At 33.7% G+C, this 72,089-nt stretch overlaps 7 protein-coding genes and 1 pseudogene across 9 annotated transcripts in view; 5 read left to right on the forward strand and 3 right to left on the reverse strand.

Annotated features, from left to right (window-relative positions):
* Positions 1-5,076: 5,076 nt before the first annotated feature.
* On the reverse strand, positions 5,077-7,713 carry LOC112789557 (putative pentatricopeptide repeat-containing protein At3g11460, mitochondrial). The gene has a single exon (XM_025831502.3). The coding sequence runs from the start codon at positions 7,619-7,621 to the stop codon at positions 5,450-5,452; it is 2,172 nt and encodes a 723-aa protein (XP_025687287.1). The 5' UTR covers positions 7,622-7,713; the 3' UTR covers positions 5,077-5,449.
* A 700-nt stretch (positions 7,714-8,413) lies between these two features.
* LOC140183155 (serine/threonine-protein phosphatase 7 long form homolog) lies at positions 8,414-11,091 on the forward strand. The gene is made up of 5 exons (XM_072231178.1): positions 8,414-8,491; positions 9,640-10,355; positions 10,427-10,517; positions 10,604-11,029; positions 11,074-11,091. The coding sequence occupies exons 1-5, from the start codon at positions 8,414-8,416 to the stop codon at positions 11,089-11,091; spliced, it is 1,329 nt and encodes a 442-aa protein (XP_072087279.1).
* Positions 11,092-14,621: 3,530 nt separating this feature from the next.
* On the forward strand, positions 14,622-18,200 carry LOC140183158 (uncharacterized). Its single transcript, XM_072231181.1, has 6 exons — positions 14,622-15,031; positions 15,967-16,360; positions 17,084-17,162; positions 17,243-17,304; positions 17,486-17,718; positions 18,149-18,200. Exons 1-5 carry the CDS (start codon positions 14,622-14,624, stop codon positions 17,672-17,674), a joined length of 1,134 nt encoding a protein of 377 aa, XP_072087282.1. The 3' UTR covers positions 17,675-17,718; positions 18,149-18,200.
* LOC112793595 (small nucleolar RNA snoR2/U65) lies at positions 16,900-17,010 on the forward strand (annotated as a pseudogene).
* Positions 18,201-20,591: 2,391 nt separating the features above from the next.
* On the reverse strand, positions 20,592-24,238 carry LOC112773089 (probable xyloglucan glycosyltransferase 12). Its single transcript, XM_025818134.2, has 5 exons — positions 24,143-24,238; positions 21,937-22,370; positions 21,614-21,809; positions 20,967-21,275; positions 20,592-20,855 (listed from the first exon to the last, which is right to left on the reverse strand). Exons 1-5 carry the CDS (start codon positions 24,236-24,238, stop codon positions 20,592-20,594), a joined length of 1,299 nt encoding a protein of 432 aa, XP_025673919.1.
* Positions 24,239-35,410: 11,172 nt separating this feature from the next.
* On the forward strand, positions 35,411-40,571 carry LOC112789558 (uncharacterized). 2 transcript variants are annotated; one of them, XM_025831503.2, is made up of 4 exons: positions 35,411-35,655; positions 36,078-36,350; positions 37,506-37,753; positions 39,921-40,571. In XM_025831503.2, the coding sequence occupies exons 2-4, from the start codon at positions 36,101-36,103 to the stop codon at positions 40,281-40,283; spliced, it is 861 nt and encodes a 286-aa protein (XP_025687288.1). In that variant the 5' UTR covers positions 35,411-35,655; positions 36,078-36,100; the 3' UTR covers positions 40,284-40,571. The 2 variants fall into 2 exon arrangements, with proteins under 2 accessions (XP_025687288.1, XP_025687289.1); XM_025831504.3 differs by having other exon boundaries at positions 35,462-35,638.
* A 12,947-nt stretch (positions 40,572-53,518) lies between these two features.
* Positions 53,519-61,512, forward strand: LOC112789559 (ubiquitin carboxyl-terminal hydrolase 8-like). The gene is made up of 13 exons (XM_025831505.3): positions 53,519-53,759; positions 54,063-54,317; positions 55,698-55,839; positions 56,279-56,338; positions 56,458-56,550; positions 57,002-57,274; positions 57,399-57,539; positions 57,659-57,829; positions 58,542-58,805; positions 58,926-59,074; positions 59,740-60,276; positions 60,500-60,770; positions 61,083-61,512. Exons 1-13 carry the CDS (start codon positions 53,686-53,688, stop codon positions 61,197-61,199), a joined length of 2,547 nt encoding a protein of 848 aa, XP_025687290.1. The 5' UTR covers positions 53,519-53,685; the 3' UTR covers positions 61,200-61,512.
* A 7,007-nt stretch (positions 61,513-68,519) lies between these two features.
* Positions 68,520-72,089, reverse strand: part of LOC112789560 (putative axial regulator YABBY 2) — a 10,456-nt gene continuing 6,886 nt past the window's right edge. For both annotated transcript variants that reach the window (XM_025831506.3, XM_025831507.3), the window contains exons 5-6: positions 71,261-71,336; positions 68,520-68,996 (exon numbers count right to left, since the gene is read on the reverse strand). In XM_025831506.3, coding sequence (XP_025687291.1) covers positions 68,877-68,996; positions 71,261-71,336 — 196 coding nt within the window. In that variant the 3' untranslated portion in view covers positions 68,520-68,876. The remainder of the gene's footprint in view (positions 68,997-71,260; positions 71,337-72,089) is intronic.

A 72,089-nucleotide genomic window follows, 5' to 3' on the forward strand; every position in this document is an offset into this window, starting at 1 on the left:
TGCATAATTCAAAACTCTTCCTCTGCCTCCTCTTCATCTTCTACTGTTGTTTCTTCTTCTTTTTTACCAGCATCATCATCTTCTTTATTTTTTCTTATTCATCTTATCCTTCTTGTTTAACTTCTCAAGTTTTTTCTTGTTTTATTCTCTTAATATGAATAAAAAAATGGTAAAAAACACAAATAAACCATGGGAGGAAAGTTGTTACATGAATAAGCCAAATGGAAGATTGATTCATGAATGAGCCAAAGTACACTTATATGTAATTCGAACCTATTTGGTTCGAACTACATTTCCACGTAAATCAAACCTATTTGGTTCGAACTTCAACATCATAATTCGAACCCAATTGGTTCGAATTACACACAAATTGTTTGCATCACATAATTTGAACCTAATTGGTTCGAATTACTCGTTAATAAGTGCGGCTACAAATTCGAACCTAATTGGTTCGAATTACATACAATTGGGCTATATAAGGAGTTCGAATCAAGCAAATTCGAACCACTTCTCATTTCTCATACCCCACCAAATCTCAAAGAAAACGACCTAGATTCGATTCGAGAAATAGTTGAACCGAAGACTCAGCTGATGGGGGACGATCCTGCAAGGCTATACCGGTTGGACGGGGTTGCTCATATAGCCGGGGTGATCAACGACGAGGTTAGTACATAGAAAACTTTGTGCACACGGTTTATTTGAGTTAGTGATTTTGCTTGTGGTTTTAGTGGCAGTTTATGTTAGTGGTTTATGGTGGTGGTATTGCAAATGGTTTATATTAGAGGTTTTGCATGCGATTTAGTTGGTGGTTTATGCTAAGTGGTTTTTTGTAAGTAGTTTTATATGCGGTTGTGTTAATTGTTTATGTAAGTGGTTTATGTTAGGTGGTATTGTTAGTGGTTTATGTTAGGTGGTATTGTTAGTGGCTTATTGTAGTGGTATTGCAAATAGTTTATTTTAGTGGTTTTGCATGCGGTTTAGCTGGTGGTTTATGCTAATTGGTTTTTTGTAAGTGGTTTTATATGCGGTTGTGTTAATGGTTTATGTAAGTGGTTTATGTAAGTGGTTTATGTTAGGTGGTATTGTTAGTGGTTTATTGTAGTGGTATTGTAAATGATTTATTTTAGTAGTTTTGCATGCGGTTTAGTTGGTGGTTTATGCTAAGTGGTTTTTTGTAAGTAGTTTATGTAAGTGGTTTATTGTGTTAGTTTTTTTTTTTTTGCTTACCAGTATTGTATGTAGTTCTAATAATGCAGTCCATTTAATGCGCAACCACAGCGATGCATCAGGAGCATGCGGCGGCAACAAGGCATGCCACTCGATGAGCGTTATGTTCCCTACTTGCAGATGGCCGGGTTATACCATCTGGCTAGGCTGAACGATAGATGGTTTCGGTTAGATGAGCCCCTTGTCAGCGCCTTTGTCGAGCGGTGGCGTCCTGAGACGCACACCTTCTATATGCCCTTCGGAGAGTGCACCATCACGCTTCAGGACGTGGCGTACCAGTTGGGGTTGGCAGTGGACGGGCGTTATGTCAGCGGTTGCCTTACAGATTTCCATATGTATATCGAGGGTGGACGTCCAGCTTGGGTGTGGTTCGAGGAGTTGCTTGGAGTGATTCCTCCTCCGAGCCAGGTTCAGAAGTTCGCAGTAAACTGCACCTGGTTCCAGGAGACTTTCGGAGAGTGCCCCGAGGGAGCCGATGAGGAGACTGTGCACTGATTTGCTCGTGCCTATATCATGATGTTGTGAGGCACTCAGCTATTTGCCGACAAGTCCGGCAACCGCATTCACATCAGATGGCTTCCCTACATTGCTAGGCTTGAGGAGATGGGTTCCTACAGTTGGGGTCTGTAGCATTGGCATGGTTGTACCGGTGCATGTGCCGAGTGGCAAACAGACATGTGGTGAAGTTAGCGGGCCCACTACAGCTACTTCAGTCCTGGATCTTCTGGCGCTTTCCCAGGTTTAGGCCTGCTGGGTATGATATGTGCAGCTGGCCTTTGGCATCGAGGTATGCTACTCAGGCTTTTATATTTCAAGTTAAAATAGCTAATGTTCATGTACGCTTGTAGTGTATTACAAATATGTCATACTTCTGATTAACCATAACACCCATGTGCACTGCAGGTGGTCAGGTTACAGCCCTTCCTACAGCGAAAAGGGTCCTAGAATATAGAGCACGCGACTGAAGATAGACATGTTGTAGCCCAGGGATGTGAGTGTTGTTCTGGTTACTTTTATTTGAATAACTAGACATCAGATGTTTCTGTATAATAAGAGTTGGCGTGACAATATAGCTATTTTTTTTGTGCAGTTTATCTGGATGCCGTATAGCTCCCCCGATGTACTTTAGGTTGTGCATCCGGAGGCGTTGGAGCCTCGACACATGGCGGTTTGGCGGTCTGTCATGTCGCTTATATACTTTGCCGTTGTAGAGTGGCATCAGGTAGATAGGGTTCTACCGCAGTTCGGTGGTGTGCAGCCCCTCCCGCGTCCCACCCTTAACATCGATTTTTTGATGTCGAAGGACGGGAGAGGCGGTGATCGTTGGTTCCCGTCCGCTTTACAGCATTGGCATATTCTTTGGGAGACCCGTGCGGACTACGTCCTCCGGTTCGATGTTGTTGCCAACCCTGGACCTTCGCACGCCTACCTAGACTGGTGAAGTCGGCATGGAAAGAGGTTCTTATCACCCGAGTTTGATCTGGGGGATCCGATGGGCATTTCTATTCCTGTCGAGGGTCACAGAGGGGTCCTGGGCGAGTTCCCGACATGGATCGAGTCGACGACGTCCCTGATAGGCGTCGGGTTGAGAGGAGAGCTCGTGTCGGGACACGACGGAGCCAGCGTGAGTGGAGGTGGCTACAGCATGCTATGGGGGAGGCTGATGAGGCAGGTAGGGGTGGTGGTCGAGGACGAGGTCGTGGAGGCAGACGGAGGGCACCCGTTGCGGGACACGACGATGGTGATCTTCGTGACGTGGACAGTGGGGGTAGGGGTGCAGTCGGAGTTGTTAGTCCCCATCATGGCGTCCTTGGTGGAGAGGGGTACGCCACCAGAGATCCCACTGCCCATGGTGAGGCTGGACTTCGGGAGGGACCGCTCGGAGATTACTTCGTTGGAGTTCCCTCTGACGACCACACACTTCAGGAGAGTACGCCATGGGTGAGTCTGGGCAGTACGTTTTCAGACTTTCTTGCCGATGTTGAGTATGGTGGGGATTTTGGTGGATCCCCCTTCTTAGATGAGATCAGTGCCATCATGCATGATGATAAGGCTGCCCGTGGGCAGAGTCAGACGACGGGAACACAGGCACCGTTAAATGTCGATCTGAATGAGCCTCCCTCCGTGCCTCCTCCTGAGTATTTCGCTTTGGGTGGTACCCCAGCTTCAGCACATACTGCTGGGTCACATTCAGTTGTCGGGCCGTCCTCATCCCGACCGGTACATGTCCAGCCTAGGACGCCTGCACAGCCAGCCCCGCAGGACGAGGACGAGGACGACGAGATCGAGGATGAGGAGCTGCTTATCCGGAGAGGTCAGAGGACACGGGTTCCACGTCGTTGCTTCACGGGGTCGCACCTGTTTAGATGATTTCTGTGCCGAGTTGTGTGTTACTTATCTTCGTCTATGTATTTTGTTATCAATGTTACTTAGTATCCACCTTTAAATGTATGTCTGTGTTACTATGAAAACATCTGTACTTTGCGTTTTTATGTTACTTAAATTTTGCATCATGTCTTAATTAATTTAATTCGTAGACTAATTTATATCCATGTGTGTTCAACAGACATTTTGTTTAAAACTCCTTAAACGAAACATATTTATCAATTACGATCCCATGCACATAACATATTCAGGTCTGTTCCTTAGTAATTCGAACCAACTTGGTTCGATTTACAACTTTAAGTAATTCGAATCAATTAGGTTCGAATTATGTGATGCAAACAATTCATGTGTAATTCGAACCAATTGGGTTCGAATTATGATGTTGAAGTTCGAACCAAATAGGTTCGATTTATGTGGAAATGTAGTTCGAACCAAATAGGTTCGAATTACATATAAGTATGCTTTGGCTCATTCGTGAATCAATCTTCTATTTGGCTTATTCATGTAACAACTTTTCTCCCATGGTTTATTTGTGTTTTTTACCCTAAAAAAATCAAACAAAGAAGAAGAAACATATAATGTTGCAAAATTATTTGAAAGATGATGAACTTACATTCATTCAACTAAAAGAAAGAAAAAAATAAGGAAAAAAGAAGAAAAAAAATGCAACATTAGAGAAAATATTTTTGTGTATATGCAACAAATTTTGGTGTAAAATGAAGATTTATGTGTATTGTTTAAGAATTTTCGATGCTTTTGTACTGATAAGTTCTGCATAATTCAAAATTCTTCCTCTTCATCCTCCTCATCTTCTGCTGCTGCTTCTTCTTTTTCATCTTCTTATTTCATTTTCTCATAATTCTTCTTGGGAGAAAAAATCAAATAAAGAAAAAAAAATACATAATGTTGCAAATTTAATTGAAAGAGGAGGAGGAAAAAAATGAAGCAACAATAACAATAATAAAAAGAACGACGATGAGGATGAAACGTGAAGAAGAAGGAGGAAAATGAAGAAAAAGGAGGAGAAATGTAAAGAAGAATGAGAAGAAGAAGAAGAAAGAGGAGGAGGAGGAGAATGAGAAAGAAGAAGAACGTGGAATACAAACATTGGAAAAGAACCGTTTCTCATTCCGTGCTATTCAAAGTTGAGGAAGTGCGTGTTTACACACTCTCTAAATTGAGGGTTGTTTTTGTTAGATTTGGACTAACTTGTATAGACTTGTATGCTAAACAGACTTGTATATATAATAGGTCTGAATTCTAAATAGGAAATTGGAATTTTGCTAACATGTAGTGTCAACCTCCCCAAAGAGGTCAAAAGCATCAGGAAAGGGAGCTGAGTTTAATTCAAAAGCTTCAGGAAAGTTGTCACAATAGTCATTCATTTGAGGATTTCTTCTTCTTCTTTTTTTTTTTTTTTTTTTTTTTTTTGAAAAGGTCATTCATTTGATAATTGCATTCAAGTGATCATAATGAAATATACATTGACCTTGAAGATCTTCTTCAGTTATCAAACCAATACTAATATTCCCATCAGAAAGTGATATATGTAGTGATGGTTGATTCCCAAGAATCAAGATGTGAACAATCCATTTAAGAATCAGATGAAAATAAAACTATTCGGATTATAGTCATGCTGCTTCTGCAATGGTGACACCAAAATGTGACAATCCAAAATCCCTTGAGTGACTGCACAAGTAGGGCTAAAAGTGAAAAGTCCGCAATTTGCTATATTTGGAAACAATGTGTCTCTGTTAGTCTGTTATCAACTTCCATCCAAAAATGCATGTCCGTTTTCATTATTTTGAATGTGCTACTTCTGAAAAACTTCATAAACTCACCAGTAGTCACCACATGAACACCTTCCATCTCTAAAATGGTGAAACCTAGTGATATCTCGCATAATAATCTCGCGACCTGTGAGCTTAGAAATCATCTTCATCACTGTGTGGCAATCACCGCACACACGAAGATTCTTGGTTATTCTGATTGTGACTCCCGGATTAGTGTTAATAAGAGCAAAAGCAAGAGCCAACCGCTCACTATGATCCCAGAGCATCCTCTCCTTTACTTCTTCCTCCACATCATAGAGAACAAAACTAGTTTCAGCCTTGTACCCAATTTTTTTAAGCTGCTCATTCAGTTCTTTCAATTTGGCAAAAATTTCATCTGATTTTTGGTGCAATTTATCTCCAACAAAAAATTGATGAACCATATTATTTAACTCAACAAAACTGTAACTAGGTGGCTTGCTCAATCTCCTTTTCTTCACCAATTCCCTCACCTTTTCAACATCCTCCCACCGTCTCTCGGCAGCATATATGTTAGCAAGACAAACGTAGCCGCTTACTTCATTTGGATTCAATTCAAAAAGTTTCTCAGCTGCAATCTCAGCTAACTTGAGGTTTCGGTGTAATCTACAAGCTGAAAGGAGAGAAGTCCATATATCCTCGTTGGGTTTCAATCTCATGTCGTTTATAACTATATATGCTTCATCTAAGTTCCCTGCTCTGCCAAGTAGATCAATCAAACAGGAATATTGAGTGTGCCCAGGCTCCATATTGTAGTCTCTCATCACTTTATAGAATATTTCTTTACCCTCATCGACTAAGCCAGAATGACTGCAGGCCGATAAAACTGAAGTAAACATGCCTTCATCTGGAATAATATGTTGACCTAACATGTCATAAAAGAGGGAGATAGCCTCTCTTCCCCTCCCATGAGTTCCAAATGCGGTAACCATAACTGTCCATGAAGCCAAATTTTTTTCTGGCATCTCGTCGAATGCTTGACGTGCACGAAGTAAACTTCCACAGTTAGCATACATGCTAACAAGGGCAGTTCCCACAGCAGTATTTACACCAAAACCCTTTTTGACAATATATGAGTGAACCAATGAACCCAATTGCAAGGCGGAGGTTTGATTACAAGCCCCAAGTATAGAAATAATAGTCACCTCATCAGGAATCACACCTCCTATAAACATCTGACTGAAAAGCTCCAAAACTTCAAAAGGGTCTCCATGTCGCTCATAACCGGAAATCAAAGAATTCCAAGACACGGTATCCTTCACTGTCAATCCTTCGAATACTTTCCTAGCAGCAGACACTGAATCACAATTGCAGTACATGTCAATAAGAGAATTCATCAAAAACTCATTACACAGTGTACCATCATTCCTCACAATGTAACCATGAACCGCTCTCCCCATACTCAAATCCGTAAGATCACCACAAGCACAAAGGAGTGAAAGCAAAGTAGTCCCATCTCCATCAACACCAGCCTTTCTCATGCAATCATAAACCCCCAAAGCAACCCTTGCCTCACCGTTCTTCACATACCCTGACATCAAAGTATTCCACGAACTCAAATCCCTCTGAGGCATTTCATCAAACACGAAACTCGCGATCCCAATTTCCCCAAGCTTAAAATACATTGACATCAGCGAATTCGCAACATAAATATCAGACCCCAATCCACTAACCATAACCAAAGCATGAACCTTTCTACCCATCTCACCAAGCAAAAGATCACCACACGCCTTGAGAACAAAAGGGTACGTGAAATTATCAGCCTCGACACCGAAACTGAACATCTCGCGGTACATAAAAAGGGACCTCCACGGAAAACCGTTACAAGCGTAACCCCTTATCATTGAGTTCCACAAAAAGGAGTTCTTAAGCGAAATTTCGTCGAACAGGTGGTGTGCTTCTCTCATTTGGGCACATGAAGCGTAGCAAGCTGCGAGCTTTGTTCCGAGGTAGGTGTTGTTGAGGAGGGTGCCGCAACTGATGACGTGGCAGTGGAGCTGTTTGGCCTGTGAGAGGGACTTGGAGTTGGCGAGGAACTGAAGCAAGGTTCCGCATTCGAGAGAAGAGAGAGGGAAAGTGTGGGTTGCGAGAGGAGGAGGAGGGTGTTGTGGGGAATGGGTGAAAGTAGTGAATGTGGTTGTGTTGCATGGTGGTGATGGTGGTGGCTTGAGTTTGCGCGTGAGTTTGATTGAATTCATGAATCATGAAGGTGCAGGAAGAAGAAGAGCAAGAAGACGTCACCAAGAAAAATAAAAAAGTTGTTAGCTTGGAAGAAGATTCATATATTCGCAATGAAGGTGGGAAAAATACGAAGATGTTCTTGTGAGTAAGAGAACGAGTTAATACTTAAAATGATCCCTGAAATTTGACCTCAAATTCAATTTAGTCATCGAATTACTAATTTACTCAAATTGTACCCTGAAATTTTAAGACGTGACTCAAGTTGGCCCTTTCGTCTATTTCCGTCACCAAAAAATTGACGTGGCACATGTAGTTGACACCTGGCAGCCTCAACAGTTGTCTGACGTGACAAAATTCTTGTATGCATCAATTTAACGCTTTTTAATTTTCATATTGGGGACGCAATTGTGTTAGCCGGGTATATGGGGTGAGAGGGTGAGTTACCTGGGTGTGGTGTCAGAAAGGGAAGCAGCAAAGGAATCGGACCCAGCGTGTCTGCCCCTGCACCAATCGGACCCAGCGAGTCCCCCCACACCAAACGGACCCAGCGTTTCGTCCCCCCCCCCCCACACCAATCGGACCCAGCGAGTCCCCCCACACCAGTCGGACGGTCCGATTGCCCCAACCGTCCACGTGTCGCAGAAGAGCTCCTCCCCAGAACGGTGCCCAAGAACCCAGCAAACCCCCCTTTCCCCCACTCCCTCAGTCCGAAACATCACTTTCAAAAGTGATTTCCATTTTTCATCTGTGAGTTCATCCTCCTCCTCCCTTCTTGTTCAAAAAATCTGCATGCAGTGGAAACGGTGAAAATGGCTAAAAGGCAAAAAGCTAGAGATGTTGATCGTCCTGAACTTCACATTGTCAATTATTTGGCTAATCCTGATTATGTAAGTTAAATTTTATATTTTTTTGCAAATTTCTGTATTGTAATTAAATTTTGTAGAAATTTTTTTTGTATTTTATGGTTAAAGGTTGCAGTTAGGTAGTTTGATATGTAAATGTTGATTGTTAAAGATTTTGTGAGAATTTTTTGAGAGTAGTATTAGAAATTTTAATTAATTAATAAAATGTGATGATTAATTTTAAAATTATAATGTTAGCAGTTTTTTTAATTTTTTTTGTTATGTTTAGATATTGTTAGTTAATTGGAAAATATGGTAAAAAAATGATTGTTAGACGGTTATATTGATTATTGAATAAATTTTGATGATTAAAGTTATAAATTAGGTATGATTGTAAATTGTTTGTTATTATTATGTTATGTATAGATGTTGTTAGTTAGTTAGTTAGAGGAAAGATATTATTTTTCGAATAGATTTAGAAATTATAATTTAGTAAGTTAGTTTTTTTATGATTCATGTTTAGGAATTTTTTCGACGCATTTTTGTTGGAAATTATATATTTAGGATGTATTATAATTATTTGTTGAAGAATATGTTAGAAATCTTTTTGTAGTACGAGTAGATATTGTAGTTTACTAATTAACTTTTGTGATCAAGGTTGGAAATTATAATTCTGATTTTGTAATAGATTTAGAATTTCGAATTTAGAATTACTTAATTTACTTTTGTTATTAATTTACCTTTGTTATTAATTTAAGAATTTATAATCCGGAACTGCATCATTAATAACGATATTTGTATATATTAACTGCAAGGCCAATTTACTTAAAACATAGTTCATTTGGGAAGAAAGGTAAATTATAAGAATTCAATTATAAATAAACTAAGAATACTAAAGTAATCTTGATTTTGTATGTTGTATGTTAGACAATGTTGTTCATATGTTGTTTTTAAATAGATGAGAAGTTATAATTAATTAGTAACTTATTATGATTAATTTTAGGAAATTATAACTCTAGGAATTATGATAACCTTTTGAAGTTAAGTTTACATGCTGTGGTTTGATAATTTGTTAGTTATTGTTTTGTTATTGGGCTAGAAATTATGATTAATCGATGAAGTAGTCATATTAATTTAAGTTGTAAATTAGTAATCATTCATGATTTGACTAGGAACATGTTATGTTTTTTCAGAGTTCACGGATGATGACATGTGACCACCCACTGCCTCCTGATCGGTACCATCCAAGTGTAGAGGATCATTTACGGGTTACTGGGTTTTATCATGCCTCTCAAATTGGGGTAGTTCAAGGACAGAAAGCATTGATTAATGCTTTAGTTGAGAGGTGGCGGCCGGAAACACACACCTTCCACCTTCCGATTGGTGAGTGCACAGTGACCCTGGAGGATGTTGCTGTTATTTTGGGTCTCCCGACGAACGGTCTTCCGGTGACGGGGATGACGTTGAGCAGCTTTGAAGCATTGGAGGGTGAGTGCTTCCATCAGTTTGGGGTTGCACCAAGAAAGGCCGACTGCAGAGGGAGCGGCATAAAAATGACATGGCTTAGGAATCTAAAAGAACGTATACAACTGACTGACGAAAACAGTATGCAGAGGTACGTCAAGTGCCACATTATGTTGTTGTTGGGTACTATCTTACTTGGAGACAAGTCAGGCGCATCTATGCACTGGAAGTTTTTGCCTTTGCTCCGGGATTTTCATAGTATCAGTAATTTTAGTTGGGGATCGGCATGTTTGGCGCACCTGTACCGGTCCTTATGCCGGGCCTCTCGTTATGATTGTAAAGAAATCGATGGTCCGTTAACACTGCTGCTATGTTGGTTTTGGATCCGCCTACCCTATCTTGCGCCCCCTACTAGGGAACCACGCAGTTTTCCACTTGCAAACAGGTAACATTGTCAACTTACTTGTTATGTTCATAATTCTATTTAAGATGTGCTAGTAACATAAATAATTTCAGGTGTCGCAACTGGGAGCGTGGTGACAATCGGTATAGATATCTTAGTCTCGCCCACTTTAGGAATGCCTTAGATGAAGTTCAGGAAGGGCAGGTGTGTTTTTAATAGAAAATATTTGTATCCAACTGAGGTTGACTGTTATTTGCCTTGTAATCACGTATGTCTTATGCTGTGTGCAGTTCGTGTGGGTTGCTTACGGGGTGGATCGCATTGATCCGGGCATAATCCCAGAAGACATATTCCTGCACGCAGTAGTCTGGAGCGCTACGGTTCCGCTGATTTCATTCGAAACTATTGAGTGGCATGCAACCGATAGAATCAGAAGACAATTTGGTTTGGTTCAGGGTGTTCCCTCTGAGGAAACAAATCTGGGAAGGGCACATGGAGAAACACTTGCTGGTCCTAAGAATCTTGACTGGGCCACAGCCCCGTCCCATTCATGTTGGATTATGCGCTGGACAAACAGGTATAATTTCATTCTGCGTGAGTATGTGGATCCTTCACATCATCCGTTGGATGTTTACATGGACTGGTATCGTGCACGATATGGCAACCATTTGAGATTGTCAAATGTTGTGGTTCAAGAGAACGATGAAGGTGAACAAGTAATGGATGATGAGGGTAACCCAGCTATAAATGATGAGGGTAGCCCAGTAATGGAAGATGAGGGTAGCCCAGTTATTCATGTGGGCAATGAAGAACCGGGGGCACATTCACATCGCACAACATGCAAAAACATGTCGGCAGGGAATCCGATCCACCTGAAACTCACCACAGTCACATCGTTGTTGACGGAGATCGACGGCATACTCAGTTCCAGCTGGCATCTCACGAACCTCGAAGACCTCATTCATCCTATCGAAGCAATTAACCTGGATGTTAGAACTTGCAAGTTGATTAGCATTCAATTTAGACGTCACAACCTCAGAAAAAACATGTCCAGCTGTTATCCGCGACTCCGCCTCGGCTCTTTTTCTAGTGAACAACTCGTTAAGCCTGTAGAATGTGGCTTTCACAAGTGCAGTTATAGGAAGATTGCGTGCCCCCTTCAACACTGAGTTGATGCACTCCACTAGGTTTGTCGTCATGTGACCCCAGCGGTAGCCACCGTCATACGCCAACGCGTACTGTTCGCGTGGGATTCGGTTAAGCCAGTTGGTATATGCCTCGCCCCGTTCACGTAAACGCTGGTAGCGCTGTTCGTACTCGCGCACCGTCCTCGAATAACCTGGACAACAATCAAAGCCACACAAGAGAAGAATTCATGAGAAAAATTTGCTGGAAGGTAACTCGGTTAATAAGGAAATTCAAATTATTAACATTTACCTATATTGACCACAAGTTTTTGCAGGTACGGTGCCTTGAACTTTCTCAAGAAGTTCGACTCTATATGCCTGATGCAAAACATGTGGAATGCTCTCGGGGGCGACCAAGCTCCGTTGCTCCGGGCAATAGCTGCATTGATGGATTCGTGCCTGTCAGAAATCAGTCCCACACCATCCCTAGTCACAACATGTTGTCGCAGGTTACTAAGGAAAAAGTGCCATGCATCAGAAGTCTCCCCCTCCACAATTGCAAACGCAATAGGGACGATATTATTGTTACCATCCTGTGAAACGGCGACCAACAAACAACCCTTATACTTTCCGTACAAGTGAGTCCCATCAACCTGGACAACTGGCTTGCAGTGTCTGAACGCTCTAATGCAGGGGTAATAACTCCAGAAGACTCTATGCAATACCCGGATATCAGTTACTTCCTCATCACCTTGATATGTAGACATAGTCTCGTAATGGACGATTGCTGATGGCTCCTTGTTACACATGGCCTGAAACCATATAGGCAAAGCTTCATATGATGCTTCCCAACCGCCAAATATTTTTTCCACTGCTTTTTGTTTCGCCAGCCATGCCTTCCGATAGCTGACGGTGTAATTGAACTTCGACTGCACTTCCGCAATAACTGATTTCACCTTTATCGACGGGTCAGCCTCAACCAACGGCTTTATTGCTTCCGCAATTGTGTTCGAATCCAGCTTCGAATGATCCTGAGAAATAGTGGCTCTAGTACAAGTGTGAGAACCGTTGTACCTCCTTATAACCCAACAATACTTTCTGCTGATCATGCTAACCCTGATAAGCCAATCACACCCTGATCCATACTGTGTACACTTCGCATAGAAGGTCAACGGCTCCGACTCATACACACGGTAGTCTACGCCTCTTCGGATTGTATAATCTTTCACCGCCATCATTACAGCTTCCCTAGAACTGAATTCCATTCCGATTGCAAATTCACCATCTGCGACCATAACAATTTCTACCACAACGACAGCCAAATCAAAATAATTTAAGGCAAATACATTTAATAACTTAAAGACTACGTCAATGCTCCATATATACCCATCAATATAAATATTATTCCTATCTATCATGTTGTCATACCACTTTTCAAATCCTACAAACATAAACACATAAAAAACTTTGTACAAATGCACAGAAATTAATTTTCACGTCAGTTATATTCTTATTTACATCTATCAACATAGATTATTTCCCAAACTCAGCTACTTTCTACATTTATATGTAAAAACTTACCGGCACTCATATATTCCGGAAACTCTGGCGCATGCATGGCTTCCAAGTCCAGAGCCCGCATGAAGGACGGCTCCTCAAAGGGATCTTCGTTTGCAAGTGCATGTGCAACGTCTCCCACATTTGGAGCCACCACCCCGTCACCTTGATCTTCTTCTCCTTCTGGAGCAACAGCTTCATAATTGCTTTCAAACTCTTCCTCACTATCACTATCATATTCTTCCTCTTCAATATTTCGGTCAGCTTCAGATTGTTCGAATTCGACGTACAACTCTATCACCGATATCTGACTGCGACTTTCAAAATACATTGAAAACATCTCCTGCATACTCGCTTCGTCGGTTACATACTTGGTTTGATACTGCACGAAACCGCCAAATACCGGTATAGGATATCTATATACCATACATGATATTTTTTTGGATATTTGAAAACCTATCTTCTCACAAATCACACCTTTTAGCTCCTCAAATGAGATCGTGAACGGAATAACAATATCTAACGGCTTCTCACAACTAAATCTCACTCCTTCAGGTGTTTGTAATAGAATCTGACCAAAATAATATACTCTAACTGTAACTCTATCAACCATTTTTCATACTCTCATACATAAATATCTAGTAAACTCTCATTTATTCTTGAAGTTCAAATGAAATCACAAGGATGCAATGACAAGTAGAAGAGAAGAGAAACAGGAGGAGGAAGAAGGGAAGAAGACGCCGAACAACAAACACGAATCACATATGGGTATGAGGAGTGGATCCGAGTTTCCAACACACACCCACATATATATATATATATACAAATCGGACCCCTCGAATGCTACAAAAAAAATTTTTTTTCCTCAATCATCAAATCGGACCCAGCGACTACCTACGAAAAAAAAAAAAAATTTTTTCCACCCACAAAACGGACCCAGCGACTCCCTACGAAAAAAAAAAAATTTTTTTCACCCTCAATACGGACCCAGCGACTCCGTTTACAAAAAAAAAATTAAATATTTCCACCAAACGGACCCAACGAGTCCATACCTAAAAAAATAAAAAATACAAAAACTCCCCAAACGTACCCTCCGATTCTACTTTCCTACAAAAAAAAAATTAATACTAACCTTGGAATCGGACCCTTCGATTCCAATCTAAATTCAATTTTCTCTCCCGCGCAGCCCAATCGCTGGGTCCGACTCCCCCCCTGCCATGGATCAGAAAAAGCTGCCCCACACCCTTGTCTAACACCCCCATTTCCCATTTCTCTGCACAACTCCTCCACACTGCCGATATTGAAAAAACTGAGCCTCAATTTAACCCCCAATAATTAAAAAAAAACCCTAGCAACTCCATTTCTCTCAAATCATAGTCGTTTTTAGTGAGTTGGGGAGCAGCAACCAAGCCTCAGGTAGTTCCAGCAGCTAAGCCTCAGACTCTCTACAATCTCACCTCAGTCTCTCAACTCTCTCGCCTCGCACTCACACAACCCGGTCACAACAGCCAACACACTCACACACTGACTACCACACACAAGCCAGTAATTCACACTCACATAACACCACGAATTCACACTAATTTCCAATTCGTCATTCGCGCTTCGGTTCTTCATCAGACCCATGGTAGTGGAGAACCCACAAGATTCGTTGAAGAAGCTCGAGTACGTGTCTCTTGTTTCGAAAGTTTGCACCGAAATGGAGTCGCACACCGGAAACGGTGACAATGTACCGCAGAAGGAGATTGAAGCTGAAGCCAAAGAGAAATATGGTGGTGATAGAGACAAAAAAATACACTGTGAAGATGGGCACAGAGGAAGAGACAGAGATAGAAGAGACATGTATGATAAATATGATAGAGATGAAAGGCATAGAGATAGGAAAAGAGATAGAGATAGAGATAATGATTATTACGATGATGAAAAGGGGATTCTAGGAGAAGGGGAAGGGATAGAGAGAACGATAGGGGTAGGGATAAGGATAAGGATAGATATGAGAGATCTAAGGCATAGTAGAGGGGGTGAAGTTGAATTGTACAAGGTTTATAAAGGAAGAGGTGAAGTCTAATAAGAAGACTTATGCAAGGATTTTTTTTTTCAAATTATTGGGGGCTAAATTGATGAATACAAGAATTTCGCCACGTCAGACAACCGTTGAGGCTGCCAGATGTCAATTACATGTGCCACGTCAGCTTTCTGGTGACGGAAATAGACGGAAGGGCCAATTTGAGCCACGTCTTAAAATTTCAGGGTACAATTTGAGTCAATTGGTAATTCAAGGGCTAAATTGAGTTGGAGGTCAAATTTCAGGGATCATTTTGAGTATTAACTCGTAAGAGAACAGTAATGTCAAATTAGTTTCAAGCAGAGAAAATAGAAAAAAGAATTTATTGCGTTGGCTTCATCCGAAAAGACGAGTACACATATATCTTTATTAATAACTTTCATAAATGGTAAGCTATTTTTTTGTTGTGATTACTACGCTACGATGATAAATTCATACGTAACGATACGTTTAAAATATGGACAAGTGGTAACAAATTACGTAGAATTTATTTTTCACGTCAGCATTTAATTTTTTTTAAATATATATTATATCACTACTTTTACTAAAATACTATTTTAATTAAATAAAAATAAAAAATATTTATTTATTTAATTTTATAAAAAAACTTAAATACCCTTTTTATATATATTAGACAAAAATTATTCTTTTAGATTAATTAAATTGTTTAATTTTAAAATTTAAATAACCTAAAAAACAAAAACAAAAATATATTTAACAAAATTATTTTTCTCTTCATAAACCCTAATCAATTATTCATACCAAAAAAATAAATAAATTTAAAAAGTATTAAACAAAATCACTCTGTTTTTTGTTTACTGGGTTCTCACACAACCCTCATCTCTAATTGTTCATACAAAAAAAAATCATCTGAAAAATTGAGAAAAAAAAAATAAAAGAACAGTCATGTCTTCATCTTTCTGGATTTTTCACCAGCACACTCTCAACGAGCTTCTCTCTCATTCCCAATTCTGAGACTCAAACTTTCTCCTCTCTCACTGCCACTAGAGTCTCTCTCGGTCTCACTAGAGTCTCTACTCGTTCACACAGTCACACTCACCGGCGTCTCGTTGCTCCTCTCCTATCGTCGCCGGCATTTCAACGTCTCGCGGCCTTCCCTGGGCTCCTCCTCGTCGGCAACAAAAGCACTCGTCGGATCGTCGTCGCTCGTCGTCTTCTGGTTTCAAGTACTCGCCGTCGCGAGTCGCCGTGGATCGTGGACCGTCGTAGGGTCGTCACTTGCTTCGTCGCTCGTCCTCTTCTGGGGTCGGGTCCTCTTCGTCACCCAGTCGCCCTTGGTAAGACCATGCATCATCACTTCCCCTATGCTCCCTTTTCCAGATTCCCTTCTCCCTGTATTTTGAGATGATGTTGAATTGGTAATCAATTAATTTGTTAGCGATTGAATCTTGAATTTGTTGCTGTCTTGCTGAATAATCACCGAGTTTAATTTTTTTTGTCTTTTCTAAAAATCATCAGAGTTGAATTTGTTACTGATTATCATCGAACCTTGAATTTGTTGCAGGCTTGCTCAAACACCTCCTATTATGTTTTCTATGCACTACTTGTGTATGTTACAGTATTCATATGACCGGGCTTACAATTTGTTGTTGTCTTGCTCAAACACCCCCTATTATATTTATCTCTACAGTTTTTATATTGTACATTGCTTTATGATTTCAGTTTGTTTTTGCATGATATACTTCAACCGATAGCTTGTCTTCCCTGAATGAATTAAAATAAAAAATTGTAAACTGAACATATACCCCATTCGGGTATTTGGATCAAATAAAAGCAAACAAGCTAAACCCCCAACTGACAAAAGGAAAATACAGCCAGTCTTATGATTGGACCAAGAGCAAGAATGTTCATTTGTTTCACATTTTGATAGGAACATGGGGGTCTTAATACACTGTGATCTGTGGAGCCGTTTTATGTGATTACATTCTATTTTATGTAATCCTTTTACCAAAAAAAGGAAAAAGAATCTGTATCCCTCAACCATTTCTTAATGGATGCAGCGCTTTGAGATAGTTAATGGTGTCACTGAAGTTGAAGGAATAGCAGAGAAGAAAACTGCAGGTGCTGAAGAGGACGAAGGTACTAATTACAAGATCACACCTTTTTCTTAAATAGAATTTCAATTCATTCACTAATAACACTTTGATTTGGTTTTGTAGAAAAAGGAGTACCTGCTTTTTGGCTCAATGCAATGAAAAACAATGAAGTGTTAGCTGACGAGGTTAGTTGGTGCTATCAATAGTAACTCCTTTTTTTTTAAATGTTTATTTTATGTCTTGCAACCAAGTCTTAGTGTTAGCTTAAGAGGTTAGTTGGTTCTATTCAATAGTAACTCCTTTTTTTCTTTTAAATGTTTATTTTATGTCTTGCAACCAAGCTAATTTTAAGTCTTTGTGAAATAGATTTCAGAGCATGATGAAGGTGCTCTCAAGTTTCTCAAAGATATCAAGTGGAGCAGGATAGACAACCCAAAAGGATTCAAGTTTGAGTTTTATTTCGCTACTAATCCTTATTTCACAAATACTATTTTGACAAAAACATATCACATGATTGATGAGGATGAGCCAATATTAAAAAAAGCAATTGGGTGAAGACCCCTTCAATGGAAATAATCAAATCCATCTCAGGCATCAAGGTTATTCCTCTTTTAGGCCTTCATTTACTTTATAGCAAAGTGTGTACTAAAATTTTTTGTTAATGAATAATTTGTAAAGCCACATTGATCATATATAACCACAATTAGTTATTTGGAAAGTGTATTTTTGCGGCTTTCTCTTTACATCTCAAACTCAGTTTTTTTTTAAATATATATATATTTTTTGGAAGTTCGATGTTTGAGTTCTTTTTTTAAGTCAAACCATTATAAAAAATATGATAACTTTTATAGGAGGGAAGATTAGGCCCTGGTTAGGTCATTTGTTTTTTGCAACCCTGGTTGTCTCTCTTTATCATGATTTTCCTTCCACCTGCTAACAGTATATAGGTTCTCACAATCTGTGATTACTTTTAAGCTCTGGTATTGACCTTCAATCCAAAAGATAAGATGTGACTTATTACTTTTGTAGGTTCAAGTCTGTGAAAGAAACCACCAACCCGTTGATGAGGTCATGGTATGTGAATACACAAACTTATCTAGTTGCTTATGAATATTCCATCCTCTTTTGAAAACTAGGAGATTATTCAATTGATGAATTGGAATGTGGTTGCAGGTGGCAGTGACTTTGGTGGAGCTGTCGGTTGATGGTTCTATTATGGGTAATGTTGAAATTAAGCTTCCTGAACAAGGAGTAGGAGGCCTTGGTTCTATTATGGGAGAGGAACAATAACTATGACCTGGCTTTACTTACATTTTATTATTGTTAAGACATTGACCAATTTGCATTCGATGTTGTGTGTTTACTTTATTTAATTAAAAGCAAGTAAACAAAGTTGAACAAAAAGAAAAGACTTGCAATTTCCTCAACGATAAACCTTCCCTTAAAGCACATAATAGTTAGCAAATAACAAGGCATTTTTCTTGATTAAAATGTGGAATCTACATTGCTCTGGTCAACGTCCCCAACATTTCAAGGTCACCGAAAATGATCTTGAATATCCTTATGACAGATAGATAGATAGATATATATAGGTGTTAGACGAGAATGTATATAAGAAAATCAAGAAAAAGTAGACCGATCTTGTACTTGCTATGTTGAGGAATCTGAGTGTAATTCTGTTATAGCAATCACGAACATATCTATTTTGATAGAAATCATGGATGAGTAATTTATTGTGTTTTGGCTTTGCAATGCTCTTGATTAATTAACTAGAACATTAACAAGATATAAAGAAAGGGGAGGACTAATAACTTTTCACTAAAACTCAAATGAACCAAAAGTTGAATCAAATACAACAAATTTGTTATTTATTATCATATATGAATTGCCAGAACCAAAGCAATATATCGTACAAATAGAATGAAATGATGGTGCTTCACTTTATCAAATTAGTTATTATCGTATTAGAACTGTTTTTCAAGATAGTTAATTACTTTTTTATCCACTTGAAAAGCCTTAGTCAAAACTTCAGGAGAAATAGGTGGAGTGGATCCAAAAACAGCATTTGCAACTTTGATAACACCTGGATTCTGACTGCTAAGACCAGAAATAGCAACGGCATTGCCATAACCGGAGATTTTAACCAACACCAGAGTCCAGTTTCCCCCATAACAAGAAACCAGTGCTTGGGGACTTCTAGAAGGGACCATGCCTTAATCAGAAATTCACGATTTCCACTATATCCCATGGAGGCAACCTGATGCAAGCCAAGATCCTGATTTACAAGTTTCCAAGGAAAGTGAGACTTTGACAACAGCTTCAAAACCCTCCCACTCTGTATATGGTGAAATTGAGAAAAAGATTGCAGATCTTCAATTTAAAAATTCAGGAAAGGATTTCAGAGCCCTTAAGAAGAATCTGGAAGCAATGCAGAGATACAAAGATTCACTAGATATTACAAGAGAATAGGAAACAAATTACCCTTCTGACAGAGGTCTGAGTGAAAGCTCGGAACTACAGACCCCAAGACAACAGACTAACCCAACATTTGTCACTGATGATATTTCAAGTTCACCCCGGGGTAGAAAGTTTCCAATTATCATCATGAAGCCAGCACAAATCTCAAGGAAATCCAATGCCGCTACCAAAGAAATGACTAATGGCAAATCAGGCCGCATCAAGTTTTCTGCCAATGATCCCAAAGATGGAAGATTGCTTGACAATATTGAAAGTCAAACAGCAAAAGGATCCAGTTCAACAAATCCTTTTAGTCAACGCCTCCATTCTGCAGATAAGAGTAACACGAAGAAAATTTCAAAATTAATGCAAGCCTCAAAAGTCCCTCAGGTCATCAATGGAGAGGACACCAATAACACCAGCCATACAGCAGAGACTAGAAGCCCAAGAGTACAAAATAAGTTTGGTTTTGAGAAGCGTTCACCTACAAACCAATCATCAGAGTCCAAAAATAAAAGAAGACAACACAAGCAATCATCAGAATCATTGTCCCTAAGTTCCACCCCTAAGCAAAGAGTTTGTACCTTACAGCAATGAAATGAAGGCTTCACAAGATCCGGTGTCAAAAGAGGAACTTTAAGCATCAAGTTGATGTTATTTTCTCCAATGTTGACAGCAACAGAAGCATGGATTCTCACCGTGACATAGAGGGCACCCAAGCTGATCATTCTGAAAGCAACAACAGCATTTCCATTCAACAGGTGACTCACATGAATCAAAATGTAAGATACATGCAAGATCAATTTGATCCCTGAAAGATTCATGACATCGGTTTATTGATGTCACATGTATTTTTTAGAGACTAAAGCAATGTCGATGTATATATTTAACTATTTAAGGAGGACTAAGCATGTCTTAGAGGGATTAAATACCTAGTTTAATCTAATAATTTAATAGTTTGGTAGAAAATTAGAGTAGTGGGGCAAACCTCAACATCATTGAGGAAGATGAATTTTCAGCCATGAAGATGTGCTCGAACGGCAATGTCCATGTTCTCAACAGTGGTCCTCTCCAACCAACCACCGGCATCCTCCAAGGCCTTAATTCTCCACACTCCGGCGATGCCATTGAACCCAAAGAAATTAAGAAAGATCCCATTTACTTGCTGCTCAACCTCGAAATGGAAAGCCAAATTAATGTTCTGTAAACGTGTTAAAAGGTTCTCATCCTTGTTCACAAAAGACCATCTCGTTTGAACTAATCCCAATTCGTCGTTATCCTGCATAGTATCAAACCAAATAAATTCAGTTGACTATAGCAGAAACATCCATCCAACAATAGATGCTAAATTTCTAGTAAGGGCATTGAATTTAATGAAATAATGAATCACCTTAAAATGAGGAACTGTTCTTTTAAGGAAATCAGCAGTAGGCTGAAAATCAGCATCGAAAATTGTAACAAACTCGTAGTCTTTCACATAGCTACAACTTATGGCAGATTTCAAGTTACCTGCCTTGTAACCCTCTCTGATCACCCTATGCCGATACACAATGTTGGCACCCTCTTGTTGCCATTTCTTCACCTCATCACTGATCAAAGACTGTGTTATTGGATCATCTGAATCGTCTAGAACTTGAATTAGCAACTTGGACTTGGGCCAATCCAAATTGCAAACAGCACCAATCGATTGCTGATAAACCTAAAGAACACAATCAACTTGATTGGATCAACAAACCACATTATTAGGTTTGGAGGTAGATTATGTTGGTTTCAAGTAGTTAGGTGGAGTCCAAATTGGAAGAAATCCAAATTAACAAGTTAAGCAATAAATGACAAAACAAGTCAAGCATCACTTCTTGATCCAAAGCTTTAAGGCTTTACAAATATATACCATTCAATTAATCCAAACTTACAACTAAAACTTGAAATTCTATCCTAGGAACACAAATTGGCTAATTTTTCAAAGCAAGTTGAACCCACAAATAGACTAATCCAAACAGAGAAATCAATCAAATCATCATTGTATCTCTATCTTACCTCTCTCTCATTGCACATGGGGATCTGGACTAACACCATAGGAAAGAACCCTTTCTTCTCCCCAGATTCAAGATCCAAATCACCATAATCTTCAGCAGCAACATTCTTGATCTTCTTATACCGGATCCAAAAACAACCCAAGCAAAGCACAAGCCTATCCAAGCTCTGAATAAGGAACAACACAATTTGTTTCACTCTTCATTAGTAATCAAATAATCATTCAATAAAAAATTAAAACACAAAACATTCAAATATTCAGTAATCAAATAATCATTGAACATGGCATAAATAAAAAACGCAAAAGAAGTTAGCAGTGAACTGACCGTCGAAGTCTAAGGTTTTTTTCTTGGTTAAGCTTCTGCTCTCTGAACTCGAAGGAAGGAAACTGGAATGGAGATGGGTTTTTCTTCTGAGCAGTCTGAGAAGAGGGGGGCAGAATCGTGACGGAGACAGAGGCCAGGCGACGAACACAACTCAGAAGACGGTGGTGGGTTGGAAGAATCTGCGACGACCAGACGAAGACGATGGTGACTGAGCGCCCAACGGACTGCGACAGGAGCACGATGGAGCAGATGAATACCAGGAACTGACGCACCAAGCTCGAGGAAGAAGAAGCTGCGATTCTTGAAAGAGGAAGAAGCACGGACGACCAGACGATGATGGTAGTGCCTGAGAGCGACGGACGGCGGCAGTCCTTGCGGCGGTGGTAGAAAGCTAGGTTTACTGTTTCAACTTCCTTTTTTGATTTGGGGAGAAACTGTTGAATATTGGGGTATTAAAAGGGTATTTTTGTCTAATCAAATAAAAAATGATGTTTATGTTTTTTATAAAATTAAATAAATAAATGTTTTTTATTTTTATTTAATTAAAAAGATATTTTAATAAAAGTGGTGATATATTATATATTTAAAAAAAGAAAAATTAAATGCTCATGTGTAAAATAAATTCCACATATCTTATTGTTATTTGTCCATATTTTAAACGTATCGATACGTATGGATTTATCATCGTACCGTAGCAAACATCTTTTTTTTGTGACTATAAATGGTAAGCTATTTAAACTACTAGGATGGTATTTAAAAGTTCTTACAAAAATAATATTAAAAAATATTAATGACAAATAAAATTTTAAAAAATTAAAAATATGATAAAAAAAATTAGATATTAAATATATATCTTAAAAAAATTTAAAGATGATATTTTGATATAATCTTTTTTAATTATCATTATAAAAATAAATTTTTGACAAATGATCATTTGTATTCATAAATAAAAGATATATATGTTGACAAATGTGCCCATGGTAAAAGAAAATTCACCTACTTTTGTGTGCCAAAAGTAACGAATCGTTGGTTACACGCTTGGTTCATTAATATCCGAACCTACGAGGTAATAAAACCTCTCCAAACTTATCTACGTGTAACTCAATTTTTTTTGTTAAGAAATATAAAAAAAACCTTACACTTCCTTTCCTGCCCTAGCAGAGCTCTATTGCCGTCGCCACTGCCATCCTAAATCGAAGAAGAAGACCAGAGCACCTCCATTTCGCGACAGAGACATTTTTCATTTTAATCAAGTCGCTGCTTCACTACTCGTAGGCTACCATCGTCAGCATCTTGCTGTCCACTATCCACCGTCGTTGAAACCATCTCGCCATCCGCACTACCCATAGTCCATCATCATTATAAACATCTTGTCATCCACTATTTATAACCTATCATCGTTGCTTTACGAAGAACAGAAATATGTGGTTACTAGCTTTTCTATCTTAGAATGTTTCTGAGAAATTATTGAATATTCTAATTATCTTCTATAGGCTTGAAATTTTTTTCAAAATTTTGGGTTAGGGTTAGATTTTCAGTTTCTATGTTGTTATTTGTAATTACATGAGATGGTACCTTAGATTATACTGTATTATTTACAGGGATGGCCATTGTCCATATTACACTATGTATTAATCATAGGGGGAGATTTGAGCGAGGTCCATGTGGGAAGTTTATGTATGTTGATGAGAAAGTAATAGAAATTGAGAGGGTTAATGTGGATACTCTCAGCAAATTTTTCATAAATGATTTACTGAAAGACATTGGGTATACATTCATTACTGATTTTTATTGACTAGAACCTGGTAAGAAGCTTGATAATGGACTAAAATTGTTAAGCTGTATGAGGTTGTTGTGAAGAACAGTAACAGAATTCACTTATATATAGAGCATCCTGTAAATAATTTTGTTATTTTTGAAGAGAATATTACTCTAATAAAGATGAAACTGAAGAGTTATGCTAAGAAGAACCCAACACCAAAGAAGACTTCAAGAAAAAGACTTATAGATGTTGTGGATAATGATGATGCTGAAATAGTGGGTTAGGTACAATTGATGGAGGCCCATGGTAGGGATGAGGCCCATAATAGAAAAGAGGCCCATGAAGCAAGCAGCCAAGTCGATTTTGAGGCCCAAAAGGAGGATGGTGTTAATATGGCCCAACAAATATTTCCAGCAAAATAGATATATCAGCCTCCCACAATACCTGTGCAACCAAATGAGCCACCTTGCAATCAATCACAGCCTTCACAACATCCCATTGAACAAGAGCAGCAACCAATACATACTGCTGGTTCAACATCTCCAAGTGTAGCTTTTATCTTAATATCCAATGAGAATGAAGGCCAAGCAACTGAACAAGTAATCCAATACATTTCACAGCCATATAGTCACAATCAAATCTTGAATCAAACCCAATCCCATCTTCTAATACTAATAGTACTCCTCAGAACAACCAGAATATTCCAAATGAGCAGGCTAAGAGAAGGCCTAAGGTGAATAAGAGAAGATTAGCAAAGAGGCCTCCAACTGGACAACTTTTCATACCCAATCCTGATCCTAACGAGCCTTCATCCATCTATATGCCTATTGACGTGGAAGAATTTTTGGATGAAAATATTAGATATCATTGTTATGAATCCGAAGAACTAAGAAGCATAGCAAGTGATGAAGATGTTGATCAATTACAGCGATTGTCAATCCATCCTGATATCTTGCATGAGAATACTCCGTATTTCTTTTAACTAACTAACCATCTTGTCAGACCTTTCCAACCTTCTTTGATCTCATCTATTCATACAAAGTATTTGCAGTCTCTTGTCTGGAAAATCAAAATACCCACACCCATCCAACTGTTAATGAAAATTAAAAAAAAAATGGAACATTCACTTATGGGTTCAAAAAAAATATTCAACAATTTTATTGATAATCATTTTTAGAGAATTTTTTATTACTTTTTGGGTATCGAATTAATAGTTAACTATAACTATTATAATAAATGCTAAACTACTAACTATCAATTATGGGTTTAGCTAATATGTATAATAAAATTATGTTTAAAAGAAAAACTAAAATTAAGAGATAAAAATTAAAGACAAAAATTAAAAAACAAAGACTAAATTAAGTTTCATAATCATATTTAATTTAAAATAAATACAAAAACTAAAACATTAAAATTACTTAACTATCTCTTTTCTCTTTTTAGTTTTTTCTTTTTTCTTTTCCTCTTCAAATTTCTTCCATAGGGTCTCACGTGCAACATCACCACTATTATTACCCACTAACAAAATTCCTTTCTCTCCTTATTCTCTTTGATGCACAAATTTATTGTCACTATCTGTTCTCCAACAGCATTTCTTCCAAAAAAAAATTTTGTGCTCTTGACTTATCCATCTCGTTGCAGAACTCACTACTGCATTAAGGCACAAATCAAAGTTAGTGGTAATAAAAAAATTTAAATAATTTATTTTAATAAATACATAATAAATATATTAAAATTTTAAATTTTATTTTTTTATATTTTTTTAATTGATAACTTTATTATGTGTCTTAAAGACACATATTAACTAAATCGATTCATTATATACATAAATAATAAGTTATTATCTACCAACTACATCTTAACTCTAACATTTTTCCTCAAACTTAAACACATAGATAATATGCATCAACTTGAAACATAAATAAGTTTAGAAAATATTTTTTGATATGATGAGATATCAAACTATCAAAGAAGAATCTCTTTATATCTTGAAACTCTTTCTCAAGTTAAAACTTAATAAACTTTAAACTTCTATATTATTATAAAAATTGAATCAGAGTTAGTAGTTGGACTGAAAAATCAACAAATTGGTGATATGATTAGTTTAGATTAACATGGATACCATTTTTGTATTTCAACCGGTCAACACAATTAAAATCTTTGAAAATTGACCAGTTCGGTTTGGCTCAACACGAGCTGTATGCAAAAAATAAAAAAACTTACATAAAAATTTAATCTCTAAATGTTGTAAAATAAATAAAAGATATATTAAATATAAAATAAAGATATATAGATAGAAGACTCTAGTATTAAAATAATTAGCTCAATATATATATATATAAAGATAGAAATGAGTATAAAAAGTAAAGAGAGAGAGAATTGCATAAATATATATATAAAGATAGAAAGGAGTATAAAAAATAAAGAGAGAGATAATAGCATTTGTTTTTTGTTTTTTTATTATTGCTGTTGTGTGTAAAAATTATTTTCCTCGTCCATGCTTTTATAGGCAAATAAATTCAACTTTTCAAACTATATTAATTGCTTTGTCATGTGAATTGTTCCTTTTAGCATAGGAAAAATAAGCCTTCCATGATCATCCATTCTTATCGTAACACTTCCCCTTGGATGACCATTTAGGATTATTGCCTCATTAAAACCTTACTAAAGGAAAACCCTGTGGAAAAAACCTTAGTGAAGGAAAAAGAGTACAATGTCCTTCGTGATGGGGACTGCCTCATTAAAAATCTTGTCAAGAAAAACCCAATAGAAAAAAACTTGACCAAGGGAAAAAGAGTACAGTCTCCCCCTCATGCCGACATCATTTAATGTCTCGAAATCGGCGCATCCCAATCTCATGTACTAATCTTTCAAAAGAGGATTTTGGGAGTGACTTTGTAAATAAATCTGCCAGATTGTCACTTGAGTGGATCTGCTAGACATCAATTGTCCCTTGATTTGGAAGATCATGAGTGAAGAAGAATTTGGGAGAAATATGCTTCGTTCTATCACCTTTGATGTATCCACCCTTAAGTTGAGCAATGCATGCTGTATTATCTTCAAACAGGACAGTTGGAGCTATCTTATGATCAATCAGTCCACATGATGACAGAATATATTGAATCAGACTCCTCAGCCAAAAACACTCGCGACTAGCTTCATGAATCGCCAGTATTTCGGCATGATTAGAGGATGTTGCAGCAATTGTCTGTTTCGTAGACCTCCATGATATAGCTGTTCCACCATATGTAAACAGGTATCCTGTTTGAGATCTCCCTTTATGTGGATCAGACAAGTATCCGGCATCTGCATAGCCAACTAGTTCTGACTTGGATCCGTAGGGATAAAATAATCCCATATCAACCGTTCCATGAAGATATCGAAAGATCTGTTTGATTCCACTCTAATGTCTTCTGGTTGGAGAGAAACTATATCTTGCTAGTAAATTCACAGCAAATGATATATTGGGTCGCGTATTATTAGCAAGATACATTAGCGCTCCAATGGCACTAAGATATGGTACTTCAGGACCAAGTATATCTTCATTCTCTTCTTTAGGACGGAATTGATCCTTTTCCACATCCAAAGATCTTACGATCATTGGAGTACTTAATGGATGTGACTTATCCATATAAAATCTCTTCAAGATCTTTTCTGTGTATGTTGTTTGATGAATAAAGATCCCACTTTTTATATGCTCGATCTGCAAGCCGAGACAAAATTTAGTTCTTCCAAGATCTTTCATCTCAAACTCTTCTTTTAGAGTTTTTATAATTGTTAGAATCTCTTCAGGAGTCCCAATGATATTTAAATCATCAACGTACACAGCAATTATAATGAACTCAGATGTAGTTTTTTTTATGAAAACACAGGGGCAGATATCATCATTCTTGAATCCGTTTTTGGCCAGATACTCAGTAAGACGATTATACCACATTCGTCCAGATTGCTTTAGATCATATAAAGATCTTTGCAATTTGACTGAGTATAACCCTTGCAAATATTCATTGGGTGGTTTAGATATCTTTAGTCCTTCAGGGACTTTCATATAGATATCCCGATCTAATGAGCCGTATAAATAGGCTGTTACCACATCCATTAAATGCATGTGCAGTTTATGATATGCAGCTAAACTGACCAAATAACGCAATGTTATCGCATCCACTACAGGAGAATACGCTTTTTCATAATCTATACCGGGCCTTTGTGAAAAACCTTGTGCCACAAGTCGGGCTTTGTAGCGCAAAACTTCATTTTTCTCATTTCGTTTTCTCACAAATACCCACTTATATCCAACAGGTTTTACATCTTCTGGTGTACGGACTACAGGTCCAAAGACTTCACGTTTAGCAAGTGAGTCTAACTCAGCCTTCATGACTTCTTTCCATTTTGGCCAATCATTCCTTTGTCGACATTCTTCGACTGATCTTGGCTCAAGATCCTTATTTTCATGCATGATATTCAATGCCACATTATATGCAAATATTTCATTGACAATTGTCTTATTTCGGTCCCATTTCTCTCCTGTAAAAACATAATTTATGGAGATCTCATCATTTTCACAATTTTCAGGTACCTGAACGTCTTTCGGCGTTAAAACTATATCAGAATTTTGGACAACTGCAGGTGTCTCTACTATGTCTTTTTCAACAGGAATAGTATTTACCTCCTTTCTCTTTTGAGGATTTTTGTCTTTGGAACCGACAGAACTGCCACGCTTCTGGCGTGTGTTTGCTTCGGTGGCAATTTGTCCAACTGGGACATCAATTCAAATTGGGGCATTTTCCGCTGGTATATACGACTTGGTTATCCTCTTTGTATCAGAAAATGCATCAGGCAATTCATTTGCTATTCTTTGCAAATGTATAATCTTTTGAACTTCCAGTTCACATTGCCCTGATCGAGGATCTAAATGCATCAACGCTGACGCATTCCAATTTAGTTCCTTTTCAGGAAGCTTATTCTCCCCCCTAATGTTGGAAAATTTGATTCATCAAAATGACAATACGCAAACAAGGCTTTAAATACATCTCCAGTTTGTATCTCAAGATACCTCACTATAGATGGAGAATCATATCCAACATATATCCCCAATTTTCTTTGGGGTCCCATTTTGGTGTGATTAGGTGGTGCAATGGGAACATATATCGTACACCCAAATATTCTTAAATGGGAGACATTTGGATGCTGGCTAAAAGCTAATTGCAAAGGAGAGAACTGATGGTAACTCGTTGGCCTCAAACGAATAAGTGCTGCAGCATGTAAAATAGCATGCCCCCAAACCGATATTGGAAGATTTGTTCTCATAAGTAAGGGTCTAGCAATTAATTGGAGGCATTTAATAAGTGATTCTACTAACCCATTTTGTGTGTGAACATGAGCTACTGGATGTTCAACATTTATACCATTAGCCATACAATAAGCATCAAAAGCTTGGGAAGTAAATTCACCAGCATTATCAAGACGAATTGCTTTGATTGGATTCTCTAGAAATTGTGCTTTTAATCGAATAATTTGAGCCAGTAATCTCGCAAACACCAGGTTGCGAGAAGATAATAAGCACACGTGTGACCATCTCGAAGATGCGTCTATTAGGACCATAAAATATCTAAAAGATCCACATGGTGGATGAATAGGTCCACATATATCACCTTGAATCCTTTCTAGGAATTCAGGGGACTCAAATCCAATCTTTACTGGTGATGGCCTTAAAATTAACTTTCCCTGAGAACATGCAGCACAACAAAATTCACTAGTTTTAAGAATCTTCTGGTTCTTTAGTGAATGTCCATGAGAGTTTTCAATAATTCTCCTCATCATGGTTGTTCCCGGATGACCCAATCGGTCGTGCCAAGTTATGAACTCATTTGAGCTAGTAAACTTCTGATTTACAATGACATGTGATTCAATTGCACTAATCTTGGTATAATACAACCCAGATGAAAGAGAGGGTAATTTTTCTAATATAACTTTCTTATTAGAATCATGAGTTGTGATACATAAGTACTCATGATTTCCCTCATTCATAGTCTCAATATGATATCCATTTCGACGAATATCTTTAAAGCTCAACAAGTTTCTTCGAGACTTGGTAGACAACAGTGCATTATTTATTATGAATTTTGTTCCTCCAGGAAACAAAATTATAGCTCTTCCGGAGCCTTCTATCACATTGTCTGAGCCAATAATAGTATTAACACATTCTTCTTTTGGCACCAGATGGGTAAAATATATATCATTTTTGAGAATAGTGTGCGAAATTGCACTATCCGGAAGGCATACATCTTCATTACATATCCTTGTCATTCTCTTCAAAGACAAATAATAATAAAATGAGTAGTATGCACAGTTAAATTGAATACTTGATCGAAATTATTTTTCTAAGAAATACTGTACATAAAAATAATGTCATATACTACAATTTTATTTTAAAACATGATACATTTAATAATTTCAAAATTCATAAACATTAATATTTCATTATTTATATACATCATATTTGAAACTTAAATACATAAAAAAAATAAAACTTAACAATAAGTTCTTTACATTATTTATTTACATAGATACTTCACAATCCCACATATTAAACTATTCCATCATTGATCAAATGACCAATATTTCGTTCAGGATCCTCAAAGAAATCAGATACATCATAATGAGTGGTGGAGTTCTCAGCATCATTTGAAACAAAATTTCTTTCCTTTCCTTTGTCATCCTTTTTCAAAGATGCCTGGTAAAGATCGCCTTGGGGTACAACAGGTACGTGACTAATGACCCTTTCCACCACAACGGAAACACTTATCCTTTGTTGATTTATTCTGCCCGATATTTCTTTCTTTATCCCACTTCTGGTGAGATCCTCTCTTTTGAACATAATTCTTTTTCCTTCCATAATTCTTCTTATTATTAAAACCTTGCCATTTACCTCTTCTGGGGTAATTTGCCACATTTACTTCAGGAAATGGGGCAGCGCCAGCTGGGCGTGTTTCATGATTTTTCAATATCAACTAATTGTTGCGTTCAGCAACAAGAAGGCAAGAAATTAACTCAGAATATTTTTTAAACCCTTTCTCTCGATACTGCTGCTGTAGGAGCACATTCGAGGCATGGAAGTTTGAGAAAGTTTTCTCCAACATATCATGATCAGTTATTTTTTTCCCACACATTTTCATTCGTGAGGTGATCCGAAACATTGCAGAATTATATTCATTTATAGATTTAAAATCTTGTAAACGCAAATGCGTCCATTCATATCGGGCTTGAGGAAGTATCACCGTTTTCTGATGATTATACCTTTCTTCAAGGTCTTTCCAAAGATCTGCAGGATCTTTTAATGTAAGATATTCACTTTTCAATCCTTCGTCAAGATGACGACGAAGAAAAATCATGACTTTAGCTTTATCCTTCTGGGATGCATTATTTTCAGCCTTAATGGTATCTCCAAGATCCATTGAATCAAGATGGATTTCAGCATCTAATATCCATGATAAATAATTGTTTCCAGATATATCAAGAGCATTGAATTCAAGATGAGAGAGTTTCGACATAATGAAAATTTGTTACCTGAGTCTTCCTAAAAATTTGATCAGAGTCTCGTGCTGATAACGTGTTGTAAAATAAATAAAATATATATTAAATATAAAATAAAGATGTATAGATAGAAGACTCTAGTATTAAAATAATTAGCTCAATAATGATCTATATATATATATATATATATATATATATATATATATTATATGTTGTAATGTGTATATATATATAAAGATAGAAAGGAGTATAAAAAGTAAAGAGAGAGAATTGCATAAATATATATATAAAGATAGAAAGGAGTATAAAAAATAAAGAGAGAAATAATAGCATTTGCTTTTTGTTTTTTTATTATTGTTGTTGTGTGTAAAAACTATTTGCCTCGTCCATGCTTTTATAGGCAAATAAATTCAACTTTTTAAACTATATTAATTGCTTTGTCATGTGAATTGTTCCTTTTAGCATAGAAAAAATAAGCCTTCTATGGTCATCCATTCTTATCGTAACACTAAAGTCATTTTTAGAAGATATATATTTAATAATTAATAATTAGTTCTTTTTGTCGCATTTTTAAATTTTTAGTAGAATTATTTGTTATTAACATTTTTTAGAGTTATTTTTGTCAACGATGTAAACTTTCGAGTACTATTTTAGTAGTTTACTATTAAAAAAAACGAAAAATCACAAACTTTTATAAGGCTACTATCTTCCATCTTCCTTTAGGCTAACATATTTCTTATGAGAGGTAGCAAAACGGGTTCAATCCGTCGAGCCGACCCGCTAAACCCGCTAAAAAAGACGGGTCGGACTAGGTTTTGGAGTCCGCCAAGTTAAAAATATCCGTCAAACTCGTACCGCCAAATTGGCGGGTATTAGTGGGGCGGGGCAGGGCGGGGCGGTCCGCCGGGCCGAATTTTTTTATTAAATAAAAGAGTGATTATTATTATTATAAAATTAATAATTATAGAATTTTCAAACTTTTTTTGTTTTTGTTTTTGTTTTTATTTTTCTTTTAGTTATTAACTTTATTTATTTTATTTTACAATTTCGTATATTTGCTTAAATTATGTGACTTAATTTTTAAAATAAAGATGATTCTATTGACAAATATTATTTTAAACAATTTTATTGAAGTTAAAAATAAAAAAAATAGTAAAAAAATTATATTATAATTTTACTATTTTTTACTTGTATTTGATTTTTTAATTATTATTTTTTAGTTAATTTTAATGAATTTTATTTTTCAAAAAAAAAAAGAGTCAAGCGGGCTAGCTCACTGACCCGCCAATCTGCCATAATGCCACCCATATTTCTTATCACCATTTGTGGTAATTATTTTATGAAAAAGATAAGAGGACCAACTAGTGGTGCAACTAACTAGAAAAAAATATTTAAATTTGAAACAACACCAAAAAGAGTTACCCTAATTTTACTTTTTCTCCCACTCACAGTTAAAAAAGCAACCACATAAACCCTAATCCTCCCATCCACCATCAGTATATGCCACCCCAGCCGTCTTCCACCTTCATAGTCGCGCTGCCTGAAGTTGTCATTGATCGTCGCATGACCACTGTCTGTGACGCCATCCAACATCCAAAACGACGAACCACCTAACGCGAGGAAGCCTGCCGCACCAGCAACATCGCCGCATGATAGAATGGCGTTGTCCGTCGTGTCGCGTTGTGACAAAAACAATCCAGGCGCAACGCCTTACACAGGCAACGGGAATACAGCGGCACTCGCGCGATGAATGCACGAAAGAGAGTTGCTGCTCATCCATCGTCAACCACCCTTTGAACCGCACGCTGCACCGGCGAGAGAGAGTACAACGCCGTGCGCCGCCAACCTAGCCAATGAGCTCCTCCCCCCGGCACCGGTAACTAATCCTCTAAAACGTTGAGGTCCTTGTTTTTTCCTCTGCCATGTAAACAAACTCCCAAAATGTTTTTCTTTTTGGTTTTGGATGATTTTTCTCCTAAGTTTCATATTTTTTCTTCATATTTTGGATGTTTTTTTATTTTGAATTTTTTTTTATAGTTTTAGATGTTTCTTCCTTAATTTACGAATGTTCTTTCTCTAATTTTTTTTGGATGTTTTATTTTGTTAGGTTTTGAAATTTTTAAAATAATTTTAAATATCTCGTTTTTGTTAAGTTTTAGATGGTTTTTTTTAATGTTTTAGATTTTTTTATTAAAATGATTTTAGAATTTTTAAAATAATTTTTAAAAATTTTAAAATAATTTTGGATATTTGTTATCATTTAGTTTTAGATATTATTTGGTTTTAGATTTTTTATGTTGAATATCTTTTTATTAGAATTTAGATGTTTTTCATTATAATTTAAATTGATATTTTTTCCAAAGAAACAAATTCAAAAAATAAAAATTAATAGTTGACTATAATTAACTGTAGCCTTTGTTGATTACTTGACGAGATTCATATTTTTTATTAGGATAAATACCAAATCGATATCCGAAAGATTATGGCGTTGACAGAATGGTACCTAATTTTTGTTTTTGAAAAAATGGTCTCTAAAATATTTTAAAATTTGACAAGCGTGTTCCTGAACTCGCCGAAGCAAATCTCCAACAAGCACAATGCTGACATGGCCACCGTATTTTAGTGGCCTGACAAATCACCCTCCAAATCCTAATCCCTCCCTCTCCAACACAGACTCCCTCTCCATCTCCCTCCCCATCGCAGCTTTCCCCCTACCCAACGCAACCCCTCCCTCTCCCTCTCCCTCCCCATCGCAGCACCCTTTTCCTCTCCTTCCCCATCACAGCCCCCAACGCACGGTCCCCCCTTCCCTTTCCTTCCCCATCGCAGCCCCTCTTCCCTTTCCCTCCCCATCGCAGCCCCCCTTCTCTCTCCCTCCCATCCATTGCAGCCTCCTAACCCCAACGCACACTCCCTCCTTCTCTCTCCCTTCCCATCACAGCCCCCTCCCCAACGCATACTCCCCTTCCCTCCCTCAACATCATCACTCGCAACAACAACAACCTCAACATCAACAGCAACAACAACCTCCACCACTCGCAGCAACAATAATCTCAATGGCAAGAACACCATCAAGGACCACCGCCACCACCATCGGAGCCACAACAAGGTCTGAAATAGCCACATCCCCTCAGCACCTCAATTGTGCTGCTCCTCTGCACATATAACCGCCTTTGAAACAAGAAAATCAGAAACGAAGCAACGTTTTTAATTGGACAGCAAGGTCCGTTGATCCTGCCAACGAAGAATGGAAACCATTAGCGGAAGCAGCAGCGTTGGCCTGAGGCTGAGTGGCAACGGTGTCCTGCGACGTATGCAACGGAGAGGAAGGAGGAGAAGTGCGACGGAAAGGGTTAACACACCGGGTTTTAGGTACTTGTGGAAGTTGTGGTGGTGTTGAGGGAGGGAAGGGAGAGTCTGCATTAGGGAGGGGAGAGGGAGGGGGAGTGTGCGTTGGGGAGGGGGCTGCAGTGGAGAGGAAGAGGGAAGGGAGAAGGCTGCGATGGGGAGGGAGATGGAAGGAGAGTCTGCGTTGGGGAGGAAGGGATTAGGGTTTGAGGGTAGTTTGCTAGGTCACTAAAATACGGTGGCCATGTCAGCATTGTGCATGCCGGAAATTTGCTCCGATAACTTCAGGAATACGCTTGTCAAATTTTAAAATCTTTTAGGGACTATTTTGTTAATAGCAAAAATTAAGTACCATTTTGCGAGCGTCAAAATCTTTTGAATACTGATTTAGTATTTATCTCTTTCTATTAACTTGTTTAATGTTTATCTAATTTTTTAATTTTATATTTGTTTCTTTTAAATTAATCATATTATTATATTATACACCATTTTAAAAATCAATATTAAAAGCCAAAATATTATTTATTAATTATAATATATTTTTTCTATAATTATTTAATATTTTAAAAAATATTTAAAATATAATAAATGTAAACTAATTAATAAATTATTAAAATTTTAAAATAATAATTAATTTAACTTAAAAAATTTAAAAACACTTATTGTAAAAAAATTAAATAAAATCTTATATAATTATTTAATTATAACAAAATTTATTAATTTAACTAATAATTTAAAAATTGAATATATTATTATTTTTATTTACTAATAAATTATAACTTAAATAATATAATAGTCTTTTCATATTCACTTATAGAAGTGACCGGATTCGATTATTCGAATTCCACCCCTAACTTAAAAAGATAAAATACTACTACTCCCACTTATTAGTGCATCTTATTATAATTTTATTTTTTAGAAACTAAAATAAAATCGCATTAGCAACGATAAAAACGGCTTCGTGCCTTCTTCCTCGGTTCCTTCCTCCATCGTGATTAGGGTTTTTTTAGGGTTTCAGTTGGCTCTCATTTCTTCACCTACGCTTCACTTGTTTTTCAGGTCACTCTTTTGATTCGGTACGCTAATCTTGATGATATATATATATACTGCGGGTGTTCTAGTCCTGTGTTCTCCATTCAACGATTGATTCTTTATATTTTTTAAAGATTTTTTAAATCCAACTTTATCGCGTCCCATCAAAATTGCAGCTTGCAGAACTTTTGTCACAACAGTGAGCTGTTATTTAGCATGGTTTAGCACTTTTCTTGAATTTATATTGCTTGATACTGTAACAGAAATCAAATCCTTATTTCGTTTAATGGGCACTATGGTGTCAATCTGATCCATCTAACCGTAGTGTAAGAAATGCTCACACCATTTTTTTTGTCATTCTTTTAAAACTAAATAATTGCATAGCTTTATTCATATGATTGCACTTTGCAGTGTTGGATATGAGGTTATTTAAGTGATTGATTTTTGTGGCTTTGGTGTGTTGTAGGTTGTGTACATAGGTGTTGGTTAATGATGAGGCGGCAAGGGGGGCGATATGGTGATCCGTCTGCCAATACTTATGTTGCTGCTCAGATGCATCATCATGTGGGTGGTGGTCAAAGGATGGAAACCAAGCCTGATGATTTTGAGGGACGGCTAGAGGCCTTTACGCCCGAGCGAGAGAATCCTTATGCAAATTCTAAGCCTGAGGGTCAGTGGAGATGGGAAGTGGATGAATCAAAGATGTCAAATTCAATGGCTTCTCGAATGTATAATGAAGGCAAGATCTATTTACCACCATTTTAGCTTCTTTATTCACATGCATATTCTCTCCTTTGTTAACGCAGTTAAGTGTTGCATTTGGATTGAAAAGAATTCTATATTGCAAACTTAGGAAGTTCTTCTTGTGGACACAAATATGTAATGTTTTAACTGCTTCATGGTTACAAAGTATTGATAGCTAAAGCTTTTAGTGAACCCATTAGTAAACTATCAAAGTATGGCTAGTTATTGAGATCCCTATCTTTTTCCTTTGCCAAGGTTAATATATACGATATTTTTGTCATGAATCATGAATTGTTTCGAATAGTCAAATATTCGTCATCTCAAAGTAAGAAGTTTGCTTCATAGGGGTGGTTTGACTGGTTTCACTAGAAAAAGTAAGACCTACAACACAGCCATAAAAGGAGCCAAGTTTGTATGATATAGATGTTGCTTTTTCATGTAATGGACATGATAACAACTAGGAGAAAATATAACATATTATGACACTATTTTTTGGTACATAACTACTTATCACAAAATGCGTTGATTTTTATTTATTTATTTATTTTTTGGCGCTTTTTTTGTTTGGGGGCAGGGGGTTGGGGGAATGGGAGAAATCATATTAGTATTAGATGATGATGACAACGATGATATTAATAATATATATAAAAAGATTCAAAGATAATAATATATTGTGACATTGTGTAGTTATCTGGAACAATTTGGTTATGCTATTTTAATATAATACTACATGCTTTACAAATATATATAAACAAAAAGTAAAAATTGATATAAATTTTTCTAAATAATTTTTGGAAAGGAAAGTAAAGATGAGAGAGAACTCTTCTCTTCTCACTGTTCGTAATAGAGATAGATAAACTCAGTAATTGGATTACAAATTTCTGAACTATAGGTTGGGTTCAAGTTGACGTGTTACTTCTAACTAGAAAAATTGCCTCTGTTTTGGTAAACATATTAGAAGAGCCGTTACTGGTTAATACAGTTTTAGTAAAACCACTGGTTTAGCTTATAAGTTTGTTACAATGGTAGTCTTCTTGAGCAAAAATTGTCACAGTTTGTAAACACACATGGCAATGGCTTTCGATTTATATAATGGTTATGGTTTTCAAACTGCTGATCTTAGGGGAACCATTACATCCTTCTAGTGTAGGTCAAGGGGGTGATGCTTCAAGGTCCTATTTTCAAGGGCAGAGACCTGATCCTAAGTTGGCTTTGCAGAACCAGAGCAACAATGATTCCCGATCCCAGGCTCATGAAAAGGATATGGATGTTGGATATGAAGGAAATCATTTATCTCGGAGTTTTGAAGGTCTTGAACAGAGTTTTCATGATGACATTATTAAACTAGCCAAAGAACTGAATGATGCCGAAGATGCAGAACATGCTCGCCACAGAGAGGTTAGTGTAACCTTTCTCTTGTTTTCTTCCATTTTCTTACCGTATTACTTCATCATCATGGTGCACTCTTGATAGAATGAATCCAGAATCCACTAGGACTTTTGGCACTGTGAAAAGGGGTGAAACATAGTTTGCCGTTTGGAGTCTAAAGTGCTTAGTGAGTATTTATAGTAGTATAAAGTTTATAAACTAATGATAATAAATTCATGAATAATATTATTGACATTATGTTCAACTTACATACTATATTACTATCAAATTATTATGTTCAAGTCTTCAAAATATACTATATTACTATCAAATTGTATTCTTATATATGAAACTTATTCTTTGAAACTATGGGGTTTTTAGATAGGGAAGAAGGAAGGAGAGAAGGAAAGACTGTGGAATATTGTGACAAGAACTCTGATGATTATGTTGTGATGTGTTACAAGAGAGAAGCACTAATATCAAAATGTATGAAAATAATCATAAAATAATAGTAGATATCAAAACCGATCCTAAAAGATAGAGATATTCTTTGATGTATTAGATATGAGAAAGGTCTGATGGGATATTCTGTTGTTTCCAACATATTCCTAATGTTCATTTTAAAAACCTGCCTTGCTTTAACTTGACAATCTAACTGACAAAATACATGTTTACCTGTCAGAGATTTGAATACTCTAGCTTTGTTAGAGGTCATATTACACATGTTTTTGTGCAACTGTGTTCTTTATTAAATCTATAAAAGTTTAGTGTCCTTCACTGAAGTCATAATGTAATTATGTGGAAGGGGAAAAAAAGCTTCCAGCAGTGTGGTTGAGACTGAAGGAGGTGTGAGTTGGGGCTGTGATTAGAAAGAGAGAGGGCTCGAGTGGGGAATTCTCAATTCCATTTGAACGAGGGAACCACCACCTCAGAACGCGAAGGTGCCGCCCAAGCCTCCTTTTCCCCAAAAGGGGGTTTAGGCTTTGGCATCTCTTGTTCTGTTGTTGTCTTCTTCCTCTTCCTCCTCCTCCACTAAATCCTTTACCAATCCTCTTTCTATTGTGAATTGAGCTTTTCCCCACTATGACAGATCCATTATAATTACACTTGATATGAGCCCCTTTCCCTCCATCTTTCTCTATGCTTTTCTATTGTTTTTATTTTATTTTATTTATTAGTTCAAGGTTTGGGAAGCAGCCACTGATGAGTAATTATTAGATTAGGTTGTCTATATTACTCCCTTTGGGTGCAGCCCTTTCCCGGATCCTGTGTTAACGTGGGATGCTTGTGCATCAGGCTTCCCTTAGTTCAAGGTTTGGGGTTTCTGCATTGATTTTATTTTGCACGGGAAAAGCATGTTTACTTGTTGGAGTCTCGGTGTTCACAGAGAAAGCTTACCTGCTTATTTTATTTTCTGATGAACATGGCACCCTTTTCTGTGCTTCTACATAAAATGAGGAACTGCTTTTAAGGGGAATATGGCGGGTTTGATTTGATTGGGAAGCGACCAGATAACCATATGGATGCTATCTATAGGCAACGAGCTTTTCCCATCTCACTCGTCTACTGATTGCATCCCACATTTCTTTGTTCTCAATTATACAAAAATATTTAAAAATTCATAATAAAAAATTGAAATTCCAGAATAAAAACATTTTGTTTTGGCTAGTTCTGCACAGCCTTTGGCAGTCTGTTTATTTAATACCCTGAACTTAGAGTGATTCTGCAAAAACTGGATTTATATAAACTTATACACTTAATACAGTATTAACTAACCTTTTGGGTACTGTTGGATCTTGATATTGTATCTTCACTCTGTGACTGTTATCCATTTTGATATCATTGGACTGTGCAATGTTTGTTTATGAACAGCATCATTATTATCATTTTCTTAAAATCTGAGTTACGTTCATCTGTCAACTATTTCCGGCACCAAGTCTATTGCTGCCGCCTGAACCTCCTATGCTTTGAATTGCTAATGAAATAAATGCGATCATGTTGAGACTGGATATTGAAAGCACGCAGTGGCAACATGACTGAAATGATTTTATTTGTTGAATAAGTAATTTAAGAAATACTTATTATGTGAAACTTGAATCGGTATTTCTTGCAAATTGTTTAGCATGGCTGAATTAATGCCATGTTTCTCTAAATTCTGTTGAGCTTTAACAAAGTTCCCCGCATTCTTAATTTTCAGAAAATAAATGCAATCAATACACAGTACGAGGAAAAACTGGCCGCACTCCGGGCCCTTCATGCTAGTCGGAGGGCCGAATTTCTTCAGAGGGAATCGCATGCGAGACAACAGAAGTACCAACAGAACATAAGGGATCCATACCCTAGCAGCGCCATGGCTTCTAGAGACCCTCAGGGTGGTTACAATACTGTTAATGCTTCAGCTGCTGGCGGAGAAGCACAGCGAGGATATTCTGCGGAACACTTCATTCCTTACAGAGAGAGGGCTCGGTTTCTCGGTGGCTCCAGAGATCAAGGATTTGAGACTAGAAGCCAATTTCCAGGAGGGCGAGTCTACGACACTGGTTCGCGCTACTACAATTGAGTTTTGACCCCAAATATTCAACTTGGATTTTCAAATGTTGAATTTTCTTGACATGAAAGCTACCTCATTGTACCTTTTTTATTACACTTGTTTGTGGAAATTAACGTTTCTTGGTAGCTAAGAATCAAAATTTGGAGAGGCACACGTTTTTTATTGTCATATGCATGCACTGTCAAAGGTGAATATTGTGTCTCTAAGGCACCTTTGAGTTTGTATGATTCATAATATATTAATGTACCTTGTAATCAAATGATTAAAGATTCAATAACGTATCATTGCAATTATTCACTTTGATGCACCATAACACCACCTATCACCCCCTAAGCTCCTTATATCTGTTATAACTTCGAAGTAAATGTATATGATCATAATTTATAAACCGAAAGGATAATGATATATTTAATTGGTACGTTTGATATTGACAGGATAAGGCCTTATTGTATATGATTTAGTAAATTTTTTAGTTTAATTTTGATGTATCAGTAAATTTATTATTCATGTTAATAATAGCATCGGTGTAGCGAAAAGTACGGACATTGTATTAGGAGTATTATCATCGGCGTCGTCATAAAGTAGTGTAATACTAAAACCCTATATCCAGCTTGTCACAAGCCACACATTACGGCATATATTAAAATAAAATGATGTATTTGGAAGATACGTGATAAACTAAAAAGTAATAATTGCATGAATTTTATTTATTAAAATAAATAATTTATAGCATTTTTACTAAAATGTATCTTATATCATATTTTATTTACAGATAAACAAATTAATATTATACGTATTTTGTTTACACTATAATAAGATACAAAATAATATGAACATAATACGTTTATATACGTGGTGTGTAAGACTTTTATTTTGTTTATAATATAGAATTATTTGGTGGTGTATAGCGCTCTTATTAATTGATTGAATTTTTGGGTGAGAATTCTCCAAAAATATCCATACTATGTATTATAGGTGGCTGTGAATCTTTATAAGATGTTTTGTTAAAATATCAATGACATTTTGCTTTCCATAATTAAAATAATATTTTTTATAAAACATCAATAACATTTTTTAATAATTAAAAATATTTTTATAACAAAACGTCAATAATATTTTATATTATTACTATAATAGTATAAAAATTTAACCTGATTAAATGTCCTCGTATTTTACACTAAAATTATTCATATATAAAAAATTTAAGCACAAAAATATCATAAGTTAAAAAAAATAATATTAAGGAGCTAATATTTTTTTATCAATATTAACAAACTTTTTAGAATTATTTTATTTTTTCTAAATACTATATCTTAAATTATAAATTCTTAATCTTAAGTCTTAAATTATAAATCTTAAATTCTCCGAAGAATAAAAAAGTTAGAATTAAAAAGAACTATCTAATATTCACTAGAGTATATGTCATTTTCGATTTATGATCATTTACTCAAAACACAAAGTGTTCCTCCACAATTGAAAAATTTTTAATTAGTCTCTAACCATCTAAATGATTGGTTGCTACTTGCTACTAAACTAAGTGGTCCCTGTTACTGGACTAAATGACTCCTAATATATCAGTAGTTTACTGTTTACAGGAATCGTGTTGAGTTAACTTAATTAAATTAATTAGTGATAATAAATATTATTTTTGGGTAAAATAAATAATTAATATTAATTAGTATATGTTGCTAATTATTTATTGATGCAGACCAAAATCAAAATAAAAGCAAGCAGCCTAAATTGAATGGAATCAAGATACAAGGCTGACGGACTATAAAGTAATAAAAGCCCAAAAGAAAAACAAAGAAAGAAGACAGATGGGCCAAACGGGCTGCTTAATGGATATCCGATCCAAACCCAAGTTGATTTCAAATCTCTCCAACTTGATCTCACTTTCAAAGCAACGTCTTTCTTTTTCTCTGTCTTAGTCAAATTACAGAACTCAGAAAAAATAAGAAAGAGAGCTTAGTTCCAAAGCTAGTCATGAAAGAAGAAGGAAAGAGAAGGTTAAGCAAAGAAGGGTAAGGTCTAATCAACTATTTCAAACTATATCAAGAAAAGATAAGAAGCTAAAAGGTAACCCATTTCCTTATACATGCAACACACTTTCTTCTCTTCATCTTCAACTCTCTGCCACTCCGTTTTGAGCTATATGGAAAAGCAGATTTCTGTTCCTTACTGCTGTGTATCTACGGTCACAAGTGATTCTAGGGGACCAAGTAGTTTCTCAATGGCTCTGATTCGGTTTACCATTGGAAGACTTTGTGGTTGTTGTTTTATGGCTTTCGGTCAAGATGGAGAAGTCAGAAGCAAAGTTTCTATTGTGAGCATTAATGGAAAAAAGTGAGACAGTGGGTTGGTGAAACTCAAGACTCAAGAAGTTGACCTAGGAAGATCAACCAAGCAACATGCAAGGAGATAAAAGAAGATTTTCTGCTCATTCAGAACCAAGGAGAGAAAACCAGAGTTTGGTGAGTTGTGTTTTGCAAAGAAGTTCCTCTATTTGGATAATGCTTTCTTTCAAAGAAGCATTCAGCCAATACTGAAGAACTGAATCTGAGGTTTACAAATCTGGTTTAGCATATAGCAAAGAGGCTGTTGATGAAGTCAATCTCCTTCATGTTTTTACAGATTGTAATGTACTTTTCTATGTTTATCTTTCTGTATTTTCTTGTGTGAAAAGGCATATTGAGAGAGCTCAAGTAAAAGCCATGAGTGAAAAAAGGCTGAGTGATACACTTGAGAGAAAAGTCTAGAGTTGTTTTCAGATTTTTTTAGGTATGTCTATGTCTTGTATCTTGTACCTGTGAGGTATCCCTTTCTTAGTTGGGTCAGCACTAAGAGTGAAAAATTAGGTATTAGCATAACCAATGTCAATTTAGGTTAGAACTTGAGTGTGAAAGGATGAGTCAATTATGTGGAATTGGCTATGTAATACTTTTAACTATAGTGGAAATTCCTCCATTGTTGTGGAGGAGACTGGACGTAGATTGCATAGCACAAGGCAACCGAACCAGGATACATGTTGGTGTTAGCTTTTCTCTTCTCTGCTGTGTTCTGTTTTCTAATTTTTATGAGATAAAAGTAAATTGTCTCATAAATTTTCGCTACTAAATACAAACAGAATCAGAATTAAAAGTTTGTTTTAAAAGATCATAACAGCAATTAAAAGAAAGGCATAGATTCAACCCCCTTTTTTAAGCCTACCACAACCTTAAAGTAACTTAAATTGTTAGGACCGATTAAAAATTTTCAAATTATAAAAGAGTGTTTTGTTCTTCAAGCAATTGTCAAAAATTGGAGAAGATATTTATTTTATTGGCTAACTAAAAGTTAGATTCTTATACTTTTCTATTAAAAAAATGACAATTGAGAGTATTAATTTATTTTTTTATTATTTTTAATATTTAAAAAAGTGAAAATTAGATGACATAAATTTATTATTACATAAGACATGTAATATCACATGAACCATGAATTTTTCAATAGTAATTTATTTTAGTTCTCAGATTATCTAAGATTCATAAACCATATGTCAACGGGTACCCAAAAAAAAAATCACAAATGAAATGTTCATACACAATTAAAAGAATAGAAAATATAAATGTATGATATGTATTCAGGAACCTATACATTCTTTTAATGGTGTGTTGTGAAAATAAAAGAACAACTAATGTTTTATTACAAGGTGAAATTACGCTTAGAAATGCTAGGAATTAAAATTACAAAAAATTTATTAATTATCTGTAAAAGTAAGTCTTACAGGATTTTTGAGGTAGACTTATTTTTTAGAAAAATTAGGTGACAATTTTTTTTTTTTTTTTTGAGGTAGTCCTTCCATGAATTTGCCTTCGTGGCTCCATGTGGCTAAAGGCTCACGGAAGAAAACAAGCTGATAAAAAAATTAGATGTTCTAAAATAAATAAATAAAATGAAATAAATATAAAATAAAAAAATATAAATAAAAAATTTTAGTATTAATATTCATTAATATTATTATTTTAATATAACTGAGATGATTCATATATATTTATTAATATGTTGTAGCGTATATTTATATATAGAGAGGTATTTTATATTAATCTTGTGTGTGTATTGTCTGAGACTTTATCTTCCTATTTATATACGTATTAACTTTACATTTTTAAATTTTATTAATTTAATTCATTTTGAAATTTTTTTTTGATTGAAAAGTAACAAAAGAACTAATAAAAAAGAGAAAACGAAGAAAAAAGAACTGCTTAAAAAATAGGACAGTCCCACTAAATGCTATTCTCAAACTCCTTCCAAAACAACGGAAGTTCCATTTGGTGAGTATGAGTTCTCAACTTCTCATTGCCGTCTTTGCCATGATGTTCGCCACTTTATTTGCATCTCTCAAGATTAACCTGAAGTCAACACGCCATTTCCAAAACATGATGTCCCTGAATTTTAACACTATAAGATCAACAAAATCAGAGTTATCCTAAAAATTATTGACAAGAGTAAATGCATTCACACAATCTATTTTACAAATAACATCTCTTTGCCCCAAGTCCCAGACTAAAAAATATTCTCTTCAAATAGCAAACAACTCTTCTTGCAGAATATTATGACTCTCAATCATTCCCAAATAGTTTCATTACCAACTTCTATTCCAAGCTCTACTAACACAGACAAAACTAACATAATCACCAGTACCAGAATAACTTGCATTATAATTAATCTTAAAAGTACCCACCGAAGAGAAAATCCATGAGCAACTAATGGTAGAGGGGATAAAATCTTGTTACAACTCAAAAACATTCCAAAGCTCTTTTTCTAAAGACAAAACCATACTAGTCACCTTATTTAGGGGAGCAAGACTCGTGTGGATGAAAGATCTCATTATTTCTAGAATGTCAAATCCATCATAGACCAGAAAAGAATCTAAAAGGATGCTCTTTGCTATGAAGCAAGAACCAGTTCACCAAATCCAGAGGTTGACCAGAAATCTTAAAAGCTTGCCAAACTAGCTGAGCTTTCAGACAATCTCGAATACATTGAAAAACCTATTTCTGACCAGAAAAATATCATGAACAACTGTCCGTCGACGAGATACTCCTCCTGAAACGACAACCAGTAGTGGACAGAGCATCCTTAAGACAAAGCCAAGCCAAGAATTTATATTTTTCTGGAAAAAGGTGACGCCAAAGCCAAAGTCAATTCCCCTGTTCCTCCCAACCAAACTTCTTACTGAGCCACAAGTAACTACTACGAGAGTCATAAATCTTTGACGTCGCATCAGAACAAGGTGGTAGGCAAGGATGTCCTCCCCGAATAGAAATATAACTCTGCATGCCTGCTGTCACCATGTGAGGTACTCCTGCGTCGGACGAGGATCAGGGTGGCCATCGATGGTCACTGATGAGCGAATTCTTGACGGTTTAGAATTTCACAAATAGATCCTCGTTGCAAGTATAGCTTCTAAACCAACAAATAATCCTTTCATGCAAAAATTTGTTTGTCACAAATACAAACCCTTAAAAATAATAACCGAAGTATTTAAACCTCGGGTCGTCTCTCAAAGGAATTGCAGGAAAGTGTTCTTGCTATTGGTTATGAGTTGTATATTTTGGGGTTTTGAATAAGAGATATGAAAAGTAAATTGCAAGAATTAAAATAAAAACTAAGAAAACTCTTGGCAAGGTATGGGAACTAGAAGTCCTATCCTCATTATCCTCCTCAATTGTGATATCAATTGTCCATTGCTCCCACTTAGTCAGCCTCTAACTATGAAGAAAAGTCAAGTGGATAAATCAATTTGATTCCTCAAGTCCTAGTCAACTCCTAAGGAAAGACTAGCTTTAGTGGAATTCAAATTAATTAGCAACTTCTAATTATCAATCAACAAAAGCATTAGATAACATCAAGAGTCACTAATTACTCAACCTAAGTCAAGAGGAGAGAATTCTAACTCATAACTAAAAGAAGCATTTCAACAAACACATAGAAGGCAATAAAAGTAAACATCATGAATTGCAAGAATTAAAGAAACTACGACTAATCAAGACAAGAGATCAACAATAGAAAGCTAAAGCAAGCATTAAAGGACATGAAAATAATAAATTGCATTGAAAGAAAATGTAGATCTATAAAAGAATTCATAAACTACAACTAACAATACAAAAGAATTACAAGAGAAGTAGAATGCTACAACCACAAGAGAGCAATTAAAGATGAAAGAGGAAAATCAAAGCAAAAAAGAAGAAGTAAAAGAAGTAGATATAGATCTAAACCTAATCCTAATCCTAGAGAGAAGAGAGAGCTTCTCTCTCTAGAAACTAACTCTAAACTACTTCTCAAACTAAACTATGACTAATTGGTAAAAATGTGTTGATCCCCTTCTAATCCTTCAGTTTAATAGCATCAGAAGTGAGTTGGATTTGGGTCTGGGAAGCTCAGAAATCGTCCCAGCGGATTAACTTTAATGAGGTCACGTGCGAACATCGACGCATACGTGTGGGTCACGCATACGTGTCGCTTGGCACTTTTGCTTCCACACGTGCGCGTTTTCTGCGCTTGCGCGTGATCTCAGCATCCCAAATCCTTGGTTTCCTATGATTTCTCCACTTGCATGCTTTTCCTCTTCATTCCTTTGATCCATTCCTAGCCTCTCCATCCTGAAATCACTAATAAACACATCAAGGCATCTAGTGGAATCAAAGGTGAATCAAAATTAACAATTAAAGGCCTAAAAAGTATGTTTTCACTATTATGCACAAAATAGGAGACAATCATGAAACCATGCTATTTCATTAGATAAATGTGGAAAAAGTGGCTAAAAACTACCCAAATTAAGCACAAAATGTACCATGAAATAGTGGTGCATCAGTCACCAAGTGGTGTACCTAGTAACGTCCCCTAAATAAGTCGTACCAGTCACAATGCACTTCGGGCCACCAGGCATCATCTCCCCTCGTCGTCTTAAACAAAAACTCATCGACATTCACCGAATCTGCTGACCTGTGCTGCTACCCCCCCGAAATGCCTCTTCACTCTGTCAATATGATAAAATTCTATAAAGTGAAAGCAGACGAGGGGGACAACAGCCCTCCATGTATAAATTTTTCCATCACTAGTAAGCCAGTCAGGCGCAATCTGATGTAACTGAAAATCCTCATATGGTGTCCATCGAAGTTAGGCAAATCGCATTATACAATAATTAGGAACGACTCACCACTGCATGAAATAAAGTAGAAAATAAAACATGTCGTACCTGATCAAAGGTGAGGCCATCGATCCGATGACATAAAGTCTGGATCCTGCCATCGTGGTGATCTCGACTTTGTTGCCCTAGTTCTGCTAACCTACACACAATAAAAAAATTAACAACAGAAATTAGTTAATTACAATAATTAAATCGTGCCCACTGTGTATAAGTTGTTAAATTAAAAAGTAATAACAATAAGTACATACCTAACTACAAGTGGGAATCTAATGACGTTATATCCCACCGGACAAAATGACGGCAACTTATGGTAGATCCAGGAGACAACAAGCGGCATGCAATCCACAATGTCAGTCACATCATGCCAAGTAGTGGTACAGAGTGAGTGGTACAGATGTGCCAGCAATGCAGACCCTCAAGACAACTGACTTCAATGGAGAAAATCCACCAGCAATAACAGCCATCACAAAGAAACAAGTGTAGAAGACTTGTTCGTAAAAATAATCCTAATAAACATCATCAAGTAGCACCTGGCGTACTTACAGAGTGTATGTGGATGTGTCTCAGTTGAAATATGTGAAACCCTGTTTCTTAGCCAGGTCATCCTCAGATCGAAGACCTGTTCCCCCCTGGCTGTGGTGGCGGCCTGACGCGAAGTAAATCCGCAACCTACTCTCACGTGGGGTGTCCATGGTATTGCTGGAAGTCTCTGATACAACCCCAATCGGCTCGTTCTCAGTGCATAGACCAAGGTGGTAGGCAACATCTTGAAGCGTAATGCTGATTTCACCCTATGGAAGGTGGAAGCTGTGGGTCTCAGGCCTCCATTGCTCAACAAATGCAGAGATAAAAAAATTGTCAAACATAAAATTTTTTAACTCTATTGCATGCTCAAATTCTGCTTCTTTGACATAAGGTAATAGACTGTCCGGCGGAGGAAACCCAAGGTCATATGGCGTGGCAAGTCTGGTAATAGCAACCGATGCCTCTATAATAGTCGCAATATTTACTCTTGCATATGAATCTCGTCTGAACCATTAATTATGTTTAATAATTATTAAATATTGTAAATCGAGTAAATAAATATCGTTAATAAAATATTATATTTCATACAAATATAATTTTTATTGCTAATGTTCATAGTATTAAATAAAGAAAGGACAATCAAGCAAGATTTTAAAAAATAAATTATTCATGTTGCACAATTTTAACCTGATAATATTTTAGATGACTTCAATCTAATAATAAGTTTTAGCAAAAAATTTTGATCGAACAAATATTTTATTTAAATAATATATTTATTTAATTTAAATAATATATTAATTTATGTTTAATTATTTTATTTATTTAACTTAAGTTAAAATTAACTATAAAAATTATTAAAACATATTATAACTAAGTTAATATAGAACTTTTAACTTACCCTACTCAAAATACCTAGTGCATTAACTAAATTAATAAATTTTAAATATCTAAACTAATTATTTACTGAAAATAAAAGAGGAAAAAAATTCCTCAAGATCTAAAACTCCAGCTATGTGCCATATTGCGAGATAATACTCAATTTGGTCCTTGAACTTACATGCGAGTCTCAATTTAGTACCTGAAGTTTCAATTGCCTCTATTTAGTCCCCAAACTTTGTGAACATAACTCATGTTAGTTCTTGAAACAAATTTTGTTCATACAAACGTTAACGGGACACTGTCGTGATAGCCGGATGCCACACTAAGCTTTGTAAAATGATGTCGTTTTGATTTTGGTACTCAAATAACCCAAAAACAACATCTTAAATGATGTTTATTAAAATTTTACCTAACAAAATAAGTAATACGATGCCATTTTTGAGCTATTTAAATGTTAAAACCAAAACTGTATCATTTTACAAGTTTTAACGTGACATGTGATAGTCTACAACAACGCTCTATTAATGTTTTTATACTAAAAATGGTCTCAGGGACTAATATGAGGCACGTTTATAAACTTCGAGGACTAAATAGAGGCAATTGAAACTTTAAGAACTAAATTGAGACTCGCGTATAAGTTTAGGGACTAAATTGAGTATTATCTCGCCATATTGCATTTAGTCTGTTGATGTCTCCGTCACGAACATATTGTGGGGCATAGTTGTCAAAACCGAACCGGTGATCGAACCGGTGAGGTTACTGGGTCACTGGGTTACGGGTTCAACCGGTGGGTCACTGGTCGAACCGGTTAACCCGGTATAATTAAATAATTATATAAAATTTAATTATTTTTTATTATAAATACTTTTATTTTATTTTTATAAAAATAATTATCATTTTTAAATTTTAATACTTTATTAATTAATTTATATTTATTTTATTATTCTATTATTATAAATAAAAACTTACATACAGTTAATTTTCATATGAAGTTGATATTTAAAATAGTTAGATGATTTGACAAGTTTAACTAAATATCATCTAATGATTTTCAACTATCAACTTAATATGAAGACAACTGCATGTGAGTTTTTACCTATTATTATATACTACAAGTATTTATTAAAAAAATAATATTAATAGATATTATATAATCATAAAAAGAAAAAATAAATTGTGATTAATAATTTTTTGTTTATCTTTTTAATATATATATATATATATATATATTAACAAAATTTATAGTTAAATAAAATATAATTGATTTAAAAATTAGTGACTTTAAAATTAAAATTAATTGAATATAAATAAATAAGAAATTACTATATGTATTATAATTTGAATATATAGTAACAAGAAGCAATGTAGCTTGGTGGCATGACCGTGGACTTGCAGAACCCAGATGCGTAACTTTGCCTTAAGTTGGGACCGAGCGGTTCGGTTCGATTTTTACCAATTTTAGCCGGTTCGTTTCGGTTCTCTGTCTTGAACAGTCCTAATCTCGGACCAGACCAATATAGGGTTCGGTTTACCGATTTTTCGGTCGAATCGGCCGGTTCGATCCGGTTTTGCTAACTATGTTGTGGGGACTATATGTACTTTAGAAATTTGAACTTAACCTATTATAAAGTCATAAAATTTTCAAAAATTATTCAAATGAACAAAATTTTACACGTATCTCGAATACTAAGACCCTGTTTCAAATTTACGTGTATCTCTAATGTTCAGTATCCATTCTTCCACTTAACATGTATTCCGAGTACATCCTGAATACATTATAATGTCGTATAGTCATAGAATCAAATATCAATACTCAAAATATGCCTATTTTCTATTTTATCTCTCAATATCCAAAATGTAATACATTATACATTTAGATAATTATTTCATATTTTATGAATTTTCTTAATTTTTCTATTTATTTAATTTCAATAAAAATCCCTTTTCTTACGATGAAAACTAGGTTCATACAATAAAAAAGTTTAAAAAGCCGTAATTACAAGAGTCCTGACATTATTAATTTATTATCAATTTCATTACCTATCTTGGTCCTTTAAACACTCAAATATACTTTTATCATCTTAAAAAACTCCTATACATATATGTCCTTGATTATTATTGAAAAAGAGATATAAGTCCACAAAATTTTCAATAACGGACCATTAAATCCTTGAAAATATTAATCTTATGGAAGGAACAGTTAAGTTCTTGGTCAAGGATGACATTGACAATAAGATTATGTAAGGGATACTGTGCTGGAACAATTCTTTCTGCCCCCTGCATTAAAGAAAATGCCTATTGTCTCCTGCCCGTCTTATTTGGGGGGAGGGGAGGGGGGGGGGGGGGGGGGCTCCATTTCTCTGTCTTTGCGGATATTTATAGAAAACATTTTTTTAAAAAATTCTAAAAATCTGACACAACATAATAAATATAAGACGAAATAATCTAATATAATCCAACTTAAAAAGATAAAATTATACAATTCATTAATTTTAAAAAAGTTTAATTTTAACGTTATAATAGTATAAATAATTTTATATAATTATCTACCAGAATCAAATTTATATATTTAAATAACTTTTTTATTGAAGAACTCTTATTAGTGAATGTATAAAAAATTATTTTATTATAATAATGTATAAAAATTATTTTTTTTACCAAAAACAACATAAAAAAAATCTATTTATGTTATATTATCAAATCAACAAAAATGTCATTTTAAATTCTAATGTTAGCGTCTCTTCTTTTATATATTTTTAGAGTTGGAAGAATTAGTATAATCTGTCTGGTATATAAATTCTTGAGAATTTATATTTATCTTAGTTTTTTAAAGATTTATAAATTTACCAAAAATCTAAAAGATTTATACATCTTTTTATTTTATTTATTTATTTATTTATGTTAGAGTAAATATTTAAATTGTTTTTTACCAAATTTTAGATTGTATGTTTTGTTCTTAAATAATTTTATTATAAGACAATTATGTTTGAATCTATTTGATGGAAATAAATTTAAAAAATTTTCAAGGTGTGTTTAGATGAGATATTTTTAAATTTTAGTGCATTTCAATTTTCAAATATAAGAAAATTTCAATATTGTAATTGCATTTCCTTCAATTTTTTTGAATGAGGTAATTATATTATTTTTATTTTTAAAAGAATTTGTTTCAAAAGATAGTTAAATTATCTTCATTAATAAGATATGTATTTGATTTTATCATTTGTTAGTTATAAATGTTAGTTAATACATATACATGCATTTTGAAGTGAGGTAGAGCGAGAAGGAAATTGAAATTCCTTCTCTTATCATGAAATTAATTTATTTTTTTAATATAATAAAATATTATTTTAATTTTTAATATTTATGATAAATTTTAATTTTATTTTTAACGTTTGAAACGTTATATTGCTATTTTAAATATTTTATTTCATTCTATTTTAATTCTTTTATCAAAATAAAACTTTTTTCTCTAAAAATATCCTTTCTTTAATTATGATTTTTTTAGATAATAACAAAAATTATAATTATAGTAATCATTATGGCTGTTGGCCTGTTGCATTGCAGTATTTTGAGAACGAAGTGATAAAATAATAAAAAAATGTATTCTAAAAAAATATTTTAATTTTGAATAAAAAATTAAAATAAGACAAAATAAAATATTTAAGATAAAAATAAGACATTTTAAATGTTAAAAATAAAATTAAGACTTAACATAAATATTATAGACTAAAACAATACTTTGTTTTTTTAATAACTAAAATTTCTCGTTAAAATTCTTTAATTTTAAAATTTCTTCTAAAAGAATATCCAAATATATTATTTTGCTATTAAAAATTGGGTTTAGCTAATATCTTAATATTATTATTAGTAAAGAATTTAAATTTTTATTTTAATAAATGAACAATAAATATATTAAAAATTTAAAATTTATATATTTTTCTATACAAATTTTTATAATTGATAACATTAATTTGTGTTCTTCAGACACATTTTAACTAAATTTCTTGAAAATCTTAAATATTTTTTGTAATTGTTTTCTTTCTTTTAATTACCGTATTCAAAGACGTGCCTAAAGAATAAAATTTTCTTAGAGAAAAGTATCTAATTTAAGATTGTTTAAAGACCAACATAAATATAGATCTTAACCATGATTAACATGTGTTCTAAAGGCATAATTTAAGAAGAATCATGTTAGGTATATAACAAAAAATTAACCACAAGCATAGAATACAAAGGGAGTAGATTTTTTTTAGCGAAAAAAAATTGAATAGTATTTAGTGTTTAATTTCATCTTTTATTTTATCTTTTATTGTTTTTTCTTTTTTATTTAATTTTGGTCATACTTATAGAATTAAAAGTGGAAGATCACACTTTATTCTCTCAAGTATTAAAAAAATAGAAAGGATATATTTTTGAATATAAGTTAAAAACATTAAAAATAAATTAAAATTTTTATTATTGTTATACTCTTAAAACGTGTGAGAACACAAAATAGCTATATACTTTAAATATTTACTCTTTATGTTGTTAATTATCATTAATGGGTCAAAGTATAAAAACAAAGAAATATAAATGAGAAAAAAAATAATAAATGAGAAATAAAAGTTTAGATAGATGCAAGTATAAATAATTATTAATTTTCCCTCCGTTTGCTTCTCCGTTGATGTAAGAGGAAGCTCCACCTGTTTCTCTGCAAATCCCTCCGTCATTTTCTCTCTCTCTCTCTCTCTAAAAAACATAATGATCTGCATTTTCTCTTCCACTTCTTAAATCCCTTTCTCTCTTCGTTTTCTTTCTTTCTTTCTTCTTTTATATTCAATGGAAAGTGTTCCTTCGGAAGATTCACATTCAGAAAACAACGATGACGAGCGAGTCTATTTCGTTCCTCTCAGGTCACATTCACGTTCCACTCTTCCTCTCACATTTTCTCCAATTCCAATTCTCCGAACCTCAAATAATTTCATTGACCATTTCCACGTGCATTGATATCATAATCAATCCTACTAATGATTTGAAAAACAAAAAAAAAAAAAAGAAAAGAAAAACACAACATTTCTCTTTTGCTTCAATTTGATAGCTGCCTTTCCCCTTTTTTGTTTCTCCCACACGCATTGGTCTATGGAGTCTTGTGAATACTTGAATTGTTGGATTGGATGTTGTTGTGAATGGTGTATTGATGTTGTGTGTGTTTTCAGGTGGTGGAAGGAGGCTAAGGGTTCAATGCCGGAGGGTTCGGAAGGGAAGGAGGGTGTTTTATATTCAGGTGTTGCTGGTTCTTCATATGCAGGTCCTATGAAGATCATCAACAACATATTCAATTCGGATCTCATGTTTGGTCTCAAGAGGGAGGAGGAGTCATCCATGCAGAATCGCGAGAATGGCGAGGTTGGTGTGTCTGGCAGGGACTTTGCATTGGTTTCTGGGGAAATGTGGTTGCAGGCACTCAAGTGGTGAGTGGTTTTAGAGAATTCTATCTAACTTGTATAAGCAAATATTGTAGAAATGATTGCATTTTGCGAGGTTCTAGTCAAAATATGCTTTTATGCTAGTTTTTTTTTTCTCAACTTCACGTTGTATTGTGGTAGGTTTGTACAATTTGATTTTGAACAAATTTGCTAAATTGGCTTGACAATTGTTTCTGGTTCTGCTGTGTGAAACTCTACTGTGATTTCATATTCATGGTACAACTTTATGCTGTGTCTTTCATGGTCATGTATGAAACTTTAAACAGTCATCTTAGTTTAATTTCAACTTTAGGGTGAAATAAAATCTTTTTTTCATTACAATCTAATTTGAATGAAAAGTAAGCTGATATAGATGCTACAACCACTTGTTTTACATGGTTTTTTATAATTATTTCTAAAGAAAAGCAATTGCAAGTGAAATTAGATTTCAGCTTTGGGGAAACTATTTTATCTTTTCTATAATTAGAAATTTTAGTATAGATTCCATTCAATGATTAGATTACACTTTTATTTGATTATATAAAGTATTTGATATAATCAATTACCTTTTGCGACGGATTCAATTATAATTTACACTTTGGGTGCTATGTGATCCTTTTTTGTATAAAAAGACATTAATTGAAGTGCATTTGTTAAGGTGTTCGAATTTAAAAACTATTTGGAAATTATTTTAGTTGTCTCACTCATTGATAATTACTTTTCTTAGTTTGAGTGGATACATAAGATGATAAGAGCAAACACACTACAATTATAGCAAGTTAGCATGCTATCCCTTTCCAAGGCTTAGCATGCTACAAACCTAACTTGCGATAGATCACCTTTGAGGGGAATGTTCCAATTGAACCTAATCCTAACATGAAATTTTTTTGTTCTTATGTGTCAAGCAAACTCGAAATCCCTGTTTGCAAAAACCTGATAAATTTGATTTCAGTGATGGTCATTTTCTAAATACTAGCACCAGGAATATAGTTTTTCCTTAAATTTTTTTTATACCAAATATCATTATAAATGAATGTAATCACATAATGATTTTGCCTATTCAGCATACAATAGAAAATCTCACCTTAGGTGGTTTGATTATGTATGGACAAGATTCATAAAAGTTCTAGTAATGAGATTAGATCAGATAGTAATACTTCAATAGTTGGAGATAGAGGGATACAAAGACAAACTATCTGTGAAGCCGTGAAGAAATATTTAGATTTAAATCGGATGTCTATGCATCTTATTTTGTAATAGGATACCATGGTGTTTTAAAGCAGCCAACCCACTTAGTGAAACATGAATGGTTATTGTCCATGATTGATCAACATTCATAATACTTGTTAATTGTGTTTTCTGTATCACATGTTTTGGTTTCTTTAGGCATAGTGATTCAAAAAATGCAATAAAGGATGAGAAAGGGTGTTCATCTACTGAGGACGATATGGCAGACATATATCCTTTACAACTTAAGATAAATGTTCAGAAAGAAACAAAATCATTGGGAGTAAGAATAAGCAAAAAGGTAACTAGTTTTTACTCCTTTTATTATTGCTGTTATTCAAGGGTATCTAATGACTAATGGCTAAGGCATTTGGATTAATATTCCACAATTATTTTGTCAATTTTTTAGTTATCAATGTTGATGGAATGTTGGTGGAACCATGGTGTTTTGATGCTTTAAGATAATGATAAACCATTATAGAAACATACTGAAAAGAGAAAATATGAAAGAAAAATCGATTCCACAATGATTGAAAATTCATTTTCTGCATGTAAGTAAATAACTCGCTTGAGCAGTTATTATTGCCAAAAGGCTTTATATATGAGTAGCAATATTGTCTGGTTAGATTCAACATGGCTTTCCTTTTTTGTTCATAAGTTTTCAGGCAATCATGGTACTCATTTCATTATCTCTTTCTTCAAATCCTAATCCAGTTTCTCATTTTTTCCCTTCTTCATAGGACAACGCACCTGAGCTCTTTAAAAGATCCTGTAAAATATTTGGTGTAGATACAGAGATGGTAAGATAACATTCTGTTTGCAGTTTTACCTATCAAATTAGAACAGAAAAATAGATACATTTTCAGCAATGTTATTGAAACTGCAAGAAATTGAGGATTTCTGACCTGTTATTGCACAGTTACGCATTTGGGACTTTTCAGGTCGGACAACCTTATTTTTTCTGAATGACAAAAGCAAGATTTCATCCGAAGGTCAAAAGCAGTCCGAGGAGGTAAATTAGATTATATTTTGCTTAACAAATTTCTATACTTTTCTTCATATTTTTATCATTATAAGTTCCTTATTATTTATTGTGGATACCTTTTTTTCTTTTTGTTTCCTACTTTTCTGTCAATTGTTTAATTGAATTGACACTCTACATGAGGTTTGTAGATGCAACAGCATTGGTCCATGATTTTAGTTTTGATCACATGTTGAATGTGTTTGGCGGAGAAAAAGGCATCATCTTGGAAGTTGATAGCTTATTGTCCTTTTTGCCTCAAATGATGTCATTTTTTTTTTTTGCCGGAATATTTATGTTTAGCATTTTTGTAGAACAGTAACTTGTCTTCTTTTTTGATGGCTACTAGTTGATAATTGTGAAAACTTTGCCGTGTGAATTATTGACTATGATTCAAAAGTGCTTTATGTGCAATATTAACATGACTCTTAATGATATACAGATTTTTCTAGAGTTGCAAGTTTATGGGTTGTCAGACCCATCGAGATGTAAAGAAGGGAAGAAAGACGAGACTAATAGTTCGTTTAAGATGAATGGTAGCGCTTTTTGCCCTGGCGAAGCTGGTTCATTGGGATTAACCGGATTGCAAAACCTGGGAAATACTTGTTTCATGAACAGTGCTCTCCAGTGCCTAGCACACACACCAAAGCTTGTTGATTATTTTCTTGAAGATTATGCCAAAGAAATAAATCATGATAACCCATTGGGAATGGATGTATGTTACCATTATTTAGCTGCTTGTACTTTATTAGCTTGATATATCTGGAAATTCTCTTGTTGGTAAATTCTATTCTTAGGAAGTCCTTCACTCTATAGTCTTTGAATTTGCTTCTCTCCAGGGTGAGATAGCTTTAGCATTTGGAGATTTACTTAGGAAGCTATGGGCTCCTGGAGCGGGTCCGGTAGCACCAAGAGCTTTCAAAGCAAAGCTTGCTAGATTTGCACCTCAATTTAGTGGATTTAATCAGCATGATTCCCAAGTTAGTGAATCTTGGTCCTTCATTCTATGCTTGTATTTTTATATTATTTTATGTTTTGGCCTTTTGAATATTATTTCTCATGTATCCCTTCCATTGTCTATGATATTTTTTCCCCACAGGAGCTTCTTGCTTTCTTATTGGATGGACTTCATGAAGATTTGAATCGTGTTAAACGTAAGCCATATATTGAAGCCAAGGATGCTGATGATCGACCAGATACAGAGGTTGCCGATGAATATTGGCATAACCATTTGGCTCGCAATGATTCTATAATTGTTGATGTGTGCCAAGTACGTATCCCCTTGTTTTGTGCAAATGCAATCACAGTGTTAATTGATTAGTTGTTCTGATTCCGAGATTACGTTGGAAAGTATTAATAGATTTTCCTTTTCCATATTTATCATTCACTCAAACATTTATAACTTTAGGATACTATAAACAGTTACTTAGATAGAGTTCAACCTTAAGCAAGCAGGGTGGCAAAGTGACACATCTTTATGTCAGTCAATTATGTCAAATTAATATGTTGAAAAATTTAGAGCATGCAATGTCTACAGTATGATGAATTCAGACATAATATTATATAGGGCAAACACTTATTGTTCAAAAAAATAAAATTTAAAAATTCATTTGAATTTTTAATTCTACTGGATCTTCCATAAATAATAAAGATCATTCATAAATAGTCAGGATTAAAAATCATGACCTTTAAAATGTCAATGTTGTATATGACCCTTAGGTGATCTTATTATCTTGATCAATTATGAAGTGTAGCAGTAGCAGTTGATTGCAAAAAAAAAAAAATGGAGTAATAAGAAAGTTGGATCATAAATTCAAGTTAAGAATGATCAGTGATTCTCTCCTGCTTCTAGAATACTGCAATCTGCACACTTTTTCAGTTGTTGCTGGGTTTTCCTTCTGTCCATGTGAATTAAATTCGCTACCTTTTCTTCCTAACATTATTCTGTTTGCTTTATGAACCACCGTTATTATCTTATGCAGGGTCAATATAAATCAACATTAGTTTGTCCAATTTGTAGAAAGGTCTCCGTGACATTTGATCCATTCATGTACTTATCATTACCTCTGCCGTCGACAACAATGAGAACAATGACTTTGACTGTTGTGAATAATGGCATTAATGGAATTACTCAATTATCACCATACACTATTTCCGTCCCAAAAAATGGAAAACTTCAAGATCTGACTAGAGCTTTAGGCATTGCATGTTCTTTGGGGCTTGATGAAACCTTATTGGTGGCTGAGGTATATCTGTTCAGTTTAAAAATCTAATTTGAAGCCAGTTCTTTTCTTCTTTGAGTTCCATTATGGATACCTAAACATATTGTAGAAAATTATATGTCTAAAGCATGGGCTGTGGTACAGGCATACAACAACATGATTATACGTTTTCTTGAAGATCCATCTGATTCATTATCCTTAATCAGAGATGCTGACAGACTTGTTGCTTACCGATTTATGAAAGATAATAGTGATGGCCCTTTTCTTGTCTTTACAAATCAGCAGATGGAGAAGTAAGTTTTATGTCTGAAGAGGACTATCTGTTAAATCAATTCCTTTCTTGTGATAATACAAAATAATAGTGTTTGCAAGTTCACGAGCAAGACTCTTTTAAACTCTCTCAAATCAGTCTAAGATGTATTAGCTACCATTACAAGCAGTCAGAAAACTATTCCAGCCTAAGATTCCTCTGTAGAAACTAGAAACATGGATGACTTCAGTTTTAAAAGAACGGGGTTATGTTATTTGATCAAGACAGTTTTGCTAAGGAATTGTTGGTATCCATGATATATTGTTTCCAATTTATATTTTTTATGTCTTCTTTCTATAAATATGTTGCCAAATTTTGATCGTAAACTCACGGGATATAGAAAGCCATAACAGAACTGAACTATGAAGCTTGTTGGTAGAATAAAAGGAAATGTCATCATATAATATCTCAAATACCTTGTTAAAGTTTAGCATTATTATTTGACATCTCCCATAATTAGATGGTTTTAATTTACCTTTGCAATTGACAGTTTGAACTACTCTATCAGTTGAATGCTCAATGCCAGACAATAAACAAAAGTTGGGTTCATATGCTCATTTATAATCTGTATGCCATGCATAGGCTTTTATTGTTTACTTGTGTTTCTCCTTACCGTCGTTAACTTTGGATTTTAACAAATCTTGTCAGGCAGCAAACTCATGGGAAATCAACTCCAAATTGGAAGGCTTTTGGAGTTCCTATTGTGTCTAAGCATTGCAATGTTACAAAAGGATCCAATCTCCGTGATCTCTATCTAAATTTGCTAAATTCATTTCAAATTTCAACTGAAGAGTCCTTAGAAAATTTAGATTTGAGTAACAAAACGGAAAGAATGGCAGAAACGGAGGGGACGGAATCAACTCATTTAAGTTCAAGTATGAATGGGGAAGATTCTTCTTCAGATGGAGGACTAGAGTTTTACATAACAGATGAAAAAGGGATTGTCAAGGATTCCAAGATATCAATGAATGAGCCACTGGAAATAAATCAAGAGTTGAGGCTGTTGCATGTGCTTGTATATTGGTCAGATAAACAGATTCAACAATTTGATTCCCAGCTTTTCAGTCCATTGCCTGAGGTTTACAAGTCTGGCTTTTTGGCAAAGAAACCTCAGGAGTCAGCTTCACTATACAAGTGCCTTGATACATTCTTGCAAGAAGAACCTCTTGGACCCGAAGACATGTGGTTAGTTACTCTATAACTGCAACATGAAGGAAAAGAACTATAAATCTTTGATTGGCAATTTGATTTGCATTTTCTTTTGCTTACAATTGAATGGGATGCTCTGTATCTAAATGCTCTAAATACTATATTTTTCTTAAAATGATTTTCAAAGTTTATATCGTCTTGCATGAAGTATTTCGTGAGCAGCGTTACTTTTTTCTAAGGTGGATTTGTGTAATTCTAGGTACTGCCCTAGCTGTAAAAAACATCGTCAAGCCAGTAAGAAGCTAGATCTTTGGAGACTTCCTGAGATTTTGGTCATTCATCTTAAGAGGTTTCAATATAGTCGTTACATGAAGAACAAGCTGGAAACATATGTTGACTTTCCTGTGGATAATCTTGATTTGTCAGCTTATATTTCTCACAGGAATGGCAAATCTTACCAATACATGCTATATGCTATCAGTAATCATTATGGAAGTATGGGAGGTGGTCATTACACAGCTTTTGTCCATGTAAGTGCTCATTTTTAAGCATATAATTTTGGGTACGATGAGATTTTTTACCTATAAAACAAACCTAAGTTTGTGGATTATTGGAAATAGTTTCAATCCTTTGTAAAATTCTGAACTTCACCATGAAAGGTTGTCTTGTTTTGTTTAGAGGGTAAGCTTGGCACAATAGTAAGGTTTCTCCATTGGTTTACTTATTATGCAAATTGCAATGATTGTGAAAAGTTGATCCTATTGGATAACATTGTTACTATCATTATATAATATATATGGTATGTTCACTCTCATTGATTTGTGCTACCATGTTTCATGTAGCATGGTGGTGATCAATGGTACGACTTCGACGATAGCAATGTTCATCCCATTAGCAAGGAGAAGATAAAGTCATCAGCTGCCTATGTTCTTTTCTACAGAAGAGTTGTCGAAGGATAAACATAACAGTAGAGTTGCACATAGTTCAAATAGCATTGAAGCTAGGAATCATTGATTCATACATTATTATAGTCTTACAGGTATACCTAACAAAAGGTAGAATATATTTTTGTTCACATGTTTTACATTTTTTGGCTAGTTGTGTTTTAGAGTGGGATTAGAAAGGAAGGGGATATTGTAAAGATTAGTGGGGTATTAAGAATTAGAACTTTAACAGTTGAAACTTGAAAGCGCATGGTGTAGAAATGTTGACACTCATTTATTGGACAGAAATGTTGTACTAGCTCGTAAGAGTTGGTAATTTATTGGATTATATTTTGTACCTATTTCGCATTTTTTTTTTCAAAACCAAGAAAATCTTATGATTCATTAATTTTCTATTTCCTTTCAAGCGTGCTGTCATAAATTCAATTATTCAAGAGTTGCAAAAGAAGTTTGAGAGAAAAATAAAACTTGTTTGAAAGGGCTTCATTGAAGATTATGTTCTTTTTCCTTCATTTGCCAATGACAAATAATGATTGAGCAAAGATGTTACCTTGATTCAAATGTTCAGATACATTTTGTGTTACTAATAGATGTTTAGCTAAAATAATATACATGACAGTAGTTCATGAAGTTCTGTCTTTGCAGGGGGAAGAAAATCAAAGCAATTACTAGCAACCATAATTTCTTTTTCTTTTCTATTTTTAATGTGTATTTTGCTGAGGAATTAGGGAGAATGAAGTGGAAAAAAACAAACACTGCATACTTTGCCATTCTTAAAGAAGAAGTGGATCTGAGTAGTACTGTAATGTATGGCATTTGTCAGTTCTCAGAAGTATGGACCATGTTTCCAATTTGGGGTTAAGGTGTGCCAGAACTCCTCTTTGATTTTTGTACTAATAGTAGTTAATGCAGCCTTAATCTAACACAGGACCACTTTTCAAATTCTGCTCAACACTGGTTCTCACTTGTAACCTTTCTTATTTTGAAATGTATTGTTTGTATTCTCTTCTGTCTCGTACAAGGAATTGGGATGGTGGAGGAGTATGCGGGATTTGGTGTACACCACAAAATGAGTATAGAAAATGTGACGGAAACTTTTTTTTATGGTAATTAATTAGCATTTAATAAAGAATGTACTAGATTATCGAGAAACATAAGGTTAAAAAAAATCGATATTTTACTTAAAATAGAAAGAGTAAATTAAATACGTAAAATTGTCAAATCTAATAAAATTTTTGTAAAAACAATTAATTTATTTAAAATTATAATATCAAAAAATTTTAATAGAGTTAAATCGAAAAAGATGATGATCAAACTAGACATTGAAGATTAACTCAGGATCTAGAGGGGTCCTGAAGAGGCCTCCCCCTCCTGGCCCCCCAAAATTTTTATAATATATAAATATTAATGAATAATATTTTGTCATATGTTTGAGTGGTTGAACTATGTTTATAAATCGATGGTCTATAATTCAAACCAAACTTGTTATTTACGTGCATCTTTTAAAATATGTATGCCATTAAAAGCCCGTTGAATAATGTGGCTTAAATTTGCCCCTTCCCCATCAGAATTTCTTGATCCGCCACCAGACACCAGTAGTTATTCTCCCATCCACATGCACTACCTTAAAATTAGGTTTTAATTTGGCGTCTATCTATTCTCACCTAAGTTATTGTTATCCTTAATATGCTAACTAGGATGATTCAGGTTGCAATTATCATTCTATGACTATGCTACAAAGACTACAATTTAAAAAATATTGTTAAAATTAAAATAATATTTTTTTAATCGTTAAACGCTTTTCAAAAAGTATTGTTAAGAAAAAATACTACCAAAATTATATAAAAAAAATATAACATTAATTTTAATAACACTTATATAATTATTATAGTTATCGTAACATAGACATATTAAAATATGCCGTATCTATAATTAAAACAGCTTCGTTTATTAACAAAAAAAATAATAATAAAAAGCTTTAAAGTCACCGGGAACTTGCACTAGAGCAACAACAAAGCTAAAGACAAAGAGATACAGCAGAAACTCCCAAATCCATCCAACGTTTGAAAAATTTAGTAGAACCACGATGCTAATAACACTTGGATTTTCATCACACAACATGATTATCTATTTCCTAACCAAATTAGACCTGAGATGGGTGATATATATTGTAGATTAAGTTAGATTATTGCACCTACTCATGTTCATTACTTATATATTGCCTCTATTCTATATATAAATTCTCTGTCTTGCTAATTATTAGTAACTCATTTCAACTTTCCTTTCGGGTATTATTTGCTTGACCAATAGCTTAATTTATAGTGATAATGGATAATAACTTAATTAAACTTCATGTTTAATACATAGATATAGCATCAAATCTAGACATGTTATTTGGGTTTGAAGTCTTAACATAAATAATTAACATAAATTGGCCAAAATAATTAATATGCAACTAACTTTCCTTATTTCAAATATTCAGTTGAACTGTATGTTATCAAATTTTTAACAAATTGATTATTTATAATTTTCCAATTTTTAAAAATATTCAATGTAAGGTATCATCATAATTTGTAACTAAAAACTAAAAAGTGTCCATTGTTGTTGATATGTGGAAGGTCCAAAAAAATAATAATGAGAATCTGAAAAATATATAATTGGGTATGGGAAGGCTGTTAGTGACATGACAGTCCGAATAGGTTTCAGAGACATTTTCATTAATTGATTGGATTGATTTGTTTGTTCAAAGGGAAATAAAAGAGAAAGAGAAAGATAAAGTGATCCATCTTTAATTTGTTTGTTTGAGACAGCACCCACTTCCTTCTGAGAACCACACAAATATGTAATAACCCCACCACCTACCTCTTTGATTTGACCTTTCAGATTCTCTCATTATAACCTCTTCCCACCAGACAAACTCATCTTATCACTTAACCATTTTTCTACCATGCACCCATTAATTACACTATCTTACTTTTCATTTTTGGGAAACTTGTTCTATCTATATCATTCTCTCTAATTTATTCATAACTTACAACTTTGAACATGCATGCATTTTGATTATATTCTATACATTATTTATACTTAAAATGGTATAATTAAATTATTTTTTTCTAAATTTTTAATGCACTAATTAATTATTCAAAAATTTTTTACTCTTAAAAAATTAGATATTGAGTTTTGTATTTAGAAAATTTAGAGAATTGCATATAACCTAGCTAATATTTAACGTAATATCATACATTTGTTCATCATATTCAATCAATTTTGAATATTCAAATTTACACTTTTTATTTTTTTTTAAGTCATAGAGTTTAGATTTCTAATAATAATAATAATAATAATAATAATAATAATAATAATAAATCGAATTACACATTCAAATCGAATATAAATATTTCAATATCATGAATAACTAAAGATAATAAATTTAAAGCAGCCTAGATCGATTTACACATTCGAATCGGATATAAATATTTTAATATCATAAATCATTAAAGGTGATGAATGAATTTGAGACTGCCTTCAAATTATAATGTTAGATTTGTGTATAAATTATTATACATCTAATTATTAAACATGTAATTTCTAAAAGTTGCATCCATTTTTATGTGGGTATCTCTATAGGTATCAAATTCATTTTATTTGTAAATTTAATTTAGGTACATAGATAATGGACAGAGATTGGGATCATGGATGAGGTTTGTTGTTGTACAAAGGAGACATGCCTTCAACAACATGGCTCTCACGTGCCTTCCTTGAATGAAGGATCCAACATCATCAGTCACGGACAGCCATGACCCATCATAACTTCGGTTTAATACATGTTTTATAGTTGTTAAAAAATACATTAAGAAATATCAATTTGTTCCAAGAAAAAAAATACAAAGATATTAAGAAATGAATTTGATTTTTTTTCCACATATTTTTTAACCTAATATGTCAATAACTAATTTGTCGCGAATTTGAGTTTCATCTAAAAGTTTGTTGCTAACTAATGACTTTTTATATATATGTACAAAGCAAAATTTAAATACCTGATAATTTTTTAAGTAAATTAATGAGTTAACCACGAAATTAATCTAAGTTGGTTAAAATAATTTTGATTTAAAACCAAAGAATAAACATATTAGAAGGTAACAATGCTTATGCCTATTAGATATATAAAAAATGTTGTTTCTACACCAAAATCATCCATTAAAATTAGTTATTAATGTATTTATAATTTTTTATATAAATATATATGTTGTTTAATTTATTTTTAATGTGTATTTATATTTCAACATATATTTTATACTAGTGACTAATTTTAGTGTACACTTAACATAGTCAATTAATTCAATATTGAACATGGCTAAATAGTAGCAAATTATTTCTGTTGTAATAGCATGCATGTTTGAGCCTTAATTTGGGCACATACACAATGCCAGTCAGTGATGTTTTACTGTGTGAAAATCACTCACAATGCAATGCAAGTCATGTCATAATGAATAAGCAAAATTATTGCATAGCAATAGTAGCATTTCATATTTCATTAATAATGAGTCCATGCAATGGTGGTAAGAACAAACTCTAGCTGCCAATATTCTGATCTATCTGCTGCATGTATATGGAACAGTCATCAGTGTGATTTCACGCGCATATATATGTGTGTGTGTATTTTGATGATGATGATGATTGATTAGGTTCAACAATTCAGCTTTGCTAAAGGATTGTTATTTTTATATTACTCCTGCTTTAAAATAAAAGGAAATTTAAAACTATAAATAAAATTAATTGTAAAATAAAATTAATATTAATTTGAAGTTTAATTTGGATAAACAATTATCAGTTTTGATGAATAATAAATTCATATTTTAAAAACTAAATTAGTTAATTTATTTTAAAGAAAGTCATTTTAAAGTTGTAGAAGATAAATTATTAAGCATGGCATTAATTTTTAATTAAAGAATAATATAACGTAAATCTGAGATGAGAATTCACTAGTACTACTCAAGTTTAAAGGTAAAACTTCATTTTAGAGTTATAGTATAAAATGTTTCCCATTAATAATTAATAAGTTGCATCCGTTTTATTTCTAGTGTATGTGTATATTTATGTATACTTCAAGTCTAAAAATGTATTATCTCTACAAGAGATAGAAATATTAGATGACTAACATTTTTTTTGTCTTATATTTGAATTGATATTAATCAACTCTATTTTTTTCCACTAAAAATATCAACTTCTAACACTATCCATCTCTCCAATATATATTTGCTTCGTGAAGTATTATAATTCTTTAATTTTCTAGCTTTCTTATTTTAAAAGTTAAAAATATTAGACGGCAACGATTAAGCTTAGGTACTATATGTCTAACTCTAAACATATATATAAGTATTGAAAATTCCATGTTAGTTAAAAAGATATGAAAATAATAGTCTTTTAAGTGCTATATTTAATTGCTGTTGGGGTTCGGGAGATCCATTGGTAGGATTGAGTCAAAGATAAGTCGACATAGATAAGCTCGGTTTATGAAAATTGAGTTTAGATTACGATTTAGTTAACAATCGAATTTATTTCTTAAACTTAAGTTCGACTTATTAAAAATTCATAAGCTTACTCAAACTTACAAACCGGCTCAAATAATATGAATATAATTTATAAGTCTATATTAATAAATTATAACTTTTATATATATATATATAAAGATGAATTTTATATATTGTTTATCTATTAATTATAAATTTTTTGTTTATATTCTAAATCAAAAGTATAGATTAAATACATATAGAATCTATGTATTACTAATTTAATACATAATGAGCTGAGTTTATCCTAATTTAAATTCGGTTCATTTAATTTATAAATTCAATTTTGATTCATATTCAAATTCAACTTACCAACTCACGAGTTCAACTTATTAAATTATTTATGAATTGAGTTCGAACTAATTTATGAACTGGCTTGACTCTTAGTCCTATCCACTGGTATCATGAAGATAAAAGATTGGAAAAGAAAATTAGGGTTTTTTGAGGCAGCTATTATATTGCTCTTGGGTTATATACTTTGGCTTTTTGAAAGGGAAATAAGTTTGGTTTTCTGTGTAACTTTTATTTCCTCTTTAGTCTCCACAATTCGATCAATTAATTAGGAAGGAAGATAATATTAATAAGAATGTTGCTAACATGTGTATTTTTAAGATGCATTTTAAAAATATTATAAAAAAATATTTGATTAATTATTTTTCAAAAATAAGTTTTTATATTTTTAATATATTATACACATAAAAAAATTAAAAGAATATTATTATATTTTTACCATATATCTTTAAAACACATTTATTTAGTTAAATCCTATTAATAAAAAGAAATAGACTAAGTTAGTTGTGATTATTTGAGTGCGTGACAGGTGAGGACATGCATGCAACACTGCACTACATGTTGCTCCTTTAATAGGCTGTACTCCATTAACTGAACAAGATGGTCCATGAAAGAAAATTACAGAAATAACAAAAAAAGAGCTAATCAATGTAGATAGTAAAAAGAATATAATTACATTTCTTCTTTTTTATCTTTTTTATTATCTATTTAAGCACCTCATGCAACATGGTGGGTAAAAAGAGTTCCTTTGGAAGTTGGGGTCAATTGAAAGCACCATTTGCTCAATAATTAATGGTCAAACTGTAACCATCACAAAGATAATGAGGGAAAAAAAAAAGACTGTCCAAAATGTGGTCCTCCGAAATGGGAATACGAGAGTTCGAAATATTTGTTTATGTGCTTGGATGGATGTCCAAAATTTTCTAAAAAGAGAATATATATATATATATTAAAATTAGTCATTAAATAAATTATTTAGTATAAAATATATATTAAAATATAAAATACTCATTAAAAATAAATTAAATAATATATTTATATACATCATGACTAATTTTAAGATATAAACAACATTATTGATATATATACACACTGACACACAATATGCTCCTGATATATCAATTTTATTGTGAATGATTTTTCTTTCCCATAACCTTAGGGTATTTTTCTTTCTGTCGTGAAGGAATGTGATTAGTTCTTCCTTTTGAATGTAACTAATCAGATTTACATTTTCAAGTGATATCCTTTCATGAATACAACTTAAATTCTTCATTTTCAAATAATATTGTGTATTTAATTTAAAAATATGATTGATGTTAGATTTATATTCATATGACATTATTAATTAATAAGTTTTGTTTCATTAGGTCTGCTGCATGAATCAAATCATGTAGTACTAAATCATATAAGGCTATATATTCTATGATAATTAATCATTATATATAAAAATCTTTTGAATCAATAGCAATACGAGTAAAAGAAAAATCCCATCATTATAATAGTAGCAAAGTATAGTTTACTTAAGCGATCATCAAAGTTCAACATCTTAAAATGCAATCACAAGAAGAATCACAGTCGTTTTATCATAGCAAGTATACTCTATAAAAAAAAGGGAAAACAAAAGGAAATACATGTTCTATATATATTATATAACATTGGTGAGATGTTGAGGTTGATTTGCATGCAAGAGAATGTCTCCAATATCCAGTTGTAGGGTTGGGAAATTTGAGATCAAACTCATAATTTCACTCATTTAGGTCAAGCATAATTTCTTTTTTTAAAAAAAAGCTGATACTCACAGGCTTGCTTGCATTTATATATATATATATGATCAGTAGAATCCATTATTAGACTTTTGAGTTCCTTCACCGTTATTATGGTCCAACTTTGCTTGCTTGTCATTATTGCCATCCATCTTTAATCCAAAGTGAATATGAGGGAAATGTGCCCACTGCATATTTAAATCATATGCAGACATAATTTGAATAGGTATATCAAAGGATATAATATAATGTAATACCCATATATAATCAAATGCTATTGGATTTTTTTAACTGATAGTTTACAGTTAATTTTTTTTATATAATTTATATTTAATCTATTAATCTAAAGATATATTAAAAAATACTGTTGCTAAATTTAATATTATTGTTAAATTCCTATAAGTCGTTGTTGTCGTCGTCATATATATATATATATATTAATTTGTGTGTAAAATGATAAAAGATATTATTTTTTTAAATTTAAACTAATAAAAAAGATAACACATCATTTTAAATAAGAGTATTTTTTTAGTAAATTTAATGTTTTAGATAGATTTATTTTATTTTATACTATTATTTTTTTCTTTTAAAATTTACTAAGAATTAAATTTTATATTTTTTGAATAAAAAATTTTAATACTATATCATAATATTATTATTTTTAAAAACTTAAACTAATTAAAAGTGCAGCATAAATAATTATATTTCTAACAAAATTTTATATATTTGACGCAGTTAATATCTCTAGCTAGAAGAACTCATTATATGTCCAATTTATCAGCTCTACATGTAGGGGTGTCCGCGGATCGGATCGGATATGGCCAAAAATTCGATCCGATCCGCATTAAAATCATCGGATCGGATCGAATCCAATATCCGTAACTTTTAAGGTTGGATCCGATCCGATCCGATCCGCACATTTGCGGATCGGATCGGATCGGATATCGGATATATCCGCAAAACACAAAAATATTTTTAAAGGCTTATTTTTATTAAAAAAATATCAATAAAATTCATTTTTTCTATTCTTTTAAATATGTTTACTTTTAAAATAATATTAAACATACTTTTTTTAAATAATAAATTAAAATAATATAACATATATGATAATTATTAATTGAAATAAAACATAAAAAGAATATTTATTTATTTATTTCTTTAATTTTGCGGATACGCGGATATGCGGATACCAACACAAAATCCGCAATCCGATCCGATTGGTGTGCGGATCCGATCCGATCCGATCCGAAAGTCTTGCGGATCGGATCCATATCCACACTTTTCGGATTGGATTCGGATAAACACCGCGGATATGCGGATCGGATCCGATCCATGGACACCCCTATCTACATGCATGCATGCATCTGATCTCTATATATCAACTTCAACACATTACTTAGATTAAGAATACGCTCTCCAAGTGAGAACAAGCTGAATAATATATATGATGAATGCCACTTATGCAGCCAAGTTTAAAGTCTTAAAAAAATAAATAAAATAAAACATCTTAATTTGCTCAAACAAATAAGTAAAAATTATTATTCTCGGGTTGTGATTAATAAAGAGAGTGCTATAACCTTAAATCACTAAATAACTGAAGGGTGATAAACACATTCTTACTGGTTCTTTCTTGAGAAAATCTCACTTTTAGTTAGATAGGAACCTTTTTATTATTTATATTATACCCTCCATGAATTAGCTAGTTGGCTTAAAAGGTGATGAATGGTGTTTTCTTCGCTTACAATAAGCTAAGGATAGGAATATTAAAGGAGTTTTGAGAAAGATACAAGGTTGTGCCTTATATATTGTATACTGGTAAGTTTTGCTTTCTATCTTTTGTCCTCGTTTTGTTTTACAAATAATGTTACACATTTGTTTTCTTTTCAAACTTTAAAATATTTGTTCCATTTAGAACATTCAACTGATATTAATTTCCTTTAATACATTTATCCCTATCAAAATTGTGTAGTAGTTTTAAGAAAAGAATAAGTGTAATATTAATGATTTTTATAGAATTTTATCAATTCATAAGCATATAATTTTCTGCTATTTACTAATATGTTCTTTTTTTCTTTGAGATGTCCTTTTGTTTTGTGATGGTTATTGTGAAATAAAAGGAGTACATTTTTAATAAATGATTCAAATGTTAAATTATTAATGAAGCCTAACCTTTTTTTTCCTTTGAAAGAATATTAAGAGGTTAACCGTTTTTTATTAATATTAGTCAATATTTTTTATCAATAACTTATTTTATACTATTAAATTGAGATTTAGAGTTTAAAATTTAATATTTAAAAATTTAAAATATTAATTAAATATTAATTAAAAATAATAAATTTTGTTGTTGATACAGTATTATTTTTTTTCTTGTTTTGTGACTGTGTCTAAACAACATTTATATATAAGCGTGCAAAAACTTAAAAGAAAAAAAAATAATTGAGAATAAACTCACGTTTTTAGCAGCTGTGCTGAAAGCTTCCCTGTGGCTAATATCTGGATTACTGGCCTTGATCCTTTGAATTTCCTCCCTGAATAAAGTGAAAAACCAAACAAATAGAAAGCTTAACCCATTTTGTGCATTGGAATCAATATCTTCTCAATATAGGCGAAATTGATTTAATGTTGTGCCATGAACGAATGAATTTTCTCAATTTTAGGAAAAGTATGAGAGCCAATGGAATATTTGTATAATGTGTATAATGAAGGTTTATGGAGTATTAGAGATATAATTATTAGTGTTACCTTTTTCCATCAGTTGAAGTTTTTGGAATGAGTGGTATCGTGACATGGTATTAGAACACTAAATTCAAAAGGTCAAGAGTTCGATCATGTTCATTTTATAACTCAATAGTCCATTATACACATTGTATAAATAGTTCATTATCTCCCTAACGAGATCCTTAATTTTATGTTATCTTCTCATGATGAGCAATATTGTTTTTCAAAAAAAATATATACATAAAAAAATTAAAAATTAGTCACTATATATTTATAGTAGTTAGTGTTTTATGTATACCTAGCATGATTGAATAATAATAATAATAATAATAATAATAATAATAATAATAATAATAATAATAATAATAATAATAATAATATATGTGTGATTTAATTTATTTTTAATGTGTATTTATATTTCAACATGTATTTTATACTAATGACTAATTTTAATAACTGATTTTAGTATACATATAACATTACTCTAATAGATTATATATCACACATAATATTGTAAAGTCATATGAAAAAATCCTGAGATAATTTATATTGAGTTTGTTTGC

The sequence above is a fragment of the Arachis hypogaea genome, chromosome 3 (genome assembly GCF_003086295.3).
Source record: "Arachis hypogaea cultivar Tifrunner chromosome 3, arahy.Tifrunner.gnm2.J5K5, whole genome shotgun sequence".
In the NCBI taxonomy this organism is placed as follows: domain Eukaryota; kingdom Viridiplantae; phylum Streptophyta; class Magnoliopsida; order Fabales; family Fabaceae; genus Arachis; species Arachis hypogaea.

Coding starts and splice junctions, on each gene's coding strand:
- LOC112789557 (XM_025831502.3), bottom strand. CDS start 7,621: ATGAATTCAATCAAACTCACGCGCAAACTCAAGCCACCACCATCACCA.
- LOC140183155 (XM_072231178.1), top strand. CDS start 8,414: ATGGCTAAAAGGCAAAAAGCTAGAGATGTTGATCGTCCTGAACTTCAC. Junction 8,492..9,639: donor ATTTGGCTAATCCTGATTAT/GTAAGTTAAATT, acceptor ATGTTTTTTCAG/AGTTCACGGATGATGACATG. Junction 10,518..10,603: donor ATGAAGTTCAGGAAGGGCAG/GTGTGTTTTTAA, acceptor TGCTGTGTGCAG/TTCGTGTGGGTTGCTTACGG.
- LOC140183158 (XM_072231181.1), top strand. CDS start 14,622: ATGGTAGTGGAGAACCCACAAGATTCGTTGAAGAAGCTCGAGTACGTG. Junction 16,361..17,083: donor TCGTCACCCAGTCGCCCTTG/GTAAGACCATGC, acceptor TAATGGATGCAG/CGCTTTGAGATAGTTAATGG. Junction 17,305..17,485: donor ATGAAGTGTTAGCTGACGAG/GTTAGTTGGTGC, acceptor TTTGTGAAATAG/ATTTCAGAGCATGATGAAGG.
- LOC112773089 (XM_025818134.2), bottom strand. CDS start 24,238: ATGTTGAACCAGCAGTATGTATTGGTTGCTGCTCTTGTTCAATGGGAT. Junction 22,371..24,142: donor TGGCTCATTTGGTTGCACAG/GTATTGTGGGAG, acceptor AATATTCAACAG/TTTCTCCCCAAATCAAAAAA. Junction 20,856..20,966: donor GAACAGTTCCTCATTTTAAG/GTGATTCATTAT, acceptor GATACTATGCAG/GATAACGACGAATTGGGATT.
- LOC112789558 (XM_025831503.2), top strand. CDS start 36,101: ATGATGAGGCGGCAAGGGGGGCGATATGGTGATCCGTCTGCCAATACT. Junction 36,351..37,505: donor TTCTCGAATGTATAATGAAG/GCAAGATCTATT, acceptor CTTCTAGTGTAG/GTCAAGGGGGTGATGCTTCA. Junction 37,754..39,920: donor AACATGCTCGCCACAGAGAG/GTTAGTGTAACC, acceptor CTTAATTTTCAG/AAAATAAATGCAATCAATAC.
- LOC112789559 (XM_025831505.3), top strand. CDS start 53,686: ATGGAAAGTGTTCCTTCGGAAGATTCACATTCAGAAAACAACGATGAC. Junction 53,760..54,062: donor GTCTATTTCGTTCCTCTCAG/GTCACATTCACG, acceptor GTGTGTTTTCAG/GTGGTGGAAGGAGGCTAAGG. Junction 60,277..60,499: donor CTTGGACCCGAAGACATGTG/GTTAGTTACTCT, acceptor GTGTAATTCTAG/GTACTGCCCTAGCTGTAAAA.